This window comes from Phaseolus vulgaris, chromosome 8 (assembly GCF_000499845.2).
Source record: "Phaseolus vulgaris cultivar G19833 chromosome 8, P. vulgaris v2.0, whole genome shotgun sequence".
NCBI classification, from domain to species: domain Eukaryota; kingdom Viridiplantae; phylum Streptophyta; class Magnoliopsida; order Fabales; family Fabaceae; genus Phaseolus; species Phaseolus vulgaris.
The window spans coordinates 12,113,778-12,185,472 of NC_023752.2; the positions used below are offsets into that span (position 1 = coordinate 12,113,778).

General features: G+C 30.5%; 7 protein-coding genes and 1 non-coding gene across 14 annotated transcripts; 4 read left to right on the plus strand and 4 right to left on the minus strand.

The window, feature by feature from the left end:
* The first annotated feature begins 3,176 nt into the window (after positions 1-3,176).
* Positions 3,177-7,733, plus strand: LOC137826810 (probable anion transporter 3, chloroplastic). The gene is made up of 8 exons (XM_068632946.1): positions 3,177-3,791; positions 4,574-4,800; positions 4,978-5,326; positions 5,416-5,460; positions 6,235-6,381; positions 6,681-6,818; positions 7,085-7,118; positions 7,229-7,733. Exons 1-8 carry the CDS (start codon positions 3,387-3,389, stop codon positions 7,396-7,398), a joined length of 1,515 nt encoding a protein of 504 aa, XP_068489047.1. The 5' UTR covers positions 3,177-3,386; the 3' UTR covers positions 7,399-7,733.
* A 7,482-nt stretch (positions 7,734-15,215) lies between these two features.
* Positions 15,216-17,128, plus strand: LOC137826088 (uncharacterized). Its single transcript, XM_068631937.1, has 2 exons — positions 15,216-15,899; positions 16,915-17,128. Exon 1 carries the CDS (start codon positions 15,527-15,529, stop codon positions 15,863-15,865), a length of 339 nt encoding a protein of 112 aa, XP_068488038.1. The 5' UTR covers positions 15,216-15,526; the 3' UTR covers positions 15,866-15,899; positions 16,915-17,128.
* A 3,751-nt stretch (positions 17,129-20,879) lies between these two features.
* On the minus strand, positions 20,880-25,068 carry LOC137826306 (uncharacterized). Of its 5 annotated transcripts, XM_068632232.1 has the most exons (6): positions 24,866-25,044; positions 23,528-23,582; positions 22,977-23,123; positions 22,330-22,432; positions 21,512-21,692; positions 20,880-21,263 (listed from the first exon to the last, which is right to left on the minus strand). In XM_068632232.1, the coding sequence occupies exons 3-6, from the start codon at positions 23,088-23,090 to the stop codon at positions 21,215-21,217; spliced, it is 447 nt and encodes a 148-aa protein (XP_068488333.1). In that variant the 5' UTR covers positions 23,091-23,123; positions 23,528-23,582; positions 24,866-25,044; the 3' UTR covers positions 20,880-21,214. The 5 variants fall into 5 exon arrangements, with proteins under 5 accessions (XP_068488333.1, XP_068488334.1, XP_068488332.1 ...); XM_068632233.1 differs by lacking the exon at positions 23,528-23,582 and having other exon boundaries at positions 24,866-25,068; XM_068632231.1 differs by lacking the exon at positions 23,528-23,582 and having other exon boundaries at positions 22,977-23,115; positions 24,866-25,032.
* A 2,173-nt stretch (positions 25,069-27,241) lies between these two features.
* Positions 27,242-33,067, minus strand: LOC137825964 (protein PEP-RELATED DEVELOPMENT ARRESTED 1, chloroplastic). The gene is made up of 9 exons (XM_068631785.1): positions 32,693-33,067; positions 31,749-31,904; positions 30,944-31,012; positions 30,667-30,837; positions 29,973-30,116; positions 29,626-29,775; positions 29,444-29,509; positions 29,162-29,221; positions 27,242-27,618 (listed from the first exon to the last, which is right to left on the minus strand). Exons 1-9 carry the CDS (start codon positions 32,981-32,983, stop codon positions 27,571-27,573), a joined length of 1,155 nt encoding a protein of 384 aa, XP_068487886.1. The 5' UTR covers positions 32,984-33,067; the 3' UTR covers positions 27,242-27,570.
* Positions 33,068-33,136: 69 nt separating this feature from the next.
* Positions 33,137-33,209, plus strand: TRNAK-UUU (transfer RNA lysine (anticodon UUU)). Its single transcript has one exon. It is a non-coding gene; the product is annotated as a tRNA-Lys (tRNA).
* Positions 33,210-41,339: 8,130 nt separating this feature from the next.
* On the minus strand, positions 41,340-45,948 carry LOC137826741 (cuscuta receptor 1-like). The gene is made up of 10 exons (XM_068632875.1): positions 45,736-45,948; positions 45,503-45,640; positions 45,229-45,387; positions 44,981-45,130; positions 44,818-44,895; positions 44,554-44,709; positions 44,279-44,353; positions 43,980-44,135; positions 43,746-43,895; positions 41,340-43,625 (listed from the first exon to the last, which is right to left on the minus strand). The coding sequence occupies exons 2-10, from the start codon at positions 45,597-45,599 to the stop codon at positions 41,455-41,457; spliced, it is 3,192 nt and encodes a 1,063-aa protein (XP_068488976.1). The 5' UTR covers positions 45,600-45,640; positions 45,736-45,948; the 3' UTR covers positions 41,340-41,454.
* Positions 45,949-49,806: 3,858 nt separating this feature from the next.
* On the plus strand, positions 49,807-53,872 carry LOC137824570 (uncharacterized). Its single transcript, XM_068630235.1, has 5 exons — positions 49,807-50,039; positions 50,108-50,294; positions 50,678-50,851; positions 50,944-51,024; positions 53,708-53,872. The coding sequence occupies exons 1-5, from the start codon at positions 49,807-49,809 to the stop codon at positions 53,870-53,872; spliced, it is 840 nt and encodes a 279-aa protein (XP_068486336.1).
* Positions 53,873-63,963: 10,091 nt separating this feature from the next.
* Positions 63,964-69,126, minus strand: LOC137826474 (cuscuta receptor 1-like). Of its 3 annotated transcripts, XM_068632450.1 has the most exons (11): positions 68,990-69,126; positions 68,348-68,644; positions 68,115-68,252; positions 67,841-67,999; positions 67,608-67,757; positions 67,445-67,522; positions 67,181-67,336; positions 66,906-66,980; positions 66,607-66,762; positions 66,373-66,522; positions 63,964-66,252 (listed from the first exon to the last, which is right to left on the minus strand). In XM_068632450.1, exons 3-11 carry the CDS (start codon positions 68,209-68,211, stop codon positions 64,082-64,084), a joined length of 3,192 nt encoding a protein of 1,063 aa, XP_068488551.1. In that variant the 5' UTR covers positions 68,212-68,252; positions 68,348-68,644; positions 68,990-69,126; the 3' UTR covers positions 63,964-64,081. The 3 variants fall into 3 exon arrangements, with proteins under 3 accessions (XP_068488551.1, XP_068488550.1, XP_068488549.1); XM_068632449.1 differs by lacking the exon at positions 68,990-69,126 and having other exon boundaries at positions 66,607-66,756; positions 68,348-68,820; XM_068632448.1 differs by lacking the exon at positions 68,990-69,126 and having other exon boundaries at positions 68,348-68,819.
* Positions 69,127-71,695: the final 2,569 nt, after the last annotated feature.

Sequence of the window (71,695 nt, forward strand, 5' to 3'; positions counted from 1 at the left end):
CTATATATCTTTGTGTATACAATATAACCATAATAAATCACCACAAAAACAACACAAATAAACTATTGAAATAAATTTTTAACATGAGAAAAAAATGTATAAAAGAATTTTTTTTAATTAGCAATTCAAAAATAATTTAATTCCAACAAACACAATCACACAAGAAACTATATAAACTACATGAATTTGTACACAAAAGGATTTTCAACAAATAAAATATCAATTGACACTTTCTAGAAGACTTATATTAAGTATGTCCTACCATACACTAAAATCTAGTAATACAAGATTTAGATTAACAAATGAACCTAAGAGTAATAGATAAAAGTAAATCTATTACAACTCAAACCGCACATCTATATATGTCACGATGTGTAATAACTTTTCTCTCATATTCACACCAAATAATATCTTAATTTGTGACTTGAATTATTATTGAAACAAGAATATATACGTTACAACATAGGTTTCTTTAATTAATGCACAATTCAAACAATGTTGGTTCTTTAGATAAAATATTTTGAGCAAAATTTCCATTATGACTAAGCGAATTTATATAAATTTTTTCTATTCTATATAATTTTCGAAAACCAATTCCACATGACTATACAAAACCAAATATTCAATTCAAAACAAATTTATGTGTAGAGTGAATTCCAAATATTTGTTATCTCATTCTATAAATTTCTATCTTTCTCAACCAAATTCAAACTATCAAACTTTAAATATTTCATACACCAATTAAGTAAGCAAATTCTTTACATGTATATAACCATGTAAAACTCACATGTCGATTAATAAATAAAAAGAATCTTCACAAGAATAGTGTCAACCATCTAACAATTTTAGTAGGTCCAAAATGATTATTTAATACTACTTAGAATATTAATTATATATACTCCACCAATCAAGATTTACCATACCAATTCAAATGCAATCTAAAATGAACACCATTATAAACGAAATTTAAAAATTCTTCAATTTAGACTGTCACAATTGGGGACTCTTAAGATTTTCCATCTTAGCTTATACATGCATTAACCACTTCTTAAGCAAGTCCATAATGATAAAATACTTGCAAAAGTAGTTTCTTTTACCTTATTAAATTATATCCTCTTATGATCCTAAACTACTAAAATCTCATATTTGTCAATCAAAACACATATGCAAATTCATATTCTGTACATGCAAATCATTCACATACAAATAAATAAGAAAAAATCGCGAAGAAAAACTTACTATATATGATAGACTCGAATTAAAAGAAATTAACTTAGAAATACAGAAAAAATATTAAAAAAATATTTAAAAAATAATAATTTTTATAAAATAAATTTTGAATAATTAATTTTTTATTTATAAATTTGTAATTTAAATAATAAAAATATTAAAATTTTATCTTATCTTAACTACTTATTATCTTAAATGAAATAATTCTAGAAAATAATATATTCGTTATCTTTCTTAATGCATACAAAAGAAAAATTAGAATGATAATCATACCTCATGTGAAAGTTTGAATGAAAAAAACAAATGTAGATTCACATTTATTAATTTAATAATTGAGTCTGTCAGAAAGAAAAAGTCAATGAATAATCATATGAATGATCCGAGGTTTTACAGCTCTGTTTCCTGCGATTTGAAGAAGCCTATGAATTTATAATTGGTGACGTGGGGAGATTGTGGTTGTTGGTGTTTGGTGGCACGTGCTCATTCCCACACGTGGTGCCACGCAATGTATCTCCTACTCAATTGCCGTTTCCCACATAACTTCAATGCACCCTCTTTTCCATACAAAATTGTGTTTATCTAAGAATATTTTCGTCTCCCATTAATTTTTTTTTCTTTCATTTTAATTTTTAAATATTTTTTCACTGTCTCTATTAGCCTATTTTTTATTCAAGGTTAAAAGAAGAGCGAAAAGAAAAAAAAAATTATAAATAATTTGATTGATATAATATTTTTTAAATTAGTATATTTAAAATTCAAAAAGTGTCCTTATAATGAAAATAAAATATAATTCAATGTCAATTTTTTTAATTATTTACTACTTTATACGAAATAATTTGTCGAATTCACTTATAAAATCATCTCCCGTACCTGTAATTTTGTTATAACTTAATGCAAACAAAATTCAAAGTTAAAATAAATTTTAAATTGAAATAAAAAATTTGCTATAAAATTTTAATAGGAAAATATTTCAGATTAATAAATTAAAATAAATTTTTCTACAAATTACAAAAAATTTAAATTAATTTAATTATTTTTGTTTTATTTTTTATTTTTTATTTTGATATTTGATATTAATTATTTATTTATTATAATAAAAAAATTTACTAAAATAGTTATAATAGAATAGTTATGTTAATAAATAATTAATTGTGTCAATATATAATAATGATACCTTTAATAAATCATTTATATAAAATAAATACTAATAAAAAATTTGAACATAATCAATTATAAACAATCTGTAAAAGAAAATTTGTTTTGGTATAACTTTTTTTTAAATTCTGTAAAAGTGAATTGTTTTTGGCTTTTCATGTTTTTTAACTCTTCTGTATTTTGACTTTTCTTTCATTTCTTAGCTGTTGATTATCAGCACCTTGGAGCAAACAAGGCGTTATATGTGTTTGTTAAATTAAATTAACTGTTTTTGCTATTTTATACCAATTTATTGGTATGTCATCTGATTTAGATGGTATGCCTCACCAAATTAGTGTCATAAATTAATAAAAAAATTCATTTAATTTAGTAGGGATACCCTTAAAAACTAAAGTAAGTTTTGTCAAGAAAAAATGCAAATACTAGAGAAATTATATCTCAATCTTAAATTTATCACTCCTCTTATTATATTTATAATATCTAATTATATAATTCCCTGATATTAAAGATTTTTTTTTAATGTAGTTGATGACAACTATCTGGCATTTATATTTAGGCTTAAATTTAGCTTCAGTTATTCTAGTTTTATTTAATCCTAGCTGTTCTGTTTAAAAAAAGAGACATTTGATCTTCTCATTTTAGAGAATTCATACTTTTACGTCAACAGTTGACTTTTCATTATTTATTTTTGTTTCTTATATTTAATTAAATATATTTTTTTTGTGACATACTCGCTAATTTTAAATTTTGGTATCGAGTTATGAAAATCTCAATTTTTAATACATAGTGCCTCTTTCAATTTCCTCACCAACCCCCTAAGCAAACTGCTCCTTCTTTCTTTAAATTTTCTTCACCTTCAATTCTTGTGGATTGCTTATTCAACGCATTCGTTCCCACCAAACACACCCTTTGGTTTGGAGATACGTACAATGTTTCAAGTTTCATAATGTTCTGTGCCACAATCCATTAATGTTCAATTTGTGACACTTTTTCTCCCTTTAATGGCTACCTTATATTCAGCACCACCCCTCTTACGTTTTTCCTCTCGGAGGTCTTCATCTTTGACACCCCATTTGAGTTTTGCCAATTCTGGGAAATCCCAGTTGGGATTTGTGTCCAGAATCTCACCAACAAAGTTGCAATGGAAGGGCAGAGAAGGGGAGTGGCAGAGGAAGAAAAAGTCAAAATGGGGTGTGAAGTGCACTGCAGATGGCATAGATGGAGGCATGTTTGTTAGAGGTAGAGAAGAAGGTACAGGTCTTAGCATCCCGGAGAGGTTGAAGGTGGTGTCTTTGGTTGCATGTGTCATGTGTCTGTGTAATGCAGATCGTGTGGTTATGTCTGTGGCTATTGTTCCTCTGGCTGCCAAATATGGCTGGTCCAATTCTTTTCTTGGCATCGTTCAGGTACTTCACAGGCTACAGAACTATCAAAACCTGCGATCATGAATAGTAAATTCACTAAATTTACCTCTCTCTCTCTCTCCCCCACATGCAGACACAAAAGACATAACTCATCAATGACTTTTGGAAGAAATATATTTTTTGAAAAGAATCCTATTTTTATATCAGTTTCAGTCATATTGTTTGAACTTAAAAATTTGATATTATTCTGTCTCTTGTTTACTATTATTTTGTATTACTTCCCAGAATTAGTTAAACAGAACAATTTTGTTGGTCCTATTTTGATGTTCACTGAAAACTTTCCTGTATAAGAAAAGTTAAGGCTAATGAAAATGTTGAAGTTAATTTTAGTTAGTAATGAAACAAATTTAAATTTTATCTTGAAAATACCTATACAATTAAATTGCTTTAGCAAACTATACTCTTTGAAAAATGACTGTGTCTTGTTAGTAGTAAATTAAAGGCATAAGCAAATTAGTAATTATATTACATGGAAAATAGGTTCAACTTTCTTATAATTAGAAAAGAAAATTGCATGAATTCCTTTCTTATGTAAAAGGACGAGAGAGAGTTTTAATTTGGTTCCTAGTTACTGGAAAAATCATTCTTTGAAAAATTCAGATGAAGTCAATATTTATCTTTGTACAATAACTTAGCTCAAACTGGCAAGTAGTTTCTTAGATAATACACATGTCTGTTTTAAAATCAAAACAGTTTGTTATGCTTCCATTTGTTTGTGGTGGAGCCACTGGCTAACATGAAGTTCATCCCTCATGCAAAATCAGTCATCTTTCCTTTGGGGTTACATATTCTCTTCTGTGATTGGAGGAGCTTTGGTAGATAAGTATGGAGGAAAGAGGGTGTTGGCCTGGGGTGTGTTTTTGTGGTCTTTGGCAACTCTTCTCACACCTTTGGCAGCAAACCACTCCACAGTGAGCTTGTTGGCCATTCGTGCTTTCTTTGGATTGGCTGAAGGAGTGGCTTTTCCATCCATGAGCACTCTTTTATCAAGGTGACACCTCTAGAATCCTCTTGGACATAAATATTTAGCTATCTCAGGTCAAGACCTGAGAAACCAGTTATTGAAGATTTAATATAAATTTGTTTTGGAAATGTTAGCAAAACACTCTTTTAACATCTGTTCTCTACAATTTCAAAACTGATCTAATCTTCATATCTGACTGAATAGGTGGTTTCCAACTAATGAGAGGGCAAGTGCACTTGGAATGTCAATGGCTGGATTTCATCTAGGCAATGTTGTAGGCTTATTGCTGACACCAATTATGCTGTCCACTACAGGAATTTCAGGTCCTTTCTTCATATTCTCATCTCTTGGATTGCTCTGGGTGATGACATGGGCATATAGAGTCACAGATGATCCTGCGGAAAGTAATTTCATCAGCAGAGCAGAACAAAGGTTAATCCAAGCTGGGAAAACTGGTTCACAAAAGAAAAGTAACAAGTTCCCACCAGTACACCTTCTGTTATCAAAATTACCATCATGGGCTATAATATTTGCCAATGCAACTAATAACTGGGTTAGTTCTATTTTGAATGAAAGATTAGGACTTGCTACCATGAATCCAAATTTAAGCATATACTAATGTTCACCTCACTTAATTTGCAGGGTTACTTTGTTCTCCTCTCATGGATGCCAGTTTATTTCAAAAGCGTAATTACTTTCTTAAGCTATTCTTTGTTTTTCCATTAATAACATTATAATCTAGTTTCTTATTGTTGCCTGGAAAATACAGATAAGACTCTATTAAAGCCAACTGGTATATGAAGTGCATGAGTAACAGTTTCTTTGTCCTTGATTTTATAAAAAGTACATTGTGATTTTGACCCACCAAAATTCAATGGTAGATACACCTTTTACTTGTGCACATTACAGAAGTTCATTTTAGAATAGTTTTTCCTACCTACAAAGTTAATAACTCTACATTTCTACATGTTTATTCATCACAGTTATACCATGGTCATGTAGGCTAACTTTATTGTTTAAAAAAGATTATACTATTCATCATTAAGTATGATGATCAATTCAGGTGGTTGGAATGCATTCCTAGCAAAAGATGACATAAATTTTTTAAAGTTACAACTGAACTGAAATTCATGTTTCTTCAGTTTAATGGAAACTATATATAGGGGGCGGGGGGGGGGGGAATTTCTGCTGCCTACAACTACAAACTAGTAGAATGATGAGGGTTTTCACCTTCCTTGCCCAAAGGCCAATCCTCTCTCAAACCACAATATTCCTCTCCTTTAATCTCTATTAGCTTTATACAATGTAACCTACCCTTTGTTTCTACTCACCCTAATTTACCAAGTAGTCCTATTCTTATTTCTGAGGGTTGAACTTGCACAGAAATCATGGATATTCATTTTCTCATAATACTGGAAGCTGGAACTTTCAATCATGATTATTTTTCTTCTTCTTTTATAGGTATATAATGTGAACTTGAAGCAGGCAGCTTGGTTTAGTGCAGTTCCATGGGCAACAATGGCTATGTCAGGTTATATAGCCGGTCTTGCATCAGACTTCTTAATCAACGAAGGATACCCCACAATATTTGTCCGGAAATTTATGCAGGTAACTCTTTCAGCCTTTCATGGAGAAGGATGTGATTATATCTATATGCTATTAGCCAGTTTCAGATATAAGGATCAACCAAAATGCTTGATAAAATGACTACTGAACTGCTATTACCTAGCCATAAAGAAGAAAAGTTGAAAAGATTGAAGCAATTTCAGACAAATATCAAAAGGAATTCATCTTAAGGGATGGAAACAAATACCTCAATCATGTTGATTTTAGTAATGGATGTTAAGTACAAGGACATTGATCTGCATTCTGCAACAATAATCTGATTCATACTTGGTAAATTACAGACCATTGGATTCATTGGGCCGGCACTGACCTTGCTCTGCTTGAATTATGCCAATACACCCACCATTGCTGCAACACTCTTGACTATTGCTTTGAGCCTGAGTTCTTTCAGCCAAGCTGGCTATATGCTTAACATACAAGTAAGTTCAACTCAAAATTTGGACATACCCTTAAAACATTATGATGTATTTGAACAAGTTTAAAATTGATTTTAACAAAATAATAAGTTAATTTTAACCTGTAAAAGCAATTCAATTCATTTTATGTTGGGATTTTCCTCTCTTAGAAAAGGACTTCTAGAAAAGTTTATACAAACAAGAACTATATTTTGCGACATTTTACATGAACTTAGGAATATCAATGGAATCTTACCCTCACATCTTTCAACATTTTGCATGATCATCAGGATATTGCTCCTCAGTATGCAGGAATTCTACATGGTAAGAAGCTGAGCAAATCTGTTGTATGGAGTTTTACCTTTTTTTTCTTTTGCCTTCTGTTTTTCTCATAATGGTTATTGATTTATTTAACAAGAACAAAACTTTTGCAGGAATCTCAAATTGTGCTGGAACTGTAGCAGCTATCATAAGCACAATTGGAACTGGTTATTTTGTACAGTGGCTTGGATCATTTCAAGCATTCTTAACTGTAACAGCTGGTCTCTACATTGTGACAACTATTTTTTGGAATCTTTTTGCCATAAGCGACCAAGTCTTGTGACCTTTTCCCTTCAAAAAAATCTTCACACCTTGCTTTCAGTATAGGTCATCGGAAGCAAGACAAATTATGAATTCAAAAGTTATCATATACAATAAATGAATGAATGAAAAACAATTTTCAACTCTTCTTTCTTACATAAACGAAAATTATAACATTTTCAGCAGCTATCAACCCTTAGATTAGTCGATTGGTGAGGGGAGTCAGAAAATTGTATGTGGGGAAAAATATTTTCACTAATATGTGAAGTATTTCCTCAATATTGATTATTCAGAAATGTTTATTGTAGAATTATGCTCTTTTTTTTAACAAAGTTATATTGTTATTGAACTATCAAATCACATGAAAACATGGAGGAATGTGTGTGGTGAATAAGTTTATGTAAGTTATGTTTAGCACGCTATTTTAATTTTTTATTAACTAAAAAGTTGCTTCGAGCTTATTATTAAATACTCTTATTTCTTTAAAATGTGTTTGGATGACGCTGTAGATAAAATGAAGGTCAATGGGCAACAAAGGAACTTCAAATCTGACTTATACAATCATACGTGTATAGTTAAAATTAAAAGTCATTACATTATAACAATAATCACTTTTAAAAACAAGTGCATGTTTCTTTTAATATTAACAGCGTAGATATTGAAATTCAACTTTAGGAGATAATGACATTTCATAGTATATAAATAAATCCAAAATATAGAATAAATAAATGCAAAACAATAATCTATTGAGTTTATCAAACCATCCGTTATCGGATTATCAATAAATATATAGTCTCACGCATTGGGGTGAGACACTGCATTGGAGATCTCACTACTAAAGATAATAAAATTTCATTGTACATAAATAAGGACAAACATCTCCTTACAAGTTTGTTATATATGATTGAATTAGACTTAAAATTTATTTATTAATAGATATAATTTAATTATCTACATTTTTAATTCTCAATTCATCCTATGAAAAGTTTTATATATTCATCAATTTTAATGATTGATGTTCTCGTAGATTTCATCCCAAAGTACCATTGATATTAACACAAAAGTTAAATTATGTTTAATTTTGATTTATTCTCCTTGTGTGTTGATTTTTTTTGGCAAATATGCACGTTCTCTCTTTATTGTGTTAATTATTTATTTTGAAATATAGTTTTATCATATTAAAAACGATGTGAAAAATATTTAAATTCATTTTCATTTTTACTATGACATAGTTCAAGGAAACATTTGAATAAAAATCGTAGTTAATTTTAATTTAATAAATCAAATCAGGATTTAATAAGTGTTAGATCAAGTTAAGAAAATAAATATAAAACTCTTATATCGTTTTTAATTTATTTAAATAAATTTTATTGTAAACTTATAAAATAAGCTTAGGAGTTGAATTCTAATAAAACAAAAAATTTGAATTAAGTTATTTATCAAAACTTGCCATTACAAAAAGTGTACTATGTACCTCAGCCTTGAAAATAAACAAATAAATTTTCAGAATCCATAGAAAATAGTTTAACTATTTTTAATTAATAATGACATTAATTTATTTTATTTTAGAGTACCTATAAATCTAAATGTTAATGGTTGATTATATTTAATAACACTACTCAAATTAAAAAAAATATTATTTTTCATCATCGAATGAGTAGGCAAAATCTTGTTTTTAATATAAGTATTTTAAGCCTTAAAAGGTCCAAAATTACTACAAACCAAGATTTCCCGAGAAAATTTAATTAAAACTAAATTACTCCATACTACTATATACGAATAAAAGTCAATTTTATAGAGAAACAAAATAATTAGGTTATTATAATGATCAAATTAAATACTATTTTAGACACTAAAAAAATTATTAGTTTCTAAATTACTTTTTATTATTGATATATAGTTTCTAAATTGATATTTAATTAATTACCAAGATTTTAACTACCAATTATTTAGATTCTAAATTTGGTAGCAAAATCTTTGATAGCTAATTAAATATTAATTAGAAATGATTTATCATTAATAAAAATTAATTTAGAAACCAATAATTTTTTTAGTCTCTAAAATAGTATCTAATTTAATCATTGTAGCAACTAATATTTTTTTTCATCTAAAAGTGGTTTCTATTTAATGATTTTCTTGTATTTATTTTGAAAATGAGCAAGTATCTCGTAAATTCCTTTTATAATAAATTAATGATATAAAAAGATTAATGAATAATTCATTTAAAAAAAACCAATATGTTATTTATGATCAAAACCAAAATAAATAATATACTTATTAAAGCAATATAATATTATGATATTATCAATTTGCAATATTCAGCGTATTAACTTATTTCCATCAATGATTCATGTGTCAAAAATTAAGACGAATGATAGAGTTGTTAAATATTGATAAAGTTAAGAATTTTTTAGTTGGATAAGATGAAATATAGAGTCTCAAAGGAAGAGTAGGTTTATGGGTCAACATAATTTGTACTCATATTTGTAACCTTTAATTATAGTTTTCTTAAACTATAATTATGAATACATTTATTCTTTAAAATCAGATTCATCTAATTAAATTTATTTAAATTTTTTATTAGTCTAATTTTATCGTAGACAATTTGATAGAAACATATGTTATACGATATTGATGTTGAAGTTTTAAAGAAGTATATACTATTGCGAATGAGCATGATAAATCAAACTCTAAGTTATTTTTTTAAATTAAAATTGAGTAAAAAATTAGAAAAAAATATTTATAATATCTCATAAATAGAATTAGAAGTAAATAATTTGAAAATATAAGAGTCTACAACATAATGAAAATAAAATCTTAAAAATCTAAAAAGTTGAAAATTGAGAATATACAAACAATATTTAAATCATAATCTAATTTCAAAATCCTGAGAAGAAGAAGGAACTCTATATAAATATACAGATTTCTAAAACAAAAACATCAAGCTCCATACTGAAAACATGTTCATAAAGAGAGTATCAAATGCTCTTGCAAAAATATAAAGAGTGTGTTACCTAAAATATCTGATATCTGTTTTTTAATTATCAAGAATTGTTAGTAGCGAGCTATAAATTAAAAAAAAAATCGAATAGATATCAACCTTACATTTGCTCTATTTGTAATTAGTGTTTATCTTATACCTATTGAATCAAATTAACGTTTCAACCAACAAAATTAGACTTTTAGGTAATCATGCTTAATGCAATTTGGAACATGTCTCTTTCAAAATGAAACAATACAAAAGAGAAAAAAAAACATGTGAAAAGTTGTCGTGCTGTGTGAAAAAACATCTCTACTAAAGCAATTTTTTTCTTATTCTAAACGAACAAATTATCTATCACAACCAATATAATTTAGATATATATTCAAAGAGAAAAAAAATATAATTTGAAAAAACTCTCTAATATATCCTTAGATACATCTTGAATATCTAATAACTCAAGTGAAGTCATATAAACCTAGTTTTAATTTTTTACCAAACTATTAATAAAAAAATATAATCACTTATACAATAATACTTGAATTTTAGGAAAATTTATTAAAATGGTACAATTCACTTTAAAAATTACACAAATAGGCAAATACACACAAAATTACAGAAATGGACATCATTTAAATCTATTAATTTTTCTTTTTTTAATTAAAGTTGTCAACCAGATTGACAACTTCAGTTTAAATAAATTAGATAACTGGTTGATAACTTCGGTGTATTTTATCTAAATTGAAGTTGTCAATTTTGTTAGCAAGTTCAGTTGAATTGTTTTTAAATAATTAATATTTTTTAAAATTAAAAAATGTATATAATAATAATTTAAAAATTGTTTAAAATTACATGAAGTGAATAAGAATGTTGTGAAAATTTGTATTTTATAGATAAATAATATTAAAAAATTAAAACTAAATTTTGTTTTGACAAAAAATAAAGTTACCTTAAATCAAGTTGAATTTTAAAAATAGGTTGTGTAATAATAAATATAAAATATTTAGTACCTTTTAAATATTGTTAAAATTAAAAAAAAATTAAATTATGTTCGTGAAATAGCAGTTATAGTTGATATAATTATAAATAAATGGGGTAGAGTTTAAACAATATAGAAAATGATAAATAAGTACAATTTTCACATGATTAGAAAATAGAAATGTAGGAAAAGTTGTCATTTATAAGAAGTTGTGCCACATGTTGGTCTTTTTCGTTGTTTTCGTGTTCGTCCTTGCGACTATTGTTTGGATGGAACAATAGGAGGAGACGGAGGTGGAATGTCATCGTTAGTGCCTTCGACTTCATTGTCCTTACTCTTATTTCCAAACACCTGTGAAGACATTGTAAGTTAATAATACTGCATGAATGACATTAGATTGTTGGCATATGAGGGGGGAGGTCATGGTAGAGGTTGAAAAGGGATTTGATGGACCAACACAAAATTATTGTTGAGGTGAAAATGTTGAGTAGTTAAACGGTGATTGATGGAATGACGATTTGAATGACATGTGAGATTGATCCCTATATCCGAATAACTGAGTTTGGTGAACATCTGACGAACGAAAAGATTGTTGTTGAAACGATTTAACTTGAGAAGAAGACCTAACATGGTTTGTTGAATGAGCCTTCAAAATAGACATCATGTTACACACAAGTCATTATTATCCATAAGATATCACACCCTTACCTAAAAAAATTCAACAAGATTCGCCTATGTGTTTTGTGGAAAGGTTTAATGCAAAGAATTATGAATTTGATGTCCAAGAATTAGCCACCCCCAACATAGACCTCGGTCATATACAGTTATATTAGATGATTGGTGGTGTGATTGTGACCACTTTCAAGCTTTTCAATTTTCCTGTCGTCACGTTATTGCCGTTTGTTTCTCTTGTCATTTACAAATGACGACATTTATTCATCTAGTTTAATACCTCCACACGATTAGAAAGACATATCAAGTTGAATTCCATCTTGTTCAAAACGAGGATTATTGGTCTACTTATATTGGGCCAAATTTCATACATGACTCCCATATGTGACGTAAAGAAATTACAACTTTTTGCATAATGAAATGGATCAACCAATTCAAAACAAGTCAAACAAATGTTCTTACTATTGTAATGACGATCACAATAGATGAAATTGTCCATTTAGACGGTAGAATCATCCTTTGTAATGTTATTCTCATCAAATATTTTAATATCATATTCTTTTAATGACTTATATTCAATAATTTAATTTATTTTTAATACATTTATTTTAGCATAAGTTCATGTATATTATTAATTTTTACATATTATATAATCTATACTTTCATATATTATAAAATCTAAAAACTTATACATAAACCATATTCAATTTTTTACAAGTATATTTTTAACTTTAACAATATTTAAAAAATAGTCAATATTTTTACTTTATCACAAAAATCATTTTTAACCCAATTTATTTAAAATTATTGTAAAAAAATTCATTTTAATTCTTTAACTTTATATATGATTTTCTTAAATAAAATAAAATTATATTTTGATATTATTTATAAAATATTTTTTTAACTATATATATTTTTATTTTGAAAAACATTAATTATTATTTGTTTTGAAAAAATTTCAATTGAATTAATTGACAACTTCAATTTAGATAAAATACACTCAAGTTGTCAACCTAAAGTCTAATTTCTTCTCAATTTATTTAAATTTAAGTTGTTAATCCGATTGACAATTTTAATTAAAAAATTTGTCAGATTAATGAATTTAATTGTTGCTGGTTACAGAACTTTTACTTTATTTGTCAATTTCTATAATTTTCAAAGAGAATTGCATCATTTCAATAATTTTTTTTATGAATTTTACATTAAAAAGTATATTTTCAATTTTCAAGTTGAGTTCGTGGGTGATATAATTAATGACCTTTAAAGTTCTTATGATAAACTAGGAATGTGTTTAAAAATATTTATTTGTACTGAAATTTTTAACGAGTGCAACTATTCAAAAATTGAAGGAGAAGTATTTAGTGAATTAATATAAAATAAAATATTTCGTATTTATACATAGGTCTTTATAAAACACTTTAATATAGGTACTTTGGGAACTTAAATTTTTTTAAAAAGGTTTCAAACACTAGTTTATTTCCATATTTTCACTAACAAACTATTTAACCTCTTGTAGTGTGGTTTTTCGACAGGAACAAAATGAATATTATATGTAAAAAAATATTTAATTAATTGAATTACTTCACTCCACATATCGAAATTAGATTAATTCCAACTTCAAATTTATTTTTTGAACTAACTCGATTATCCATTTAACTAGTTTTAAACATTTTAAAATTTAGCATTAGGATCTTTTCTATTTTATTAGTTTTCTTTCCATTTATTTTGACTTTTTTTTATACAATTTTATCATGTTTATTATTGAAGTTATTTATCAAATTTTATGTAAAATTAATAATACAAGTATAATAGTAATTATAGAAAAAGTGCATGAATGAAAGATAATAATCTTGATAGTCAGAAGAAATTAACTATAACCTAAAATTATTATAAAATATTGTTTTGTTGATTTCAGTAATATAATATTAAGAATTAACGTAAAAACAACATGCAAAATACAAACTTAAACGATAATAATTTATTCGTAATTGAATCTAATAACTGAATTCATATAATTTGAAATCAACGTTAACTATCTATTAGTTTGGTTAATTATTATAAACTTCGATGAAGAGTATGTGTAATTATTTTTAATAGATTTTTTCTTAGTTACAATTTTTTTCCTATAAAACTCAATCTCAAGAACTCATAAAATATTGGAATCTAGTGAACTCATATTCATATATTAATAAATTTGTCATAGTTTTAATAAATAAAGAAAAAAGAAGATAAGAACCATGTAATGTCCCCAATTCTCCTTTTTTGTAGTTTTCCCTGCAATTTTTACCTATCAAACAAAATCAAAGGACACAAAAGAAAAATAAAAAAGTACGGCAAAAAAGGTTAAACAGCATACTCAAAAAGATCACTAACTTGACGTTGAAGTATATAATGGATTCTCTGCAGTCGGTGTACACAATAATCAAATCTTAACCATTGAATAAATATCAAAATTTCATTATTCATTAATTATAATCATAATTTCTTCACTCCAAAAAAATCCATAAGTTTGGTTTATAAATTAATTTTATGTAAATTTAGTGTTTATTTTTTTTATATAATTATAATTATAATTCTTAATTTTTAAATTGTTTATAACTTTGATAATTTTCAATTTTAAACTTTCTGGGTTACATTTAACATAAATGTGTTTGATATAATAACTTAAAAATTAAATTAATAAGTTTTATTTAATTTACATAAATATAAAGATAATATTTAATAATTATATTTTGTAGATACAATCATTATTATTTCTCTTCATCTATTTTAATGTTTTTTTTCCTTTCCATTTCATCTGGGCAGTTATTTTTAAAAATAAAATGAAACATCTTAAACTCCTAAAAAATAATCCATACTTATCAAAAAGTAAAAAACTAATTTAATACACATAATAAATTATTCCTGCGTAATATATATTTTTAGAATTAAAAGAATTATAAACAAATATTACAAATTTAGTAAAATATTAAAAATCAAAATTATAATTATCATAAAGGACAAAACTTATATACGTAGTTTTCCAATCAATCTTAAATTTGTATTTTAATAATAATTTGTATTTTATGAAACGAATGCATATCATAAATAAAACTTTAAAAATATTAGAGGATATGATAGTGTGTATATAAGATCTGAACCGTTGAATCTTTCATCAGATAATCATAGAACATTAACTGCATGAATGTGTGAATTTGGCACTGCACTGAATTCAGTTTCAACAAACACTCAACCTAGCAATACAAGTCCAGCAGCAGAACCAATGCTTAGCCTTCCTCTTCTTAACAATATCCCAATTTCCAATACAACATAATTTCTCTGATCCCTTTCCTTCTGTGGGACTCTCTATCCCCAACACCCCATCAAACCTTTGCATCCAAATCATCGCTCTCAGGAAATACCCTCTTCATCACTTTCACCTCAATCCCTTCAAATTCACACCCCCACATAATTTCACCTATTTCCCCAACTGGGTTCTAATCAAAATCTCATTTTTTTGCCTATGCTTTTCTGAAAGCCATGAATTTCAGGAGCTTGGAGGATTTCTGGGCCTTTTATGTCAACCAGCATTCGAAGCCATCCACGAGGAGGTGGCACTTTGTGGGCACGCTCTTCAGTATCTTCTTCTTGCTCTGTTCATTTTTCTTCAGCTGGTGGTTCTTGTTCTTTGTGCCTTTTTCTGGCTATGGTTGTGCCTGGTACAGTCACTTCTTTGTGGAAGGGAATGTTCCAGCATCTTTTGGGCACCCCTTTTGGTCGCTTTTATGTGATTTTAAGATGTTTGGGTTGATGCTTACTGGGAAAATGGATAGAGAGATCAAGAGGCTTGGGAAAAGACCTGTGCTGCAAGTGTTCTGATTTCTAGTGATCAGATTGGCCCCTTTTGTTTGAGGTGAGTTTGCATGTGAACCTCTATGTGTGTGTTTAATAATTATGTGTTTCAATCTTTTATTTGTTGAGTTTAATTTCTATGAACTTTCAGTGTAAAGTAATTCTTAAGGTCAACAATTCAGAAATCGATCAGAAACCATTTTTCGAAAGACTTGGAAGTAGGAGAATTTCCACTTCTGGTTCTCAACGAGCTTCTTGAAGAAATATATTAGAGAGATTCTAAGTAGCCGATCAAGTTTCTTCAACTTAAAAACCCGAATTCTCAACTAAGAGTTAAACAAATTCCTAAACTAAATTTATTTGAAATATAATGATGTAAAATTTTAAAAATATAAAATTACGATTTTCTTTAGGTTTCTTGAAATTATTTACCCTTACAGAAAGACTGTCACATATTAATCTTTTTTTTTCTTTTTTGTGTGCGTGTATATGGTGAGTAGATTTTGTTTTCATCAACTTTATCGGCTATGGATGACTTTGCTGAAATATATGGATGGTTTCATTAACTGGGTGAGAACAAGCTGTGCCTGAGTGTGCTGCTGCAATTTGTTGGCGGCATGACTTTGCAGAAATGTCATAGTTGGTGGGCAAAGATATAAATTGAAGATACATGAATGTTGAAATTGTTTTGATAATGCCTGCATTTCCTGAAAATCAAAGGCAATAACGTTTTCTAGGTAGACGCAGTGCATTCCAACAATCTAACGTGATTTAATAGAAAAGTTCACTCTGAGCTAATTCCATAAGATACTAGAAGCTAATTCCAGGTGACCATCATACCATTGAAAAGATTGCACTAGAACGATGTGCTAGGATTTTACTAAGCTTAGCTTCTACTTTACAAATGAGATTATATAATGAAGTTTCTTTGTACAAGGGGTTCGGAAAGGGTATCATTTTTAGCTTTAAATCTCTTTCTAGGAAGATTTGGATAATTCTGAAAGTACCTTGGTCCATTTTCTTCTGGTCAGTATGCTTTTAGCAAAGTAACCCGAATTATTTTCTTTTTGGTATAGGTTCGCAACGACCTTGCAAGATTTGAAAGAACCCTTTTGAATGGCGTCACAGAAGATGAGAAGACCAACAATTTGTCTTATTAAACTTCATATTGAGAACTTCTGTATCTAATTGAATAAAACAACCCTTAGATTTTTATCATATTGAGAACTTCCATTTGATTTTCTGTAAAATAAATTTTTGCCTTTAAATAGATTTTTGGTTAGGACTGTATTAAGGCCTCTCTTTGGTGTTCTTCCCATTATTTTCTTTGAATTTCCCTTACTAGCATCCAGAGAGATTGAAGAGATATTTTGCTCTGATGACTTTTTGTTTATTAATGTATTTGCGTGTATTAGAGTTTGAGCATCAAGAGAGTTGAAAAAAAAAAAAAATAAGTTGTGAAATGGTAATATGTTTTATTATTAGCTGAATGAGTGCATGGCAAATATAAAACATACAAGGAGCTTACTAACTTGTTTAAAACTGAATATAGAGTTCTAGAATGTTATAGAGGCAACTACTTCAGTTACACATTTACAACTATAACGCCTCAAACTCTGTGCCTGCAACTGAGTTACTGAGAAGAAGCGGGTCTCATAAAAAGTCCACAATCATAGTGCCTTTTAAGTATTGAAGAATTTGTTTCACGACCTTCCAATGTTCAGCTAAGGGTTGGTACATAAATTAGCACAGTTAGATGACACTAAAGCTGAGTTCAGGTATGGTCACTGATATACGTCAGTGCACCTACATTGTTGTGACAGAGAGCTAGATCCTCCATACAGTCAGTTCCATGTTTGAGTATTGAGATAACTTGTTAACCTGAAACTTTTCATGCTTGAGTGACATTTTGGGAGACAGTTTCAATTACGGATCCGAGCTTCTCAATTTGATGTTCATATGCGAAGAAAAGAGCTTTAATTTCTTTGGAGTCAAACGTTTTGGATTTGCTATGTATGAGAGTAACCAGAGACTTGTACTCAAATGGTAATCCATCCAAGATGACATCAGTGTGTTTTTGAATAGGGATGTGTTCACCACGGATGTGAGAGAACAAGAGTTTGGATTCTCAGAAGAAATTCAGTAATGGATTCCTTGGTTCAATGCGTAACTCCCTAGCTTTGGTATGAGCATGGAAATGGTTGTAAATCTTTTCCTAGAGTTGCCAAGAGTGCATGCTTCCAGTGACCACGGGCAAATGGACGCTGATAGTAGCAATTGGATCCGTGTTAACATCATTTTGTCTTGTTTACGTACATAGTATGCTGGATTTTCAATTCCTGCATCACAGTTTGCCTGTGTCAGATACTGCAAAGGAATCTACAGGTTCAGCTAATTTTATGAAGATAATGACTGTGCAGAACTGCTCAACCTGTTGCTATCATACAAGAAAATTCTTGTGCCATGAGTGACTCAGGTTGCAAAGGTGGTGTAGATGCTGATTGTGGCAGTGAGGGTGAATTGGGTGGTTGTGGTGTGGGATCAGAAGCCATTGTTGAGGATCTTAAAGCCTTTGTATCATGTTTAAAGTTTTGAGTGTCGTGAAAATATGAAAAGTAAATTGAATTCTGAAATTGTTATTTGTTCCATAATCAACTGAATGAGTAAAAGGGCAATAATAACACTAGAAGCTTGCTAACTTGTCTAACTGGTTACTAATTTTTTTATCAACGAACATTTTTTAGCTCAATAATTACACCATACTCATACAAGATTAGATCAGATGACCTCTTGAGTAACATATTTCTCCTAATCATTCAAAGATTTCATTTCATTAATATGACAACAATCATTCATCATTATGAAAACACATTCTTGTAGCCATACTCATGTTAAGATAAACAAGTAATTAAAATTATCATAAACCACTTTTTAAAACTTTTCGAACTAACTTAAAAAAAAAGATAAAATACTTTTAAGTGAGATCCCTGCAACAATCCATAATTTAAAATTCAATATTTTTTCTGTCCATATATCATCGCTTAAATAAGGAGAAGTTACTTGAGTAATATCCTTTGTATAGTTTGAAGGGAAATATCTAAAATTTAAGTCAATTCGCTTAGTTTTTTTTTCCATTGTTTTTCCTTTTATGTATATAATACTTATATATAAATTATAATATAAAAATTATTATTCAAATACTCTTTTAAAGAAAAATATTTTTTTATCTTAATACTACTTTTTTTTTAAATTATATAACTTATTTATAGTTTTGAAAAAAAATAACTCTAAATATAATAAAATTTTGTCTCTTTGTTCATACCAATTTATATGATAATATATATATAAATTATTTAACATAGAATTATATATATATATATATAAATTATTTAACATAGAATCTTTTATATATATATATATATATTTATAATTATTGTAACATAGAATTAAAATATATTATTTATTTTTCATTGATCAAGTTAGGTTTTATTAGAAAATTTGTTTTAACATGATTGAATAACTTTGGAAATAGAGCCAAAGTTTTCAATATTATGAAACATTTATCTGACAAATAGACTGAGACTTGTTCATTATGTAATTCTTAAACCATAGTAACACTAGTGACTTCACTGAAAACTGCTAGATACGACAAGATGTTTTATTGTGATTTTAGTTTATTTAGGAGAGAAAAATTATTTCATTTGTACAATTCACTTTCCTTATCTCATGTAAATGACTTGCTTTGATGTATGAATTTGATCAAAGGTCAGGCATTTTAAGTTAGCTTGGTCAAGAATCATGCTAGTGTCATTAGCTTACTATCAATTCTTTGTTTTTCTTTGATAGTTTTTGGATTCTTCATCTCAATGATGACTTAAAACTTGTTGGGATTGACTTGAATTCCCATATTGAATATATATAAAATTTAAAGAAAATTCATCATCAATAAAAACATATATTTTTTATATGAACGATAAACAATTAGACGGTTTAATAGTCAGATATCATATGTGGAATTTAAGTTCATATGTTTTGATGATATCAAAAAACTAATATGATGATTTACTTGTATGATGACTAATATAACAACATTTTCTACAATTGCAATAAGAAGTAAATCCTTTAAGCATCTATAACTTTTGTTCATGACAAAGAGTCTAATAGAATTGTTCATGACAGATGCTTTTATAAGACTTATTAATTGCATAACATAATTTAGCCTGAATATTTTAGTTGAGATTTAAATGATATGATGTATCTATGATTAACTTTAGTTGGTGAAGTTATAGTATACAATAGACCCTTCGAGCATCTACAATATTGTTCATGATAAATGTGTTGAACAAGTAACAAGTTTTAATTAGGACAGTCAAACAAAATGTTTTGAATGCATATATTATATCCAAAAATAAAAAATTCCAATATATGTAATAACTATATTTGAACATGTTTTTTTTTATATTTTTAAATTCTTCATTTCCAATATAGACTTGTTCAAATTAAATCTTATAAATATCTTTTTAGTATATTACAAATATCTCCCAATCTTTTTTGTATATCTCTTCTCATTTTTAATATAGATTTGTTGAAATTAAATCTTACGAAAATCTATTTAATATATTGTTGATATCTCCCAATCTTTTTGTATATCTTTAAATTTTTTATTTTTAATATAGATTTGTTCAAATTGAATCTTACGAATATCTTTTTAATATATTGCAAGTATTTTCCAATTTTTTTTAACATGAATTCGTTTTTACTAACTCGTATTGTAAATACTTTTAAATTATTTTCTTAAACATATTTGAAAATAAGAACAAATTGAAAGATATAAATTCAAATTTTTTATTTTTAGTGTCTAAACAAAAAGATAAAGATATGAATATTTTAGTATCCAAACTTTACAAAATATTTTCTGAAAGACGATCTATTAAACAACAAATTAGATCATCTAATTATTTTATCTATTGCAAAAAGAGTCTAAACCTCTATTCAACCTATCTTTCGAGCCAATTGGATTTACAAAACACACATCTAATCCTTGGTTTTATAATATGTAAATTGATATAATATATATAATGCATAAGCAATGTTAATTTTTAAGAAAGAGCATTTAAAATTACATTTTAGAAATGAAAAACAAAATGCCCAACAAACATTATGAGCAGCCTAATTAATTAATCTTGCAAATTAAGCAAAATTGGGGAGAAACTCTAAATGAGAGTTTCCAAAGTAAAAACTAAGCCTAATAATTACTCTTGTATGCAAATTAAGAAATTGGAGAGAAACTCTAAATGAGAGTTTCCAAAGCAAAAACTATAGGTGTTGCGATCAAGATAAACTAGAATTTTAGCCCCTCCAATAACTGCAAATCTTTCATTCAGCACTTCCAACTTTTTGTTTCTTTCGTTTGGATGTTGGTGGACTGCACAGAAAAAATAATATATCAACATTAATATAAATAAAAATTTCATAAAAACACAACAGTCATAAGGGCTGAAGAACATTCAATTTAATCCACATCTTTTTCCATCAAAAATCAATTGAAAATACAGTCTATTTACAAGAAATTATTATATGGTTTTAGTACTAGCATAGTCTCAAATCAACTGATTTCCACAAGACACATTGTCCGTGGTTATAAATTCGTTCTAGTAAGCTTGGTAAACATACCTTAGAAGAAATGCTTGTATATCAACACCAAGACTTGTATTTAGCTCATCAATATTTACATCAACCTCATTGTTACATTTCAATAGGTTGCAAGCATCTAAACTTGAAGCTGATCTTGCCGTATTGGATATAAGTGATGATTCCTTTATCTGTGACTTTAGATGTTCCATCAAAACAAGTGCTGCAAAGAGGCTCATTGGGAGTTAGAAAATGTAGGTAATTAGAAATCATGTCTTACAAAGGACACAATGTGGATTGATTTTGACGCACCTGGTAGTACAAATTTCAATTAATTTGCAACGAGTACAGTTAAATCAAATTAAATTCAGTTCTAAATCACAGAAATTCAAATTGATGGCACAAATCATGAAGTATGACAGCAATTATGTAGCATTTCATTGCATGTATGCAACATTACAGACACAACAGCCAAGGACAGGTCAGTGTCCTTCAATGATTTAAATGGATGAAACCAAGCGAAGAACATCCTAAATCTTGATTAAATTAATTCTTGAATTCTTGTTACATGAACAGAAACGTCAGTGCAATCTAGTCACTTTATAAAGGTTAAGATTATTACTAATTCCTGATATAAGGGATATATGCTTTTTATATAATAGAGTAACTTCCAGAACATTGCCCCACCATTAATCTTATCATTATGCAACAAAACAACAAAAAAGAAAAGAGATATAAATCAACCAGAAAAAAGCCATAGAATTTTCTTTTTATTGCATTCACTATCAATGAACATTATGCATGCGAAAAATTAAAAAGAAATGCATACAAGTAAGGAAAATAAGAGCTATAGAGCATACCAATAGCTCGAATCATTTTGAGGTTGAATTTATCAGCCATCTTCTTACAACCTATCATTTTTGCTCGTTGAATGATCAACAATTTCAAGCCAATCAGCATGTCCTGACAATTTTCAAATTTTGACCATAAATTTTTGCAAGAGAAATAGCACTCAAAATTGAATGAAGACATCCAAATTCAAGAAACAAGCATTAATGAACTAGATTTAACTTGATCTAAGGCAAGGCTATATAACAAGTCATTCTTTAATGAACTAGATATAGCCTGGTCTACTTAAATAGATTTGCACACATAACTAGGTCTAAGACACAGACTCTGTCACACAGCCATTCTTTAATAAACAAAGTGAAATGAAAGGACACACCCAATATACATCAAACATGCAAAAAACTAACGTGAAGATATCTTGTCTCCAACCCCTTTACAGATTCACCCAATTACTTTCCCTAATAATATTATAATTCTAAAAGTGTGATTCTTGCATCCTCTGAAATCTCTGAGCACGACTTCTGGTATCAAAGTTTGACCAAAACACTTAAAAACACAAAACTAACATTATCTAATGCAACCAACCTAGATAATCTAAAACAAAGAAAATGATCATGAAATGTGATAGATCAAGTGAATGAAAAGCAAAGAGATTTACAATCTCAGACTCTGAAAGGGAGCAAAGCCAAGCAACATCTTCAATCCCAGTCTCGCAATTTTTATCTGCCTCAACAATGTGTTTCAACCTTTTCTTCATGCGTATGCCTTTCATAGGGTCAAACTGATGACTATAAGATCTGAATTCCTATTAAAATTTTAATTAAAATAGTGTTAGTAAAAAACTATATATAAAAAAAAACAGTGTTGTTTTGCACAAATAACAAAAAACGAATATTATCAAGTAAAAAATATATATCTATCATATGCCCAAAACAAACCAACCAAGGGAAGGAAAATTAATGAAACCCCAACTGAAAGATAAAAGTACCAATAGACACAAATGCAATTTTAGTCTAGCATTGAAAAATTGATTCCGACTCCAGAATTGAATTAAATTGAACAACTATAGTAGTTTATGCATTGAATAAAAATGTTGTACTGAATCCTTATTCTGCTACAACTAAAGTTTCAAACAAATTGATTCCACTCTTTCTTTTCGACACAGATAAAACAGAAAAGAAGATTATTTGAAATACTCGGAGATCATACCTTCACTTAGTGCGAGCGAAGAACAATGATGAGAGAGAGTCGTTCACCTTTGCGGCTGAGTTAAACAGAACAACTGGGCTTTTAGGTTTGAGAGTTCAGAAGGGTTCGAGTATTTAGTTATTAACAATAAACTTCTATTTATTTACTTTCGGAAAAAAATACAACTTTTGGTCCTTTTCTTTAAAGTTTGATTTTTTTTAACAGAAGAGATAAATAACAAAGGTAAAGGTCAGTGTGACGGTGTATTTTCATATACTTTTCTATTTTGTAAAGATCATTTTTTTTTTAATTTCTCAATAAATATATAGGGTATTTTTCTTTTCTCTATCTATCAAATGTCAACAGAAAGATTCAATTTTTAGAACTTTTTGAAAATAACCAAAGAAATGTTTTATCTTTTATTTTAGTATACACTTGCCTTTTTTTTTTTTTCTCAATCTTTTTACGTATATAAACCATAAACGAATATTATAGGTTGTATATTGTACAAAATAAGCAATTACTTGCACATAATTAAAATTTAAAATAAATAAATAAATATTTTAAACGTATAAATTATATTATAACTGAAAACAAATAATAAATAAATATTTATTAAGTATTAATATCTGACCGTGACCTGCATGTATATATAACTTGAACTATTTTTTTTTTACCAATAATAATCACATCAACAATTATAATCTTAATCTAATCCTTTATTTGTAATAATTAAATTATTTAAATAAAATATAAAAAATTGTTAATACGAGTAAAAAAACCTTAAACATATTTTCTTTAAATCATTATGAAATATTAAAAATATTTATATCTTAATAATATGTTATTTATATATATATATATATATATATATATATATTACTGTACAATCATTATTAAAATAAATATCCTTAAATAAAAAGGGATGTGAATAAAAATGCATTCCAGAATTTTGTTTTGATCTAGATTTCCAAAATCTATTTTGTCTGCATTCTGTAATAGTTTTTTTTTTCTAGAATAGAATTTTGTTTTTTTAATTATACTCTGAAATTTTATTTGCAAAATACAATAATCTATTCTAGACTTTCTTTTTTTGAATGTATTTTTTTTTAATTTTGAATTTTTATTTTCCGATAAAAGTGTATAGGATGCTGGTTAAAAATGTCGGATTGGGTGCAGGAAGAATACCAAATTGTCAGTGTTTGTGTTGTTGGGAGAACAAGCTTTGTATCACTACCATATTCCATTTTCACATAAATCCTGGTCTTACCTCCTATCAATGTTATCCATGACGCGGCCAAAAAACAAAAAAAACCCTAAACCCAATAAAACACTAATTTGAAACCCAGAAATCCTAACCTGTGTCTCTGTCGCGCCGTTTTTTCGCCGTTTTGCCGCCACTGCCCGCGCTACGTATTGCCTCCGCTAGCGCTGCGTTTCGCCGCCGTCGCTTGCGTAATTCGCTGTCTCCGCCTTCGCGCTACCTCTGCCACTGCGCACGACAAGAAGGGACGACGCATGAAGGAGATGAAGACCCTAAACCTAAGTTTGGGCTTTGGCCCAATAAAACCCTAAACCTCTAATTATTCAAAAAAAAATTAAACCTCTAATTATTCAAATAAAATTTAAATATGCTGTAACTGCTAACCTAAATCGCCAATTATTCAAATAAAATTTAAATATACTGTAGCTGCTTCAGCAGTTAAAACTAATTAAGAATTAAGAATTTAAAACCTATTTAAAATTAGGTTTTGTTGGGCTTATTTTGGCTATAGTTATTGTAATTCAAAGTAAATTTTTTTTATCTTTGTCACAATCCCTTTCATCATAACTATTTCATAAATTATAAATCTATTTTTAATTATTTTATATATAGTAATAACTCGAATAGTAACTCTTTCAATTCAAGTTACGATCTTTGAGTTATGAGTTTTTAAACCCTTTTCGATCTGTCTCCGAGTTACGAATTTGACAAAATTACCTCCTATTACAGGTCATAAATAATTGTCCACAGGCGCACCATTTTATTTGGACTTCACTCTAGCCAAACTCTTTCTTTAGCCAATAACTAAGACTCATTCCTTCAAGAGTGATCACCTGAACTAATTATGCAAAAATAATTTTGAATATATCATAAGAACAATGACAAGGGACTTGAACGAGGTTATGTGATTCAAATTTGTTTTAACTTTAGGTATGCGAAAATATCATCATTAGGAATAATTTTATGTGATTTAGACTTAAAGTATGCTAATATATCATCATTAGGATTAATTGTGGCATCTAAACTTAAAAGCTCATCGTAGTTTTGTTTCTAAACCATAAAGTTTGTAGAAAAAAAAAATAAGAAAAGGGAAAGTCTAAAAAAAACATTACTACCTTTGAACTAGAGTTTGTTAAGTTGCATTCAAATATTTTATCATTTAAGTTGTGTTTGAATGGGGAGAGAATTTGTGGAAAGGAAGGAAGTGGATTTGTGAAGATTTAAGAGGATGCATGAGTTGTGTTTGGATTGCTGAAAGAATTTGTGGGAAGGGGAGGAAGTGAATTTGTGAGAATTTGAAAGAATGTATGAAGTTGTTTGGATTAAGGGATGTTTGAGTGAATTTGTGAAGATATTAAAATTTGTAAATTTAAATTCATTTAAAGAAATAAAGTATAAGTTTACAAATTTATTTTTATTATAAAAAATATTTAAATAATAAAATATAATATTTTTTATATTTTAGTTAATTAAATTGTTGTAAATTATTTTCGTTGAATAATTATTTTTAAAAAAATATGCATAACATAATTAGGGTTATATATATAAAAATTCGAAATTATTATATAAAAATAAATAATTGAAAGATTCAAAATTCTAAATAAATATAAATCTTAAATATTTTATGTCCTATTTAAGTAAAAAATTGAAATATATATAATTCCTACAATATTCAAAATTTTAAATAAATTAAATTTTTAAATATTTAAAATCCTATTTAAATAAAAAATTTAAATGTATAAAATTCCTAAAATATTCAAAATCTTAAATAAATACAAATCTTGAATATTTAATGTCCTATTTAAATAAAAATATGAAATATAAAATATATAGAATTTCTTAAATATTTATAATTTTAAATAAATAAAAATCTAAACATTTAATGTCCTATTTAAATAAAATTATGAAATATATAAAATTCTTAAAATATTCAAAATCTTAAACAAATACGAATCTTAAATATTTAAAGTCCTACTTAAATAAAATTCTAAAATATATTAAATTATTAAAATAATTCAAAATCTTAAATAAATACAAATTATAAATATCTAATGTCCTATTTAAATAAAAATATAAAATTTCTAAAATATTTAAAATCTTAAGTAAATACAAATCCTAAATATTTAATGTTCTATTTAAATAAAAATATAAAATATATAAAATTCCTAAAATATTCAAAATCAATTATAAAAATTTCATAAAAAAATAAAAATAATATTCCATTTAAACACAAACAAGAGAAGAAGAGAAATGATTATCCATTGTCTTCACGTCACACAAAATCGATTATCAACACCAAAAGTATGAAAATCAATTCTCTCATATATTCAAGAACTCAAAATCAATTCTTATAACCAACAAATGAAAAAAATCAATTTTTCCTTCCTACAACATCGATAACAATTGATTCTGGGTTCAAAGTACCAACTACTGAAAATTTCTCACATGATATCAATGTAAACGTGAATCAATTTTCATAAGCAACACTATAACAAAATCACTAATATTTAAAGCATATAATATCTTGGATTCTTGGATGCAGTGATAAACCTATACCACAAAGAGTCCAAATTAAAGTTCACAGACATTTGATTTCTGGCATTCTAGATCTTACATATAATAAATTTACATTGTCACTTTTTGCAAATGTTCTAAAGTTTTATATTATCAGTTATGTTGTCCCTATGAACAGCCTATCAAGTCTTTTTGGCATGGCAGCACAAAAGGCAAAAATAGTGGATAAAAAATGGGCCATCATGCTTCACCTCACCATAAAAAAAATCAGGAGACAGAGAGAGAATTAGCCAAATGCTATCTCCTGAAGAACTTCAAGCGTCTTCTTATGAACCTGAAAAGCAAGGTAAAGAACAAGAGAAACAGTGATTAAGGTGATCATATACATCGCAGTTCACTTTAGAAGATAATTTAATCAGCAAAACCCAACATACATTAGCATCATGCCACCCACCATCATTGCTTCTAGTAATAATTGAGTATTTAAGACTTGAACAGTTCTTCAGGCACAATCAATTCAGCTTTAAAAGCTGGGATGGGGAAACTTTTGTGTAGCATGTTTGCAGTCAAACCTCAAACTTAGGATCTATTTGATTTGAAAAAATATTTTCTTTTTTCATTTCCTATTTTCACAAGATAAAAGTATATTTTGTTTAACTGTTATAAGATAGGATGAACAATACTATTTTTTGTTTTTATAATTTTCTATACATATCTTTGAAAACAAAATTAAGGTAGCATTTATTGCAATTAGTTTAAAAATATAATATGAAAACAGAGAACATTTACACGAACTAAATAAGTCTATAGGGATATTTGGTTTGAGAAAAATATTTTCTGCTTGTTTTCAATGTTTCCAATACAAATTTAAAAAAAAAAAAAACAAAGTGAAATTTTGTAATTAAAAGTGGGAATAAAAAATAAAAACAGAAAACATTTTCCCAAATTGGATGACTGCTTAGGTTTGCAATTGTTGTAGTCAAAGTTACAGTTTCATTTAGGTTATATGCAGCATCATGCAACAGTTCTAAAAATAGAAAGAAACAATATTGAAACAAATATACCCTCCACTATCTATGACTTGAAAAACCAACAGAAAACAAGAGGCTGATGTGCCTAATTAGTTTCTTTCTATTATAGGGTTATTATGCTGCATTCTGTAGTTAAAAATAGCCCCCCATCTTCATAAATAACATTTCTACAAGGTGTTTAAACATACAACAGAAACTGTCGTACCAACTAACAGATATATTCAAAACAAGTTGCTTTTAAAATATTTAAGTCAATAATGAACATTTTACAGAAACAAAATAGCTCTATGAGCTCTAAGAAGCTGATCTCAATCCAGAAGCAAATTATCTTCCTCAGGTTAAACAAGTTTAACTAAATATCAGCTAATGAAATTCCAAAAAATATTACGACCCAGATAAAACAAAAATCTGAAACACATGCATAATTTCACAAATAGATATTTCTGAAGAAAAAGGGATGACACTCTCCGAGGTAGTACAAGAAATTATTATATAGTACAGAACCACCACATGTCCAAGGTCCCAGCAGCCAATATATATGTGACATCGTAGTAGAGTTTTTCAATTTACAAGAAAGAACTAAACTCAGCTACATGTCACATGGAAATAGGTCAAGGGACACATGGTGGTCTCAAACCCTGCAATAATTTCTCCTTATAGTCATGGGTTTGAATAAGGAAACAGTCTCTTTGCATATGTTAGCGTAAGGTTGTGTACCATGACCTCTCTCATACCTTCGCAGGAGCCTTCTAGCACAGGAATACGCTAGTTTTTTTTAGTACATACTTTACAGGGACATTGACCTTGAAAATAGGAATATTTATGAACATGAGAAACAGAATGTACCCATTCCAGATGTTGTGCAGTGATGCCAGAATCAGTTCCAGCATATAAACCAGACAAAACCTGTTAAAATAAGAATTAAGAAACATTAGTTTGAAATGAATTACACAAATGAAGATCATTCAAATCTAATGTGACAATCAGAGTGTTTATCAAGAACTATGGGAGACGGTATGATGGTGAAAAAGAACAGGTGTCCAACATGTGAAATTTTCAACTGGACCAAATATTTTATGTCCACTTGGCTTCAAAACAATACATTCAACACAAAAGATGTAGCATTACCTTGGATACAGTCTCAAGAAACATGCCAGGGCGTACTGGGAGTGTCTTCTCTCCTGCTAAAACTGGCTGCATATCATCGCAGACAAGTTAAATATGCTTTTTTTAAGTGCCTATAACTTACACACATAACAAAACACACCCCTTATTTAAATAACTCACGAGCAGGATGCAATTCAACCCACCTTTCCTAGAAATTCAATTGGTTCGGAATCCAAAGTGTCCTCCTCGTCATACTTGTCTGCACCTTCATCTTTTCCTTGCATTACATTTCTTATCATATCAAGCACCTTTTTCCCTGGTTTTAGAGCCACCAATTTGGTCAAGAAGTCCACCTGCACTGTCAACAGTTTTAAGGATGCCAAGATAGTATTTCTGACACAGAAAGATCATATCTATGTAGTTTAGATTTTCCATCCCCTTTAGCAACAAACAATAATATCTTGTGAAACTGAAATGTTGTGCTAGGTAAGATTTCAGTAGAAGTGACAAACATGCTAAGACCAAAATATGAAAACTATATTTCAAATACCTCAGGTTGAGGAAGTGTATAGAATCCACGGTGGTTTCTTTCATCCATAATTCCCCCTCCCATCATATTGCGAGCTTCTTCTCTAATCAAAACTAGTCTTGCAAGTAGTTTTCGGTCTGGGATAACACGACGATTTTCCATGGCCTGAAAAAATATGACACAACACCAAAAATTAACCAAACAGTTTCAATAAGAATTAAAGAAGCTGCTCCTGAGAGATAAGAAAATAATTTAATAAACAGAAATTGATAGCAAAACAAAAACAACCAAGAAAATTTATATCATTATGGCCCCCAAAATTTAGAATCTCCTAAGTCAACTATTATATAAAGTCAACTACACCTAAATTGATAATGCATACTTAGTAAAAAAAACAAGTTGTAAAACACATGACACAATGATATGATACAAAAAGATAAAAAACAAAAAAAAACGTATCAGTAATTTGATTAGTACGATTTGCAGATGCAAAAATGAAAATACACGATACTAAGATGGTATTGGGGATTTTGTGAATCGTGACATGTAAAAGAGGATAATGCAATTTAGACCAATCTCAAGATCTTCAAGTACATTTTGCACTCATCATCCAATATAAAGACAATCAAATCGTCACCCAAGTATGAGTGCTAGACATTTTTAAGTTCAACAGACAATCTAAGTGGATTTATATAATTGAAGCTTTTATAAATACCTCCAACAAATCATCAGCTTGATTAGCTATATCATTTAGATTTGCCCCTGGAATATGAATCTTCAAGTCATTCTCGCCTTTAAATGCACCACCACCAGCTGCAACTCGGCGCAACAATTCATGCCGGCTATCTTTTTTTGGAGTTCTACATAGAAGACCAACTACTTGAACCTAAAATATGAAGGGGAAAATTCCACATTAATCTAAAACATGTGTAATCAAGAGCCACCCTTTGGTTAGAAAAATTATCAAGAAGTAGCTCAAAGAAGTTCCTTACATGGGGCGGACATTTTTTTGTTAGATGTGATAATATTGTCTCTTTGATCACTTCCAGCAGTTCCTTGCGCTAAAATGCAATAATATGAAATACATAAGCACTTTATTCCTAATCCCCACTTCGTCAAAGTTTCACTGCTCACCAGCATAGAAAACTATGCAATAACAATCATCAATTAAAGGATACTAACAACAATCAAGTGAATTTTAAGGGCAGAGTCGTTGAAAGAGACAAAATATCATGTTTATATGTTCTAATAGGAAGGACGAATATCTGTTTGCTTATTTGAGTTCAAATATGCAGCAGCAAAGCAACTGCAGTGCAGTCAATAAGACTCATGAAAAAAAATAATTTAATTAAAAATGCACTCTCAGTGTAAAGGTCTTTTACACTATTATCCAATCATGATTACCATGCATTTTAAGATTGATGATTTCTGAATAATTACACTTGAGACTGGAAAATGTGAAAAATCTTTAAGAGAGTTCAATTGATCTCTTAGCTAATTCATTCATTTTATATGTATCTTACATCAGTAGTGAAACAAAAAGTTAAACAAATCTAACAAATTAACCTATTCTAACAAGTTAACTCTTTTACACATGTTAAGCAATCCTGACAATTACTTTAGTAGTCATACTTAAGGTGAAATCTAATTGATTGACAGTGTATACATATTTATACTAATAGTGTATCAAAATTAATTTCTTAAAAAAATAAAAACATTAATCTGTTTCTATTTACATGGATTTCAAACTTCATCTAGACAAGTTATAATCTCTTGAAATGAAAAAAAAAAACATACCTTATCATCCTGGTCCTTCTCAGAAAGTTGAATCATGTAGTCAAGGGCTGTCATGAAATCAGACTCCATCTCATCAACTCTCTTTCCTATAACTCCTTGTGCAGCCAACTCCACTGCCACTTTCTCAGAATCCTCATCCATATCCATGTCATCCAACTGAACATAAATTTGTAAACATAATACAAGCTCATGAATCATCACACATTACGATTCACTATGTATCAAGCAAAGGACCACAAACAAAAAATATTTGCAAAAGGAAGATAAACTAAACACTGCTCATAATTGCACTATCTTCACCAAGAAAATGTGTGTGACAAGCATGAATAGCCACACGGAGAGAAAAATATGCAAAAAAAATAAATAAAATCTTTTAAGAGTATCTTAAAAAAGTATATCAACACCATGTCAATCAGAAACAAACTATAGAAGCATTTACAACATTGAATTTTATTGGGAGACACCAATTAAACTTCAAATTAAATAACAATTTATACAATAACAATAAATATATCAGTTTCGAGCGGGAGTGGCCAAACTTCTCCATAAGCACACTTCTAGGTGTGAGAAAAATAAAAAGAAAAAATGCAATAAACTTGCCCATAATAAAAATTAGTTCATGTATAAGCTAATTTGTGGAAGTTGTCATATATAACTTCTCTAGATTCTTATTTTGAACTTATATGTAAACTAATTTTAGTTTATAGATAAGTTCATTTCATATTTTTCTATCCTAAAAATACTTCCGGAGAAGTTTGTCCAAATACGCTTGTTCTCCAGTCTTTATGTATGCTCTTTAACAGTTGTTACAAAGAAAGCTACAATATCTGGTTTCATGAAAAGAAAACAACAACACCAACCTTATATGCAACAAAGTTTAACTCTAAAGAAAACAAATGCAACATCTTTCCGTAGTAATAAGAGTAACAGTAGTAGTAACTCACAAGAGTAATCATTTCTTCCAAAACAGATATAACTTGGTCCCCTCCTCTAAGGAAGGATTCTGTGTGAGTAGGTTCTGAACGCGATTTTCTGTTTGTCCTCTTTTCATCCTTCTCCAGTTCTGGATATCCTCCACCCACCTCGTAACTACCGATGGATGCCCAAATGCGATTATTTCTGGTGAGCTTTTTCAGCCTGAACCTGCACGGGTGGTGCAAGGAACTGAATTTTGGACAGAAAGCTTGGAAAAGATTAGGATAAGTGTAGGAAAGAGAGGGCGCAGCAACAATCATTTCGTGGATTTCACTTCATAATTATCTTATTCAAAGCTCGGGGTTTTTTCACATTCAGGGTTTTAGCACAGAGCTGAGAATGGTAGAATGCGGATAGGATCACAAAAATTATCTATTAAGGACAAAACTTACTAACTAATGATTTTAAACAAAGCCGTCTTAGCTCAGCTGGTAGAGCGCATGGCTTTTAACCATGTGGTCGTGGGTTCGATTCCCACAGACGGCGACGTTATTTTTTACATTTTTATGATTTAACATTTCTACTAAATATTTTTTTTTTTAGTTTAATCTCTTAAATGGGCTTAACAAGATGAAGCCATAAAGTTTATTGTACTAGTGTGCTATCTTTACATTAATATTTTAGTAATTATAAAATCTAAATAAAGTGATAAAAGCTTGTCACTTTTAAAAGTGATTTGAAAACTTGTTTTTCAATTAATAGATAATTAAACTCTGCAAATTTCCCATCCTAAATTACCTGTGAAGTATGTTCTATGTAAGCCAGATTTTTTTTTTGGGTACGTAAAGAATAAGTTATCAAAGCCCATCGATGACTCTCTACTTAACACAATTTTAGACGAAAATTATACCATTTCATGTTTGGTTTCTTCTTCCTCCACCCCTATGTTTTTCTTTCTGCATCCCCACAATTTTGAAAATTCTGAAACTAGCCTTGACCTTTTATTTGGAAAAAGGGCACCGTGGTGGAGTGTGTGCTACGGATTCATCAATCCGGAAGTGAATCATGTTGTTTTCTGGATGATGAGATGTTTCGAAAGCAAATTGTTAATAAATTGTTGATTTTTGAATCTAAAAACCTAATTTTTATTACGGATTGATGGATCTAGAAGATTTACAGATTCCCCAATCCAGAAGATTTACAGTTTCCCAATGCAGAAGATTTATAGATTCCCCAATGCAGAAGATTTACAAATTCTCCAATTCGGAAGATTTATGGATTTCCAAATCCAGAATGTGAAAAAACAAATGCGGATTCTTGATTCTATAAAATTATTGAACTACATTTTGAAAACGATCAAAACGATCAAAATTATTGAACTATATTTTGAACTACAGTCTGCAATATTAGATATAAATTGTGAAAACGATCATCTGAGACACTACCGACCACCACCAAAAGAAACACCTTCTTGTGCTAAGAGATGGAGCAACGCCGCCGCTGTTCAGGAAGAAATGGAATCCGTCTGTGTAGTGTGTGGGCAAAGGAAGGAGAAAGAATAGTTGGTTCTTAAGTACATTTTGGGATTTTTTAAAAATAATAGGGTTATTTTTGTCTTTACATAATATTGTGGGGGTGTAGGAAGAAAAACGTAGGGGTGAAGGAAGAAAAGGCCTTCATGTTTTAGTACAAAATTGGTGCATGTTTAAATCAACTTATTTTAAAGAAATAATGCACAATTGGAAGGTATTTCTTGATCCACTTTTTAGGCTAATGTTACCCAAGGATAATCTGAAATTATTTTCAGTAGTCATAATTATTATTAAAATATTTGAATTGAGTATTTGTTCCTTTTCCACTTTTCCCGTTGAACTTTTTAAACCACAAGTGTCTCTCCCCTCTCTCTAACCCTTCCAGAATATCTGATAGATTTAAAGGACTACTGGAGAAGAATAAACTGTTTTAGATTGAGAAGGAAAAATGCAAAATAACACTAAATTAATATTTACCAAGTTAATTAGAATGGATTAACAATTAAAGTGGATTAACAAATTCAACTATTCTAGACACACACAATTAACAACAATGATCTTCATGCATTCCAATTGGATTTGGAGACATCAAAGCACCTTGTTCAATACATAAAACCCAGCAACCATAATAGTCTGAACTTCAAGAAACGCAGAGAAAACACCAATAAACTCCCACATACTCCCACGAAAAATATCTCAACAAGTAGCAATACTAGGATATCCTCTAGCAGTCCCATTAGTGTTAATTTTAACCTAGCCTGATGAAGGAAACTCCCATCTAACAAGAAGATGACGAAGAACTTTACTAGTATGAGTATTAATACCAAAAAACTTAATCACGCTGAAATCCAACATATCATTCTTCATTGAAATTTACCGAAATAGCCCTAAAAACATCAATCTTATCCTGAAATTTACGCCATATCATTCAAATAGAAAAAGTTGTGACATCAAGCTTAATCAATTTAACCAAAGGACTACCATCACTCTTAATAAAAGAAAGAATATCATTCTTATTAGAGAAATGAGAAGTAAAAAAAATATACCGAACCCAACTCCAAATATGCAAAGCATCAGAACATTCAAAAAAAATAAATGTTGAATAGATTACTCATGCTTTTCACAAAGCGTACACATAGAACATATATGCAAACCTTTATTCTGAATACGTTGATATGTAGGAAGCCGTCCATGAAAAACTTTCTTGAGTACTAGAGTTTTGGAAGGCGAAATAGATGAAAACCAAATGAATTTACCCCAACCACAAGAACTCCTAGTTCCAAGAAAAAAGTCCTAGCCGATTTAAGAGTGAAACAACCAAACTCATCTAGAATCCAATTAGGAATATCTTGTTCCTCCCTAACCATGATATGATTAAAAAAGTGAGGCATATGTTGTAAAGACAATGAAATATTCCAATCACAACCTGTCCAAAACCGAGAGACTGTATCCGGAATGCTAGCACCATCAGATAACCCTGAAATATTTGCTAAAGAAATAGTAGAACACCATTTATCATTCCATAAATTAATAAAAATACTTGTACCGACAAGTATAATCAAGTATAGTAGAATAAAATTGCTTAATTCCAGGTCAAAGAGATGAAGATCCATAAATCATTCTAAACTCGTATTTTGATTTAAGTGTTAGAATATATGGCCTTAAACGAGAGGGGGGGTGAATTGTTTAAGAAAGATTTTAGTAAACTTTTAAGCTTAGAATGAAAATTCTTCAAAAGAACCTTGATTAAGGATTCAGTTTTTCAAATCAAAATAGCAAAAGCACAAAGCTGGAAAAACAATCGGTTGTTTTAGCGAAACAATCGGTTGTTTATACCAGTTTCAAAATATCAAAACTGAATTAAAGAGATAGGGATAGAGAAATTGTACAGAGTTGTTTATACTGGTTCACTCCAAACAAGAGCTACATCCAGTCTTCTTAGAAACCCTGAGGATAACCACTAAGCAATCACCACTTGATCACTTACACCACAACCAAAAGAATGACCTTGAACACCTCAAGAAACACACTCTCCTTGGCCAACACTAAGATTGCTGATCTTGAACACCTCAAGAACACACAACCAATCTCAGCAAAGTACACAAACGAATTGTTCAGCAGTTTACAAAGATTACACTTGTTACAGATGAATATCTGAAATCAATAAGTAGAATCCTATTCCAGCACCTTGATCAATCTCTTAAACTCTTAAGCAATCTCAGAACTCTTTGAAAAACTCTTAGTGAAAAACTTTGTCTCAAGATTCTTATTTCTTAAAAACAGTTTTTCTAAAATTATACAAAGATATAGTTTGTTATCAAATCTTAACAAACTCTTAATTGCATTTAAAATAGATTGGTCAAAGCATTTAATGACTGGAGCGTATTCTGTTAAAGCATTTAAAGCTCAGTCAAAGAAAACAGTTTTTCTGTTATGGTTACAAAACAAACAATCGGTTGTTTCCTCGAATCAATCGGTTGTTTTGTTACTTAACAGTTTTAACCATTCAAAAACAGTTTTCAAACTTTCTCAAAACACCTAAGTGTAAACAATCGGTTGTTTCGACAAAACAATCGGTTGTTTCAACTTAGTTTGAAAAAAATTTTACTTTGATAAAGATTGAGATGCTAATTGCTTGAGATTTAATCTAAGGGTGGATTACAACATTAAACTACCCCATAACAAAGCTTAAACCAGCACAACAACAACAAGCAAAGCAGAGGCTTCAACATCCTTCAAAGGATTTTGGATTCTTCAAAACATTGAACACCACTTGGTTCAACATTAAGAACCCTGGCTTTCAGGAGAAAAGACCAAGGTTTGTTGCTATAAGCAAAGTTCCAAGCAAGCTTAAGAAGATATGCATTATTTTCATGATGAAGATTAATAATCTTCAAACCTCCATCCTTAAGAGCAGAACAAATTGTATCCCAATTCACGATAACTATACCTTTTTTCTTTTTTTCAGAATATCACCAGTCCAAATTAAATTTCGACACCACTACTCAACTTGCTTAAGAAGTAAAAAAGGTCATTTATACATATTAAAGCTATAAGCTAGAAATACAATAATCACTGTATTGACCAACTGAATCCGATTCATTATGCTAAGAGATTTACCTTTCCAAGATGCTAGCTTCAATTTGACTTTATCAGCCAAAGGTAGAAGAAATCAACACTTTGGAGCACCAACAAAGATAGACACTCCTAAATAATTGAAAGGCAAACAACCATAACTACAATAAATAATACGTTGAATTTTGGTAACATATAAACTGTTGCTTTTACTACTTCCAAGATTATTATCAGTTTTCAATTCCCTAAATTGTTTTAATATTTTATTTTTTAGAAAATAATTTATTTAGACCATTACAATTTAATTTTAAATATTGCTTTATTTTCAATTTATTAATTTTGATTATTTATAAATATTTTATTTTGAATATATTATAAACAATGACTTTGTCCTTTAAATATAAATAGTACTTCGAAGGAGTAGTAATTTGGTTTTGGGAAGAGTATATACATGATTTAAATGAAATAGAGTATTAATATTTATTAATTAAATTAAAAAACTCATAAATAGAAAATTTTAATTTAAAACATTTTATAAAAATTATCATTTCATTAAATCCATATTTTTTCTACCTTCTTTTAAAGTTTGAGGGACTCATTTGTCCTTTTCAAGATCATTTATTTATTGGTTATTTGCATGTTTAGGAGTAGATGTTTGTATGTGAAGTTGAAGAGGAAAAGATGAATTTATCCGAAGGTTGTAGTGATATTTTTAGTTTGATGATCACAGTTTTATATAAGTAGCCAAAAACATGAATTGTATTTTGGCAAAATAATTAAATAGAAATCAATTTTATAGACAAAAAATAATTAGTCACTATATTATAATATTTAAGAGACTAAAAAAAATTATTGGTATTTAAAGTAATTTCTATTATTAAGAAAATGTATATACTAGTCTCTAAATTAATATCTAATTAGTTATCAAGGTTTTAGCCACCAATTACTTTAGATTCAAAAATTAGTAGCTAAGACCTTGGTAACTAATTACCATTATGCGATTATTCTTGTATTGAACTTTCCATGATGTCATGATTTTTTTGATTCTTTTTTAAATCTAAGTACTAGATTGGATTATATGTTAGTCTTTGGTAGAACTTACTTAGGAAGTTTCTTCTTGCACCCTACATTTTTCTTCATGCACCCCACAATGTTATGCAAAGACAAACTTATCCTTAATATTTTCTAAAACCCTTAAAATGCACACAACACTCACACTGTACTCTTCCTTCTTCCTTTGCACACAAACTGCACATAGGCATACTGTATTGCTCTCTCAACGGCGACACTACTCAATCTCTTGGCACAGGAAGACGTTTCTCTTGGTGGTGGTCGGTGGTGTCTTCGGTGACTTGGTTGTGGTTCAATGGTTTCTTTTAGTGGTTCCCTGTTCGGAGAAGAAGGTAAGTAATTTTATTTTGGTTTTTAGATCTATAGTTCCATTTTTTGCGGATTTTGTTTCCACAGTACATATGTTGTGATTCTAGATAGTGCAGTCCGCTAGGTTTACAGAATAGGGAATCTGCACTTTGTTTTTCGTCTTCTGGAATATTAAATTTGCAAAAATCCCAAATTAGTGCATTCGTAAATCTTCTGGATTGGTGAGTCCGGTAATATTTCGGATTTGAGAATCCGTAGTATGTTTCTGGATTTCAGAATCCATAATGCAAAAAATGCATTCCAAATTCACAAATTCGTAATTCAAAAAATGCATTCCAAATTCACAAATCTGTAAGTCAAAATAACTTATGGAACAACAAATCCGTAATAGAAATTAGATTTTCATATTTAGCAATCCTTAAGTTAACAATTTATTAAAAATTTGTTTCTAGAACACCCCCTCATCTGAAAAACAAAATGATTTACTAACGGATCGACAAATCCATAAATCATATTTTCACTTCCGGATTGATCAATTCGTAACACAATCCAAATCCCGATTTATGGGAACCACAAAAACTCCATAACCACCCAAGCTCTTTAAAAAAACTTAATTCTTACCTCTAAAAGTCAACCAATACTTCGACACCACAACCTACTCCTCCACCTTGCTCCGCATAGTTAAAATGGCACTCCACCAGTGCCTTAGATGAATGAAGAAGAATAACAGTGTCAAACTAACTTATCCATGGTGTCCTTTTTCAAATAAAAGGTCAAGACTAGTTTTGAAATTTAAAAATTATGGAAGTGCAGGAAGAAACTCTCACTTACTTAATACAAGATATTATGGAATGATTGGATATCTTTGGTGTATGAAACATATGTGGTCCATATGATTGTTGAATGATGGTATTGAAATGAAGTTGGATTGTAGTGATTGATATTGAAATGAAGTTGGATATGATTATGATTGATGAAAAAATTAAATGAAATTATATATAAACGATTAATTTAATTAATTCTTTTATTTGTATTTTTTTGTATATTAGAACTTTATTCTACGGAGCATATATATATATATATATATATATTTTTTTTTTTTTAATTTTTTATTATTATTATTTTTTTTTGCAGGAGAGAATTTGGAATAACGGTGCATTGATTTCTTTTATTTGATTTTTGTAATTTTCCATTACCATTAATGATATAAAATATAGTTACATAACGAAATATGATTATGCATTGCATACCAGATTAAGAAAACAAAGAGTTAGTATAAGTGGTCGCTACTTATAACATTTATAATCCGAAATGTAATAATATTACTGAGTATGAAAAAAAAATAATATAAAAATTATTTAAAAAAACAAATTGATTTAATTTGAGTCATCAATTTAAAAATGGAAATACTTTTTCCTCATATACATAATTTTTTTAAATCTTTTTTTTATTTTTTTTTTGGTTTTTAAATTAAGATATGTATTAATTTGGTTTTAGGTCTTGATTTTTACCATTTCTTACTTTTTCAAATTCAATAACTTTCCTTTTAAAAAATTATTTTTGATGAAATATAATTTTCATGGGAATAAATAAAGCAAATAACTGAACATTGAAAATATAAATAGACATTTAATTTTCTTCTCATTCTTATAAATATAAATCTTTTACATGTTTTTCTTTCTTTTTATATTATAATGATTTTTTTCTCTATTTTTAAATTTCATTTTTCCAATCTAGATAATAAGTAAATATGTGAAATTGATTTTTCTTTACCTTTTTCAAATATACAGTTACATGGTGTTTCACATGTCACTTCCTCTCTTGGTTTGAAGATACTAACAGTAATAGACAAGGAAAAGAAAATATTCAAATATTCCAGGATTTGAAATAATTAGGACATACTTAATCTATTACATCTTTGACTTGATGTTATCTTATTTTTTTTAATTTTGTTTCAATTTTAGATCTATTTTTCTCTTCTAAAATTGTCATTTATATTTACAGTTAACCCATGTGACTGTTAGCTAGTTTATCTATAGACTAGCCCTGTAGGGTATTTTATATAAAAAAAAAAATTACAATAATTTCTGTAAGTATATGTGAATATGAATGAATAATATCTAAATGATGATCTTTAAATTTTTTTTTCCCGAAAACACTCTTTCAAGAAAATAAACAAATAAATTATAAATCAAGTAACTATCACCATCTATACTTTCAAAACCCTGCCTTTGTTTGAAATGCTCAGAGTTTGCTTCTTCTTACTCACTAACTCTATTACCTCTGATTCAAAAAAATTCTTCTTAGTTCAACACTGTTTTCATAAAATTTTGATGTCAATGTATAAATGTGATCCACTTTTCTTCTCTCCAATTCCCAATGGTTTACTGCACTCATGTTCAACAGTATGCAACTTAAAAAAATAATAACTAAAGCAGACTTTAGAAGCAAAACGAGGATAGTATAAGTTAAAAACTCATTGCAGTTTGGTGGATAAGAAAATATAACTAAGGACAAAGTAAATTGAGGTATGCAGACAAGGATTTAAAAAGCTGAGCATAATCTTCATTTGGAATAACCCTTATGCCCTTACCTACCTCAGCATTGGTTCTTTTTTACTATATCAATCCACATGGAGTCAGAACTGGAATTTCAACATAAAAAAATCAAGAATAAAATAATAATCTTTGAAGAGCAACATGATTATTTACTGAATAAAGAAACTTGGATTCCATATATATAAGAAACTCATGGTTGAATCAATCTTAGCAAACAACAAGACAATCCAAGGCATACAAGATAAACTATATTACATTTCTAGAATTTGAAAACCTCCTCCAACTATCTTGCATAAAGTAATAACTACTTAAGACGATAAATTCCATGTAGGAAAACCATGCTCGCCTCCAATAAGGATTAATGTAGAGAGTGGCAACAATTACCAGCAATACCGTTGTGTATGCCACAGCAAAACTTACACCAAAAGCATGCATGTCAACCGGACTGTCATTGTCTTCTTCATCATTTGGAGAAATGGTAGGTGATTGTGCAGAAGGATGACAACTTTTTAGCAATGGAGGTCCACAAAGAAGAGGATTTCCTTCGTAGCTGCTCTCATCAAAGGTAATAAATTGGCCTTTTCGTTCGGGTGTATCACCTGATAAGTTGTTATGTGCAACACTAAATACAGCAAGAAAGCTCAACTGGTTTAGTTGATGAGGAATTTGACCACTCAACATATTGAAAGAAAGATCTAAACTCTCTGTTTGTACTAAATTGGAGAATGTAGTTGGAATTTGTCCAATCAAATCATTGTGAGACAAGTTCAATGATCGAATTCTTGTCAAGTTTCCAAGTTCAGATGGAATACTTCCGTTTAGTTTATTTTTGGATAAATCGATTCCGGACATATAAGCAAGGATGCTCCCTGTATATGTGTAGGATGTTTTCTTCGTAGTGAAGTTTGCTTTCTCGTTTACATGTGGTATAAAAACTCCTGCATTGCTATTTTTTCCAATAAGAAAGCCAATAAATACATCCGTTAAAAAGTCAGGGTCTTCATTCTCAAAAGGCATTTTACCCAAGCAATTCGGTATTGGACCAAAAAAATTGTTATAAGAAAGGTCTAGTATACTTAAGTCTACCAATTGGCATAACTGCTCTGGTAAATGCCCTGTAAAGCGGTTACCTTTCAAAATGAGTATGTTCAACCTTGTATCAGCTAGGTCTTGCATCATATCTTGAATGCTACTGGTTATTTCATTGTAGCTAAGTTCTAGCATCATTAAGAAAGATCTTTTGCTGAACATTCTTTTGGATAAACCACTTAACCTGTTGTTGCTCAAATGGATGTAATTCACTGAAGAATTGACAAAAGATGGCACAGAACCCGTCAAATTGTTGTCTGAGATATCTAGATATGATAGATATTCAAGTTCCACTAGCCTTGTCGGAATAGACCCTTCAAGATGATTGCTGGACAATGAAAGCGTTTTCCAGTTTGACAAATTTCCTACCACACTTGGTAGTTTCCCCACTAAATTATTATGGCTTAGATCCAAGTGTTGGAGAGATGAGTTAAAAAAGCTACTTGGTATGCTACCATAAAAGCTATTGTCATCTAAAAACAGCTGCTCCAAGAATTTCAAAGTTGGAAATATGGGTCCATCTAGGTCATTGTGTGAAAGTTTCAAGCATTTGAGTAGAGACCCATCCCCGGATATGTTCTTTGGAATCTCTCCTGATAAACGATTATCTGAGAGATCCAATGTATCCAATAAGATCAGTTGCCCAAAATCAGGAGAAATTGAACCTTGGATGTGGTTTGTGGACAAATTCAGAAATTGCAAATTTGGTAAAATTGAACTAATATTGTTACTGGGGATTTCGCCAGTTATGTTATTGTCAGACACATCCATTCTCCTCATGTTAGTAAGGGGATGCAATGGTAGCCGGAGAACACCTGTGAAAGAGCAATTTCTGACGAGAAGCTCAGTCAATTTTGTGTTGTTTTCAAACAACCAGTTAGGAAACTCTCCTTCCAACCTACAACTAGTGAAATCTAAGCTAGTCAAATTGTTTTGATGTAGAAGAAACCTGGGGAGCGGAAGAGAATCAGTCTCAGTCGTTGAAGACAAACTAAGCACTTGTAATTGAAATTTAGGAATCCAAGTTTGCAGACTAGGCTGTAAGTCCAATATGACTTTGTTGCCTTCACCACCATATATGAACTTAAGGTTTGAATGATTGGCAAATGGTGTAAAAGAAATAGGAACTTCAAATTGGTTTTCTGTAAAACCAAAATGTTCAAGTGATGTAAGGCTAGCAATGTTAGAGTCAAATTGTCCAGTGAATTGATTTCGTGAAAGTTCCAACTTCCGAAGAGATGTCATGTTTAAGAAAGATGAGGGCAGCGATCCCACAAATTGGTTTTGGCCTAGATCTAACTCTTCGAGATTCTTCAGCTTAAACCAATCTGAAATATTAAATTTTGAAAAGGATATAAATTTTCAAATAAAAAAAGGTGTAGAATAAATATGTTGTGATGCTTAACGATAAGAGGAAATCAAGAAACTATAATGATAAATTGAATTACCAGCAGAAGGAAGGGTGCCATTTATGAAACATCGAAAAGCAGACAAGACTTTCAAAGAAGTCAATTCCCCAATACTTCTGAAAAACTCAATGTCAAGGTCATCATTATCGTCCAGTACCAAGTGTTCAAGGTTACTTAAATCACGAAAATCTGCACAACAGAAAATGAAGTTATATGAACCTTAATATAACAACAAAACTAATTTAGTTATAGTAAAATAAAAAGTATTTGTACCTCCTGCAGTAATTGTTCCTATAATGTCATTATTTTCCATAAAAAGCACCCTAATAGATGAGAAAGCTTGTAGTGATTCCCTCAGTTTGCTTCCATTTATCTCATTGTCATCTAAAGTAAGGAGATCCAATTTGCTTAGACTTTTTAAACCTGAAACTAAAACATGGAAATGATATTTAATTAGCAAACATGACAAAGCAAATACAACAACTATACACAGTAAGGAAATAAACATCAGGCTTTACAATTGGATTAAAATTGTATTCTGAAGACATTTTTATATCAGTTGCTTCAAATACCTTGATGGAGAACAAAACTGTTAATTCTGTTTGAACCTAGATCAAGAATCTCCAAACTGGTTAAAGCCAATAATCCTGCTAGAGACAAATAGAGAATGGATTGTAATAGTCATTCATAGAATAATAGTAATACTCTTTCTTCCCTCATACAATAGAAGTAATACATTAAAAAAATCCTCTGTTTCACAGTCTAAGTCCAACCACCATAGAAAAATTATGAGAAGTCACTGCCAATGTGATCAACCTATAGAATATACCAAATTAACTATACTGACCGCTTATATCGAGCGATCCACTTAATTTATTGTCTCTTAAATAAAGGGATTTGAGACGTTGAAGCCCACTTAGATATGAGAGAAATTCATTGGTGAAACTGTTTGAACTCAGCTTTAGGACTTGTAAATTGGTTGGCCATGTAAATCCATCATTCCCTGAAAATTAACAGCATTTTGTTATGAGTGTATACACTAAATAAGGAGCATGCATATTTGCACTGAGTCAAATATACTTTTATAAAGTAAAGAAGAAGGACAGCTAACCTAAACGCCACAAGTTACTCTCATTCAAGTCGTTCCCCTCTAAGTCAAGAATCTCCAGAGACCTTATCTTTGATATATCTGGCAATATATATACTGATCACACTCACATATTTTTCAACCAAAAGCAATGATGAAGATTTGAAATATAGGAAGTGTGACATACTAAGAATTGATCTTGGAGTCAATTGACTGTTTCCTAAATTTAAAGACTTGAGAGATGAAAGTCCACTAAGAGCAGATGCAATATCACTGTCACTGAGGTTGTTGTAAGACAAGTCAAAGACCTCAAGATTCTTCAACATAGAGCATAAACCTGCAAGGTAAAGTGTGTTACATTACATACGTATATTTGATCCCGAAGCTATTATCAGTATCATTAGCTTTCCAAATGAAATGGGAAAATTATTCCACCTTGGATATGATTATCTGAGACCAATCCAGTTTCAGACAAATACAGTTCCTTCAGAGATGTGAGTCCCCCGAGAGATGGCAAGATGTCATTAGTCAAAGAGTTCAGACTTATGTCAAGGACCTCTAATCTAAGCAACTTCGATGACAGAGTTTCAAAAGCTAAAGGTATACACATGTGTTAGTCAAAGGTTGTAGAAGAAGCCAACCAATTTTGAAGTAAAAATTAAAAAGATGCTTATCACAACATCATCATCATCATAATATATATCCTCACCGTTGAATGTTCCATGGAACCGGTTGTATGATAAATATAGTGACTTGAGAGATGGAAGGCCATTCAAACAAACTAGAATGTCGGTTACCTTATCCATACCACTGTCACTCAAGTCAAGGACTTCCAGATTTTCCTACCCTGCATTGTATTCAAGTCAAATGGAAGTAATCATTCATACTTCACTTTTTATGGAGTAAACAATGATGAAGAAATAGAATGGGTAGGAGAATAACCTTCACTCCCTGCACAATCAAATATCCCAGAACTATGGCTCAAGTTGAGACTCTTCAAATCCTTGAAGACAACAAGATCAGCGTAATTTAAGTGCCAATCTGATGGAATCAACCCTGTACTCCACAGCCCATTAAGATCAAGTTTGGCCACTCTCCCTGTGGAGGAGTTGCACTCCACTCCTTCCCATTCACAACAATCTGTGCCCTCCCAATGCCAAGACAAAGGGAAGCCAAAACGGCAATTTAGACCCCGAAGAACTTCTTTCTCTTCCTTCCAACACCCTTCACACCGTATTACTACCATTAAAACAAAAATAAATAAAGTCACACTTACGTTCTTCATTTTCATCTTCAGATTCTGTATCAAAGGATTTGGCCGTTTAAATAACAATGAACCAATTAATGTAAACTAATTCATGGCTAAGTCAAAGTTTTACTTCCACGGTTTTGTAATGTACATAAACAAATTCTAGTATTCAGATTTTTTATTGGCAAAGGCTTATTTTCATAGAGCTAAATGAACAGCAAAAAGTCCATGAAAGGTAATAGTGAAGGATGACTTGAGGTCAACCCCAAAAACGCGACTTCCGCATTTGCTACCAAGTGCAATACTTTCCTCGTAATTTCTTCGAACAACTTGTCTTCGGCCATGATTACAATGGCCTCGATCATTTTGGATCTAAGAATGATTGTGGGAATAATACCTTTTGGGGAGCATTTTATGTACACGTATGAGATTGCTATCGTACCAAAATTGGAAGCTTTTTATTTGCCAATCTATTTCTTAAGACAAACATTTGGATTAGTCCAACAATGTGTTGGGCAACAAAATGGTAAGTGGTAACTAAAATACGGGAAAAAAAAAGAAATTGATGAAGGAAAATAATAGAGAAAAACAACTTCATTAAGCTAAAACTGTTGGTCGTAAATTCAGATTTTATTAGAGTTTGAATTAGTGTTGAATTGTTTACTGTTAGTATTGTGTCAGTGGTTAATTATTACTCTTATTTTATAGTTTTTGGTAGTTATAAATTTATTTATATATATTGTGGAAGTAAATCATATAAGAGCATCAATTCGAGTTATTTCCTTCAATCAGTTTCTATAGCTTTAGTTCTATTATTTCGTTCAATTAGTTTCTACAGCTATTATTCCTTCAATCAGTTTCTCTAGTTGGTATCAGAGTCAGTTTGTTATCATGAACTCTACCCAATTATCAGTCTCTATCCTTGATGGAAAAAATTACAATTGGTGGTGTGTGTAGATCAGAGTTTTGTTTGATTATCATGAGTTATGGGATGTCGTTAAGAGTGGAGTGTCTACATTAGCTGCTAATGTAACTGAGGCGCAATGAATAGAGCATTGTGACCAAAAGAAGAAGGACAAAAAGGCTTTGTATCTCATCCATCAAGGATGAATGACAAGACGTTTGAGCAGATAGAAAGAGTAACAACTGCAAGTGAGGCTTGAACCATTTTGTCAACCAATTATAAAGGCGATGACAAGATTAAGAGAGTGCGTCTTCAAACTTTAAGACGCCAATATGAACTGTTGCAGATGGAAACCACAGAGACTGTTATGTCTATATAAATATAATTCTTGCCTTGACAAATCAGATGAAGACCAATGGTGAAACACATTCGGAGCAAACAAAGGTGGAGAAGATTTTGAGGTCTTTAACTCCCAGATTTGAACATGTTGTAGCCACAATTAAAGAGGCTAATGACCTTTCAACAATGACAGTAAGGTTATTGTCCGGTTCCCTACGAGCGCATGAGCAGTGGATGAATGACAATAAGATTGAAAAACCAATTGAATAGGCTTTACAAGCACAAACTTCAATTGGTAGCTCCTATCATAAACACGGTAGTTCACGAGGCAGAGGACGGGGACGTGGTGGTAGCTACTCCAACAAAGGTTGTGGTGGCCTGAACCATGGAGGTGCGGGCCAAAATCATAGAGGTGCTGAGCAAAACAATACTGGTTCCAATCACAATTTGAGTTCAAATAACTCATGACGCGGAGGACGTGGTTGCAGAGGACGTAAAAGCATGTATAATAAATCAAATGTGGAATGTTATAATTGCCATAAGCGCGACCATTATGCAAATGAGTGCAGATCAAAAAGTGATAATCATGCTGCCAATTATGCTTAAGAAGACTGTAATCACGAACAAGATGAAGAGGATCATGCAGTACTAATGGTAGCCACATCAAATGAAACTCCAAACAATTAGACTTGGTATTTGGATACAGGTTGCACTTATCATATGTGTGGTCAGAAGGAGTTGTTTACATATTTGGATGACTCATTTCGCATAAAAGTGAAATTCAGTGATGGCAGGTTCATTCCGGTGACTGGAAAAGAGCGAATTCTTATCACATTGAAGAATGGTGATCACAAATATATCTATGAAGTTTTCTATGTACCTTATATGAAAAAAAGTAATTTGTTGAGTATGGGACAGTTGGCCAAAAAAGGTTATGTGATGCACATAGTTGAGAATCAATTCTCAATTTTTGTTAAAGAAGGTAGTTTGATTCTTAAAACCTTTTTATCAAAAAAATCACATGTTTCTTGTAGATTTTAATATGAGTCATTTCAAGTGCTTGAATGCAATAGTGAATAATGAATCGTGGTTATGACATTTATATTTTGGGCACTTAAATTTTCAGAGTTTGGAAAATCTCTCCAAACAAAATTTAGTGAATGGTTTACCCCATATTCACCACCCTGATCAATTGTGTGAGACTTGCATTTTTAGAAAGAATCACATGATACCATTTGTTAAGGAGCCTTGGCGTGCGAAATTTCCTTTGGAGCTTGTTTATACAGATGTTTGTGGCCCGACGAACATATCATCAATTGGGGTAATAAGTATTTTTTAACCTTTATTGATGATTTTTCAAGAAAAACCTAGATTTATCTATTGAAAAGCAGGGATGAGGTATTCCACTGCTTTAAAATATTTAAATCATTTGTTGAAAGAGAGAGTGGTAGACTAATTAAGATGGTGCATAGTGATGAAGGGGGTGAGTACAAGTCTAATGAGTTCAAGAGGAAGAAATTGGGTTGCATCATAACATTACATGTCCCTACACTCCTCAACACAACGGAGTTGTCGAGAGAAAGAATAGAACAATCAAGGACATGATGAGGAGTATGCTTAAAGCGAAAGCTATGCCAAAATTATTTTTGGGTTGAGGCTGTAACATGTGCGGTATATTTGATGAACATATCACCCACTCGGAGTGTTCTTAACATAACTCTGATTGAGGTATGGAGCAGATTCAAACCCAAGGTGCAACACTTGAAGGTATTTGGGTCAATTACTTATTCTCATGTCCCCAAGGCAACAAGATTGAAGTTGGATGATAAGGCAGTGGAGACCATTTTCATTGGATATAAGATGGGGGATACAAAATGTACAATCCAATGACAAAGAAGGTGAGTGTCAGTCGTGATGTTACATTTGCCAAAGATGAGGAATGACAATGGAATGCAATAGCTGAAATGGATTCGAAAAAATGATATATTTACGTTTTGAACGATGATGTAGAAGATGGAGTCACTCTTGAAGCACCTGCAGTTCAACCTGAAGTTGTAACTCAACCTGAAGTTGCAACTCCAATTGCAACTTCGATGGAGCGACCAAGAAGGCAGCAACGACAACCTGTACACCTTCAAGATTACGAAGTAAATCTTGATGATGAAGTTGATGACAATGGATAATTTGTTCACTTTGCTTTTCTTGCAGATTTAGAACCCGTGAGACTTGTAGATGCCATTCAACACCCCAAATGGCAAAAGGCTATGAATGAAGAATTGATGGCGATTGAGAAAAACAATACATGGCAGCTCACTGATCTTCCAAAAGAACACAAAACAATTGATGTGAAATGAGTGTACAAGATTAAAGTGAAAGCAAATGGTGATATTGACAAATATAAGGCAAGGTTGGTGGCAAAGGAATTCGAGCAAAGAGAAGGCTATGATTACGAAGAAATATTTTCTCCTGTAGCTCGAATGGAAATAGTGAGATTAATCATTGCTTTGGCTGCACAAAGGCAATGGAAAATTCACCAAATGGACGTCAAGGATGCATTTCTAAACAGTTCACTGATGAGGAGGTTTATGTAAAGCAGCCGTCGTGTTTCATACAATCTGGCAAAGAGGAGAAGGTATACAGACTAACTAAGGCTTTATATGGTCTTAAACAGGTACCAAGGGCTTGGGACAAAAAGATTGATTCATTTCTTCGTGCTATTAGATTCAAAAAATGTGCATCCGATCATGGTCTTTTGTAAAGACTAATGATTATGGAGATTTGCTAATTTTATGTCTCTATGTTGATGATGTGATTTTTAACAGAAGTAATCTCAAGATGATTGGTGCCTTCAAGCTTATCATGATGAAGGAATTTAAGACGACTGATCTCGGTCTTATGTCCTACTTTTTGGGCATTGAAGTCATCCAAGGAGACGATGGAATCTTCATTCAACAAAGGAAATTTGCTGCTGAGTTTTTAAAGAAGTTTAAGATGGAGGATTCAAACCCAGTAAGACTCCAATTGAAACTGGAATTAAGCTTACGAAGGAAGGTGATAGGCGAACTGTAAATGCAACATACTTTAAGCAGATTGTTGGGAGCCTTAGATATCTCACTTGTACTAGACTCGACATATGTTATGCTGTGGGATTGGTCAATCGATACATGGAGTCACCTCGACAGGTTCATTTACAAGTTGTAAAGAGAATTATGCGCTACATCAAAGGTAATACAACTCTTGATCTATTTTACTCTTCATCTAAGAAGATTGAGATTGTCAGATACTCAGACAGTGATTGAGGTGGAGATTCAAACGAGAGGAAGAGCACAAGTGGTCATTGTTTTATGCTCAGAAAGACTGTTTGCTTGACTGTTTGCTTGTGGTCACAAAAGAAACAGTCAATTGTTGCATTATCCACATGTGAAGCTGAGTATGTAGCAACAACAACAAGTTCTTGTCAATCAATTTGGCTCAGTAATATCATGACTCAAATTGGTTTTAATCTAGATGTTCCAATCAAAATTTATGTTGATAATGTCTCTGCAATTAATCTTGCAAAGAATCCGGTTTTTCATCAAAGAAGTAAACACATTGATATTTGATATCACTTCCAGTGAGACCAAGTTGGGAAGAACATGATCAAATTGGAATACTGCAGATCAAAAGATCATATTGCAGATATTCTGATGGAGATCAAGCTCAAGTGGACATGGAGGCCAATCATCAAGAGCAAGAAGAGGTTGAGGCTCATATGGAGGACGCTCATGGAGTTAATAGCCCACCTCAAAGGCTTACAAGGAGCATGTTCAAGGCTTTAGGAGCTAATGGACGTTTGTTTTCTCTTTCTGTAATTTCTTTGTTTGAAGGTGCTTAGAGGGAAACATAAGAAACCTCTTTTGTAAAAGCATCTTTAGGTCTTTAGTTTAGGAAACTTAGGGGGGTGTGCGTTTAGTAGGGAGGTGTAGATGTAACAGGGAGGTGCCAAACTAAGAGAGGAAGTCACACCTTCCTCATGCTCTAGGATTGGCGCCACTTTCATGTAATTTGGGGGGAATTTTGAATTTAATTAGCTTTGCATTTCAGCACCTCTAGGCTATAAATAAAAGTGCTTAGCTTGTACAATTCATATTGGAAATTTGTATTAGGCACTCATCCTTGTCGACCAAAGAATAACCCTACCTTTTTGGCTTGGTCGCGTTGTAATAACATGGTCACTTCCTAGTTAGTTCATTCTGTCTCTCTCCCTATTAGGTAAAGTACTATTTGGATGGATGTTGCTCTTGATATCTGGAATGATTTGAAAACCCGATACTCTCAGTGTGATTTATCTCGTATTTCTGATTTGCAACTTAAGGTTGCCTTTTTAAACCAAAAAGATCTTTTTGTGATTGATTATTTTACTAAATTACATATAATTTGGGACGAATTGGAAAATTTTAGACCTAACCTTATATGTACTTCCTTGTTAAATGTTATTGTTATGTTGAAATTGTTATAAATCAAAGAAAGTGTGAAGACCGTGCCATGCATTTTCGAAGGGGATTAAATAATCAGTATAGTAATATTCGCTCTCATGTTTTACTAATGGAACCTATTCCACCTATACCAATTTTTTCCCTAGTTATGCAACAAGAACAACAAATGTCTACGGTTGTGTCTGTTACCAATATCCACAGTATTAATTATAGTCGTACTACTGCTACAAATAATTTACTTTGTAATTTTTGTGGAAAATATGGCCATACTGAAACTATGTGCTTTAGAAAAGTTGGATTTCCTACTACTGATGCTAGAAATTCTAAATTCACTTATGCTAGAAAACTATGCACCTATTGTAATACAAATGGTCACACTATTGACACATGCTACAAGAAACATGGTTGTACAAATTTCAAAATACTAACCCAACCACCCAGGGTTCACAATTTAGTTACTACTGATAATGCTTCCACTGAGCACCTTTCAAAAGAGCAGGACACCACAAATATCCACTTCACATCTCAACAATGTCAGTTTTTGACTGATATACTGTGACAAAACAATCCTGGTGCCCCTCCTTCTCAAGCTCAGATAAATCAAGTTGGCACCTTCTTTGTTGACGCCATCAAACCAAATGAACAATTTCGAACAGGTAAGTCCTTTTCTTTCATACCTAATATTAAAAATTCTTGGATACTTGATTTTGGTGCCACTGATCACGTATGCACTGATCTTTCTGCTTTCACACATTTCACCAAAATTAAACCTGTTTTAATTAATCTGCCAACTGGTCAATCTGTTTTTGCTAATTATTTTGGTTTAGTAAAATTTTCTGACAAATTTTATCTTTTTGATGTGTTATATGTGCCCCAATTCCAATTAAATCTAATTTCCACTTCCAAATTGTATCTACAACTTAGATGCACTTTAACTTAACCTCCACTCAATGTATCATACATGACAATCTATCCCGAGAGAAGATTGGTATGGTTAAAGCCACTGTTGGCTTGTATCTCTTCTATTCTTTTTTTTTTCACACACTTTACCACAAACTTTTGATCCTTTTGTTAACTGTAATATTAAGGACGATCACCTATGGAACTATTGGATGGGGCATCCTTCCCATGAAAGATTAACTATCTTGAGTACTCAATATCCGTTTATTACTGTTGACAAACTACACACATGTGATACTTGTAATCGTGCTAAACAAAAAAAATCACCGTTCACTTTAAGTACCTCTACTACTACTACCTTTGATATTCTACATTTTAATATATGGGGGACCTTGTTCAATTACTTCTATGCAAGACTTTAAATAATTTTTTACTATTGTGAATGATGACTCTCGCTATACATGGACAATTATGTTTCATAATAAATCTTTGGTTCGCAATCACATAATTAATTTTCTAGCATTTTTTGAAACTCAATTTAATACTAAAGTCAAAATAATTCGCACTGATAATGGAGATGAATTTTTAATATGCATGATTTCTTTGCTTCCAAAGGCATCACACACCAAACTTCTTGTATAGAAACACTGCAATAAAATGGTATTGTTGAACGCAAACATTACATATTAAATGTCACTTGTGCTTTACTTTTCCAAGCTAATTTTCTTCTTTTACTTTGGGAATTTGTTGTTCATCATGCCATTTTTTTAATTAATTCTACACCCACTCCCCCTACTTGATAATGTTACACCTTATGAAAAGCTTTTTGGAAAACCTTATGATCTCTCTTTCCTAAATTTTTTTGGTTGTTTCTGTTATTCTAGTATTATTACTACAAATATAAAAAAATTGGATGATAGATCTGTAAAAGGTGTTTTTCTTAGCTTTCCCCATAATACAAAGGGTTATATTATTTTAAATTTGGAATATCAGCACATTGAAATCTCAAGACATTTTATCTTTTATGAATTCCATTTTCCATATAAGTTGGATCATGGTCTTGATAGGAGCCCCAACACATTATCTCTACCTGTTCCTACTGACTATAATTCAAATTATGATATTTCTTTTGACTTTGCACCTCACCATGAGCCCGAGGAACCTGCCACCATTGAGAACACCCCCTCTGCTCCACCTAGACAGTCCACTTGATCTCGAAAACCACCATCCTATCTTGCTGACTTTCATACAACATCCAACACTGTAAGTACAAGGTACCCCGTACACAAATACATATCTTATAATGCTTTATCTTTTTCTTTCAAACATGTTGTCTTATCTATTAATTCTAGCATTGAACCTCATTCTTACAATAAGGCTTCCAAACATTCTTACGGACAAAAGGTAATGCAAGTTGAGCTTACTGCTTTTGCCTCTAACAAAACTTGGCAGATCACTCTTCTTCCTTCAGGGAAGAAGACTATTGCTTGCAAATGGGTTTACAAGGTCAAACACAATTTTGATAGAACCATTGATCATTATAAGGAACAATTAGTTGCCAAAGGTTTCACTCAACCTGAAGGTCTAGATTTTCTTGATACTTTCGCTCTAGCAGCTAAACTTACCACCTTGCGACTCTTACTTGCTATTGCAACATCACAAAATTGGACCTTGAAACAACTTGATGCAAACAATGCATTCCTTCATGGTGATCTTCATGAGGAAGTCTATATGAATCCTCCTCTTGGCCTTTCTCTACCCTTTCCACACCATGTCTGTAAACTTCAATGTTCTCTTTATGGCTTTTGTCAAGCCGGTCGACAATGGTATGCCAAACTCTCATACTTTCTTTTGTCTAACAAATACATCTTGTTTCTCATTGATCATTCTTTATTCCTTAAATACAATGGCACCAAACTAACTGCAATCCTTGTTTATGTTGATGACTTGGTACTCACAAGTGATGACAATGAGGAAATCACTGCCATGACTGCTTCTCTAGATCATCACTTCAAAATCATAAACCTGGGCAACCTTACTTATTTCTTGGGCCTTGAAGTGGCCTGCAACAACACTAGCCTGTACCTAAGTCAACGCAAATATACTTTTGATCTCCTACAAGAGACTAGAATGCTAGACTCAACACCAATGCCCACACCTATGGCACATTCCTCTAGACTCTCATCTTCTGAAGGCACAAAACTCAACCCTGAAGAAAACTTTACACACAGAAGACTAATTTGAAGACTTATCTATTTAACCAACATTTGCCCAGATATTGCCTTTATAGTCAATAACCTCCACCAAATTATCTCCTCAAACTCCTACCAATCACTTATGCCATGCAAATTGCAGACATATTGACAAAGTCACTTGCTCCTACACCTTTCAGCACTCTTAAATCTAAGCTGGGAATGTGCAACATATACTCCCAATTTGAGGGGGTGTTAAAGCTAGTTCTTAAGATTTTGGGCCTCCATTGGGCCCATATTATTTTTTATTTCTTTGCTAACGGTTAGGAACTGTTTTCTATATATACACTCTTATATTTTCTCTTTGACACGCTGAATCATTTGCACGTTTTACATAATACAATTCATTTTATTTTTCGTTCTTCTTATTCTCTCTTTTCTCTCTCATTCCGATTAGGGTTCTTCATTCTCTCTACCTCTCGCATTTTGTTACTCTATTGGCTTGATTCTTTATCTTTCTTTGAACTATAATTCACTTACTCAAAATTAAATTTCAACCTCATGATAAGGGTTTCAAACTTATCCTTGTTTACAAAGAACAAAGTATGCAATAGTCATATATTAGTCTTGAACCCAAATTGTGTTAGCTCAAAACTTTTCTCACTCTTTCATAATATTGTGTTGTGTGACTAAAAAAAAAGTGTGGTGACTTTATTATTTTCATCACTAAGATCTATTGGGTTCAATAGTGTCAAAGTTCAAGAGGGGGAGGGGGGGGGGGGGAATTGAGCTTTTAAAACTTTCTCATAGATTCAGTTTTTAGCACAGTACAAAGAAAATAAATCGATTTATTTAACAATGTACATATTTATTTTTATACTGCTTATGTATTCAGACGTTTATAATAGTTAAGTGATTTTTGATTTTAAGCAGATTGATTCGCAAGCTACATTCACATTGATTTTTAGAGAGGAACAATGAAAAACAAAATCAGTGAACTTCAACTTTTAAAGCAAGTGATAAACGTTCAATTACAAGCTTGACAATTAATTGGGTAAACTTCCACAATCAAACGGTTCCAGTTGTATTCAACAGTTCATACACTTTTTAAAAGAACCAAAACAGATTTTCCAGAAATCAAGAACAGAACGAACAAGCCCAGAAAGAACAGATTTATTTTTAATTGAACAAATTCAATTTCTGACAGATTAACAAATAAAGTAGTAAAAGAGTGCAGGGATGAAAAGAAATTGAACACACAGCGATTATACTGGTTCACTCAAATGAGCTACATCCAGTCTCACCTAATTCAAGGTGAAATCCACTGAACAAACGAATCAAAATACTTACACAACCACTTTTCTTGAACCCTACAAGAAACTTGGCACACTTTGCTGAAAAACACTATTCCAACACACACAACTCTTCAAGAAACCCTATCAAGAAGAGTTTTACAAACACACTTTACAAGTAATTGAGATATGAAACGAATACACCTGATAGAGAATGCAGAAATCTGCCTTAGACCAGTAGAATAGATTGCTCACACAGTGATAGCACCTCTAGCCGAGCCTTAGAACCAACCAAGAACAAGCACACTTTGTAATTTGAAAAATCTTTCAAGAACCCGTGCCAATCCTCTGAAATCTCTTTTGTCTCAATTGTAAAAACCAGTTTTCTCAACTATATCAACAACATTTTAAAGCCAGAACAAACTCTCTTTTTATAGGAAACATTTTATAACAAACTTTCAAAAAACAGTTAAAGCTGTTACAAAAAGAACAGATTGAAAATAAAATGAACAAATTTATTTTCAAAGGCAGTGAGAGATTTTGTTAGATGTAGGAGACTTAGTCAAACACCCTGGTGCAAGGATAAAGCTGTGAGAAACCTTTTAAAAAAACATGGCACCAGACTAAAAAGAATCTATTCATTTACAGAAGAATAAATTTATTTTCAAAACGATAACAAGAACTTTTTGACAAGTGAAACACAGTCGTTTTGAAGGAATGAAGACTTAGTCAAGATACTTGATGCATAAAACTTGATTTTCAAAAAACACTTAATCAAGGCATCAATTTAAGAAAAGAATCTATTCATTTAGAAAATAACAAATTTATTTTCTATGCAGTAAAGGATATTTTTGCAAAACATGTGAAAAACCATTTTCATAAGACTTGTGTTTGCTCTTATCACATGGTCAGGGGTTAAGAGGTGGGTTACCCAGCAAAAAGCCCACTTTAAACAACTTCTAATCTACACCTAAGACATCCTTAAAGCAAATACAAACACCAAGGAAAAATACACATTTGGCTTCATCAAACACTTGGTCTTGAAGGGGCATCATCCATCTTCAACAAGATCAAATTTGCACATTGCAAAGTCAAACCTGCAACCCCAATATGCTCATCGATAGTCTTAGAGGCTTCCAATTAGCGTAAAAAACCCATTTCCCACTAACCTCTTTGTCAAACTTTGAGTCTTCCTCCAATTACTCATAAACAATTAAATTATCAGGGTTTTTGTATGTATAGACAATGATGGAAGTAGACAAATAATTGTGTTTTGAATTTTCCTTCAATGAGTTTTCATGTGTCTTCTTTCAATGAGTATTCATTAAACTTTGTCTCTTAAAATAGAAAATGATCAAATTCTTCTGTTAAAGTGTGTGACATAATCACTTTAGTGAGTAGAAATGCATGAGGTTAAATTCATCTCACAAAGTAAAAAAAATAAAATAGATATTAACTTTGTCATCAATTTAGTCCATTGGACTCATCAACAAAATGATTAGGGATGGTAAAATGGGTCGACCCACCCCACATAATAAATGCGGGCTGGATTCTCTGTCTCGCCCCGCATAAGGGTCAGCCCGCAAATTTGCGAACCAGTCCGCATTCGTTTTTTTAGAAATTTAATGAAAATGTTTTTTATTTTTTGCTGCTAAAAAATTGTCAAATTGAACCTATATTTGCTACTATCAAACATCAATATTTTTTTTCTTCCATTTCAAACATAATCAAACATCAATAATTCAATTAAGATAAAAATCAAATATTAATATTCTTCCATTTCAAAAACATTAAAAATAACTAATTCAAAAACATTAAACATAAACACCACTACAATAAACATAGTTAATTCAAAAACATTAATATTCTTCCATTTCAATAACATTGGATGCAATCCAAGTTGTCAATGTCAAGCCAATACACAAACTTTTTTTTTGGGTCACAAAGCCAGCTCACGCAGACTGGGATTTATGCAGGGCGGGTTAGCGGGTTGAAAAACTGAGCTCGCCCCGCATATTTTACTAGCGGGTCAGAGGCTGATCCGCATTGTCCGTCCCACATTGTCATCCCTAAATATGATGGTCCATGTGTACAAATAACACACCGTGTAATTTTAACAGCGTTTCGTGTGCAAAAGCCTTAACTTTGATGAAACTCATATAGTGGTAAAACCAAATTATTTATCTTTTTTTCATATTCAAATATTATTCAATAATTATGCTATTTCCTAAATATAAAGTTACAACCTTTACAAAAATCTTAAAGACGAAATGGCCATTTATCCTAGTAATTTTTTGTTAATGATTTATTTAAAAATTAGTACTCAAAAGTATATAATTTGAATAAGCAATACAAGAAAATTTGTTTATAAAAACTAATTTATTAATCTTTAAAATGATAAAATTAGTTACTAGTTTAATTAAAAATTAATTTAAAATCTAATAGTAATAAGTAGTTAAGTAATGTTATATAACAATTTAAATTTTAAAGAAACTAATTTAGTTATTACTATATAGAAACTAATTTATAGTGATTAATATAAAAGTAATTTCACTTAGATATATAAAAATTACTTTGCTGAACAAGTTACATATAAAGTTTTAGTGACCATATTATATAAGATCAATTTAGTGATCATATTATATAGAAATTAATTTAATCATCATGTTATATCGAAATTAATTCAGTGAACATATTATATAAAACTCATTCAATAACCATAGTATTCAGAAATCAATTTAGATATATAAAGACCAAATATATTGATTAAAAAATAATGATAATTTATTTTGAAATATTGTCTACTTTCTTATTTACGTATTTAATCTTTCATATTTTATATTAATTTCTAAATTCAATTTCAATAATTTTAAAATAAATTATCAATAGTCAAAATTTATTTATACCATAATTTAAATTATTCCTTACAAATCTAAAATATAAGTATTCAAATATATTAGTAACAATTTAAATTTTATATATTTTAAAAAAATATTAAATTTACCATGTATAATATATATGAAAAATGATAGTTTGACAATTCATAGAATTGTATACAACTCTTGATGTGATGGATTTAGAAATAAATATATATAATAAAGGGTGAATTTGTAATTAAATTATATAAAAAATATTAAATTAATAGTATTGAATATTGTAATGTGGTTATATAAAAAATTGGAGTTATCAATGTATCATTACTCAATATATATATATATATATATATATATATATATTTTTTTTTTTTTTTATTTTTTTTTATATATATATTTTTTTTGAAATATTAATTTTATTTATATCTTACTAGCAGAAACACAAGAGTACGTGTGTATCCACATTTTCTAGTTTTATTATTATATGTATATTATTATATGTGTATTCGTATCTTTTAAATATCAAATACTACTAAGAAAAAATAAGATATAAACATTTTCTCTCATCAGCTATGAGTTTCAACATACAATTTTAACAATTAAGTCATTAACAACTATATTAAATAAATTCAAATTTATAACACAATGAACATAATCATATTAAAGTAATTACGTCATCTGTTACATCCTCAAGATCAATAATTTTGATTTGTTACTAATATAAAACTAAAAAAGAGATAACAATGAAAAAATAAGATGATAAACTCCAGTAACAAACCATAAGAAAATATTTATTTTCTAATCCCTTTCCTCTTCTTCGTAACAGTGTCGTATGCATTCATCCTCCCCGTCGACACCCACATCAACAATGACATCAAGATAACCTGTGCAAAAATATGAATGTTTTGTATTCAAGTAACAATTTGATATATTTTGCTTCTCTATCTTCTTTATCCATTTACTGTACGAAAATGAAAAGTAAAGTAAAAGAAATAAAAATGAGGAGCATTGAAAACTAATTTGTGTGGTTTACATTTATTTATTTTTATGTTCTTTTTTCGTTTCAGACTCTTTTTCTCACACTTCTATCAAGTAATTGTCCATCAAATCACGTTTGAACTTAAAGTTTTACTTGACTCATTCTTTTTAAATAAATGTAGTGCATGTCTTTCAAACAATTTAATTCAAATTTAATATTAATTTTTATTTTAATTTTAAATTTAAGTAATTATAAAATGATAAAAGAATCAAAATAAAATAATAAAATGAAATATTGATATAAAGAATATGTAAAATGGAATATGGAGAAAAGTAAAACCACTACTAGTGGAAAAGCTAGACTAAAGAGAAAAAGAAACACAACATAAGATTCATGGCACATTCATATTAAGTTGAACACATAAAGGAATTTGTAATAAGTATTTTATGGGTGCACTGGACTGGTCAGTGTTTGAACTGCACTAAAATCATGGTCAATGGTCATGTTAACACATCCATTACCAATTGCTATTTTTGGTGCCAAACATAAAAAAAGTTTAGTCTCCTAAGAACCACACTGATATAATAATTCAATTGACATTTTTTTTTATAGGAAAGAGATGAACATTAAAATGAAATAAATAGGAGATATATGTTTCTCAATTCCTAGAACTGAGTCAAAGCAGCTTGAGATAAAATTTTAATTTTCTGGATTAGTCCGCATTGCTATCCACATACATTTTATCAATTATCAGTACCACTATAACTTTAGAAACATATGTATAAAACTGTATCCAGAAACTTCTTCCTTTTTTCTCAGAACATGCATTAGATCCAAATGTGTTTTCTTTTTTTTCATTTTTAACAAGATATTTTGCGTTAGCACCTTCAATCTTTCTATAAGCAATCAAACAAACTAAATTAGACCTAATTTAGACTTGCATTCAATCACTCACGCAAATATATGAAAATATCATTTGTAATATTTAAGTAAACGTTATTTGTAGTATCTAAGTAAAAGTGGGGTGTAGCTTAAAATGTATTATGAATTTGTTATTTTAGAATACATTTTTAAATTTGAGTTTTCAGAACACTTTTCTGGATTTTTTTTAAACTATGTTTCTGAATTTGTTTTTTAGATTTTTTTAAAATATATTTCCTGTATTTCAAAATTGATTTTTTAGAATGAAAATTGTGTTTAAAAATTTAATTATCAAATAAAAATATTTATTTCAGATTTTCTTTTTTAAAATATATTTTTAAAATTTGGATTTTCAATTTTAAAATAAAAAATAATTTTAAAATTTCAAAAATTACAAGATGAGAAGTTCACCATTTTGGTATACATAATTTTTTTTCCGATTCTATCTTTATTTAATACATCTCATTTTATTTATTAATACAATGGAATATTTTGTTATTTCATATGAATTACTTAAAAAATAAAATTATTTTTAATTTTTTAAATTAATATTAATGTACAGCTTTTATATGACTCATCAGTCTTGTCTTAATTCCTTATTTTAAGACAACAATAGAAAAAAAAAGAGAACACACATTTTCGTACAAAATCTCGCATATTAAATAAAATAACTTTTATTTTCAATCATTCTTTACATTTTATTTTTTGTTTCAATTTCGAATCATCAAAAATTATTTCTGTATTTTAAATTTCTATTATCATAAAAATTAATTAAAAAAAAATGTGAATATAGAGGCTTTTATGTTTCCACTGGTATCTAGAAAGAAGATAATTGATAATGTCTACAAAAAGAAGAAGAACGGGAATTATATACTATGTAGTAGGGATAATGCAATTTGAGAAGGATCCACCCAATTAAAGCTATGACTGATGACAAGCTATTTTTTCAGAACAACAAAAGGAAACATTTATGAGATATCTTGCTCTCCCTATACCACAAATTAATAATCAAAAGAAAAAAGATTGTAAGATGACAAGAAAACATTGTATAAAGTTGTTTCCTTTACATTCAGCAAAATCTTTACATTATAATAATTTTGTGTAATTTTACTTTTTATGAAAGGTATAAACTTAAAAAAAAAATTATCCAAAAAAGAAGAAGATATAATCTAACCTTTATATAGAATAATAGAGAGAAAAACATATATACCTCTTTTCATAACTAAACAAAATCCACAATTTTGTAGTGATTGAAGCTTAGACATATTCAATTTAAACCTTAAACCCCTAATGTGTGTACAACATATTTAGAAACCTAACTTGTGTAGGACTAACATAATAGGATGATACATACATTGATTATTCGACAATGTGAGGTAAACACGATCACAATTTGGTGGCAATAATTTTAGGAGTTGGTTGTGAACACCATTTGGTTTTCTATAATTATTAATATTTTTATATATTTATTTTATTTAATTTTCCTTACTATCCTTTAGGTGGTGATATGTTAATACCACATACAGTATAAAAATACACTTCACAAATTAAAAAAATTATATTTTAATTATATTTAATTTATTTTATAATTTTAAATATTATAATATTATTATAACGTGGTCTCAATTTTTATTTTGTGTGGTGTTAAAGAAATATTTTCTTTATCCTTTTATGAAACACACTCATTGTCCATTAATCATATTATATCTTAAACCAAAAATTATTGAAATAATATACATGCCTATGTTATCAAACCTGACAATCTAAATACATTAGTTTTTGTTAAGTCAAATTCATTAACAACGTATTTGTAATAATTACTACCACTTACTATATTTAAAGTTTATTATTTAAAAAATTAAATTATTGTAATAACTACTACCTTCTTTTTTAGTTTGAGTGACTCATTTGTCCTTTTCAAGATCAATTATTTGTTGGGTTATTTGTATGCTTATGAGTAAATGTTTGCATGTATATTTTGTATGTATATTTTAGGTTCTTACATGAATACCATTAATGATCTAAAATATAGTTACATAAAACGAAATATGATTATGCATTGTACCAGATTAAGAAAACAAAGAGTAGAATATAAGAGTTCGCTACTTATAACTTTTATAATCCGAAATGTAATAATATTACAGAGTATGGAATAAAAAAATAATATAAAAATTATTTGAAAAAACAATTTGATTTAATTTGAGCCATCAATTTAAAAAATGGAAATACTTTTCCCTCATATATATATAATTTGTTTTAAATCTTTTTATTTTTTTGTTTTTAAATTAAGATTAATATATGTATTAAATTGGTTTTAGGTCTTCATATTTTTACCATTTCTTGATTTTTCAAATCAAGAACTTTCCATTTAAAAAATTATTTTTGATGAAATATAATTTTTATGAGAATAAATAAAGAAAATAACTGAACATTGAAAATATAATAGACATTTAATTTTCTTCTTATTCTTATAAATATAAATCTTTTACTTGTTTTTCTTTCTTTTTATATTATAAGGATTTGTTTCTCTATTTTTAAATTTCATTTTTCCAATCTAGATAATAAGTAAATATGTGAAATTGGTTTTTCTTTACCTATTTCAAATATACAGTTACATGGTGTTTCACATGTCCCTTCCTCTTTTGGTTTGAAGATACTAATAATAATAAACAAGGAAAAGCAAATATTCAAATATTCCAGGATTTGAAATAATTAGGACATACTTAATCTATTACATCTTTGACTTGATGTTATCTTAATTTTTTATTTTATTTTGTTTCAATTTTATATCTATTTTTTCTCTTCTAGTATTGTCATAAATATATATACTGTTAATCCCATGTGTCTGTTATCTAGTTTATCTATAGATTCATCTCAAGTAACTATCACCATCTATACTTTCAAAACCCTGCCTTTGTTTGAAATGCTCAAGTATGCAGAGTTTGTTTCTTCTCACTCACTAACTCTATTTACCTGATTCAAAATTTTCTTAGTTTATTCTTCTTAGTTTTTATAAAAAAAAAAAATCAAGAATAAAATAATAATCTTTGAAGAGCAACATGATTATTTACTGAGTAAAGAAACTTGGATTCCATATATATAAGAAACTCATGGTTGAATCAATCTAAGCAAACAACAAGTCAATCCAAGGGATACAAGATAAATTATATTACATTTCTAGAATTTGAAAACCTCCTCCAACTATCTTGCATAAAGTAATAACTACTTAAGATGATAAATTCCATGTAGGAAAACCATGCTCGCCTCCAATAAGGATTAATGTAGAGAGTGGCAACAATTACCAGCAATACCGTTGTGTACGCCACAGCAAAACTTACACCAAAAGCATGCATGTCAACCGGACTGTCATTGTCTTCTTCATCATTTGGAGAAATGGTAGGTGATTGTGCAGAAGGATGACAACTTTTTAGCAATGGAGGTCCACAAAGAAGAGGATTTCCTTCGTAGCTGCTCTCATCAAAGGTAATAAATTGGCCTTTTCGTTCGGGTGTATCACCTGATAAGTTGTTATGTGCAACACTAAATACAGCAAGAGAGCTCAACTGGTTTAGTTGATGAGGAATTTGACCACTCAACATATTGAAAGAAAGATCTAAACTCTCCATTTGTACTAAATTGGAGAATGTCGTTGGAATTTGTCCAATCAAATCATTGTGAGACAAGTTCAATGCTCGAATTCTTGTTAAGTTTCCAAGCTCAGATGGAATACTTCCGTTTAGTTTATTTTTGGATAAATCAATTCCGGACATATAAGCAAGGATGCTCCCTGTATATGTGTAGGATGTTTTCTTCGTAGTGAAGTTTGCTTTCTCGTTTACATGTGGTATCAAAATTCCTGCATTGCTATTTTTTCCAATAAGAAAGCCATTAAATGCACCCCTTAATAAGTCAGGGTCTTCATTCTCAAAAGGCATTTTACCCAAGCAATTCGGTATTGGACCAAAAAAATTGTTATAAGAAAGGTCTAGTATACTTAAGTCTACCAATTGGCATAACTGCTCTGGTAAATGCCCTGTAAAGCGGTTACCTTTCAAAATGAGTATGTTCAACCTTGTATCAGCTAGGTCTTGCATCATATCTTGAATGCTACTGGTTATTTCATTGTAGCTAAGTTCTAGCATCATTAAGAAAGATCTTTTGCTGAACATTCTTTTGGATAAACCACTTAACCTGTTGTTGCTCAAATGGATGTAATTCACTGAAGAATTGACAAAAGATGGCACAGAACCCGTCAAATTGTTGTCTGAGATATCTAGATATGATAGATATTCAAGTTCCACTAGCCTTGTCGGAATAGACCCTTCAAGATGATTGCTGGACAATGAAAGTGTTTTCAAGTTTGACAAATTTCCTACCTCACTTGGTAGTTTCCCCACTAAATTATTATAGCTTAGATCCAAGTGTTGGAGAGATGAGTTAAAAAAGCTACTTGGTATGCTACCATAAAAGCTATTGTCATCTAAAAACAGCTGCTCCAAGTATTTCAAAGTTGGAAATATGGGTCCATCTAGCTCATTGTGTGAAAGTTTCAAGCATTTGAGTAGAGACCCATCCCCGGATATGTTCTTTGGTATCTCTCCTGATAAACGATTATCTGAGAGATCCAATGTATCCAATAAGATCAGTTGCCCAAACTCAGGAGAAATTGAACCTTGGATGTGGTTTGTGGACAAGTTCAGAAATTGCAAATTTGGTAAAATTGAACTAATATTGTTACTGGGGATTTCGCCAGTTATGTTATTGTCAGACACATCCATTCTCCTCATGTTAGTAAGGGGATGCAATGGTAGCCGGAGAACACCTGTGAAAGAGCAATTTCTGACGAGAAGCTCAGTCAATTTTGTGTTGTTTTCAAACAACCAGTTAGGAAACTCTCCTTCCAACCTACAACTAGTGAAATCTAAGCTAGTCAAATTGTTTTGATGTAGAAGAAACCTGGGGAGCGGAAGAGAATCAGTCTCAGTCGTTGAAGACAAACTAAGCACTTGTAATTGAAATTTAGGAATCCAAGTTTGCAGACTAGGCTGTAAGTCCAATATGACTTTGTTGCCTTCACCACCATATATGAACTTAAGGTTTGAATGATTGGCAAATGGTGTAAAAGAAATAGGAACTTCAAATTGGTTTTCTGTAAAACCAAAATGTTCAAGTGATGTAAGGCTAGCAATGTTAGAGTCAAATTGTCCAGTGAATTGATTTCGTGAAAGTTCCAACTTCCGAAGAGATGTCATGTTTAAGAAAGATGAGGGCAGCGATCCCACAAATTGGTTTTGGCCTAGATCTAACTCTTCGAGATTCTTCAGCTTAAACCAATCTGAAATATTAAATTTTGAAAATGATATAAATTTTCAAATAAAAAAAGGTGTAGAATAAATATGTTGTGATGATTAGCGATAAGAGGAAATCAAGAAACTATAATGATAAATTGAATTACCAGCAGGAGGAAGGGTGCCATTTATTAAACATCCAAAAGCAGACAAAACTTTCAAAGAAGTCAATTCCCCAATACTTCTGAAAAACTCATTGTCAAGGTCATAACTATTGTCCAGTACCAAGTGTTCAAGGTTACTTAAATCACGAAAATCTGCACAACAGAAAAAGAAGTTATATGAACCTTAATATAACAACAAAACTAATTTAGTTATATTAAAATAAAAAGTATTTGTACCTCCTGCAGTAATTGTTCCTATAACGTTAATATGCTCCATAAAAAGCACCCTAATAGATGAGAAAGCTTGTAGTGATTCCCTCAGTTTGCTTCCATTTATCTCATTGTAATCTAAAGTAAGGACATCCAACTTGCTTAGACTTTTTAAACCTGAAACTAAAACATGGAAATGATATTTAATTAGCAAACATGACAAAGCAAATACAACAACTATACACAGTAACGAAATAAACATCAGGCTTTACAATTGGATTAAAATTGTATTCTGAAGACATTTTTATATCAGTTGCTTCAAATACCTTGATGGAGAACAAAACTGTTAATTCTGTTTGAACCTAGATCAAGAATCTCCAAACTGGTTAAAGCCAATAATCCTGCTAGAGACAAATAGAGAATGGATTGTTATAGTCATTCATAGAATAATAGTAATACTCTTTCTTCCCTCATACAATAGAAGTAATACATTAAAAAAATCCTCTGTTTCACAGTCTAAGTCCAACCACCATAGAAAAATTATGAGAAGTCACTGCCAATGTGATCAACCTATAGAATATACCAAATTAACTATACTGACCGCTTATATCGAGCGATCCACTTAATTTATTGTCTCTTAAATAAAGGGATTTGAGACGTTGAAGCCCACTTAGAGATGAAAGAAATTCATTGGTGAAACTGTTTGAACTCAGCTTTAGGACTTGTAAATTGGTTGGCCATGTAAATCCATCATTCCCTGAAAATTAACAGCATTTTGTTATGAGTGTATACACTAAATAAGGAGCATGCATATTTGCACTGAGTCAAATGTACTTTTATAAAGTAAAGAATAAGGACTGCTAACCTAAACGCCAGAAGATACTCTCATTCAGGTGGTTCCCCTCTATGTCAAGAATCTCCAGAGACCTTATCTTTGATATATCTGGCAATATATATACTGATCACACTCACATATTTTTCAACCAAAAGCAATGATGAAGTTTTGAAATATAGGAAGTGTGACATACTAAGAATTGATCTTGGAGTCAATTGACTGTTTCCTAAATTTAAAGACTTGAGAGATGAAAGTCCACTAAGAGCAGATGCAATATCACTGTCACTGAGGTTGTTGTAAGACAAGTCAAAGACCTCAAGATTCTTTAACATAGAGCATAAACCTGCAAGGTAAAGCGTGTTACATTATCCCGAAGCTATTATCAGTATCATTAGCTTTCCAAATGAAATGGGAAAATTATTCCACCTTGGATATGATTATCTGAGACCAATCCAGTTCCAGACAAATACAGTTCCTTCAGAGATGTGAATCCCCCGAGAGATGGCAAGATGTCATTAGTCAAAGAGTTCTGACTTATGTCAAGGACCTCTAATCTAAGCAACTTCGATGACAGAGTTTCAAAAGCTAAAGGTATACACATGTGTTAGTCAAAGGTTGTAGAAGAAGCCAACCAATTTTGAAGTAAAAACTAAAAAGATGCTTATCACAACATCATCATCATCATAATATATATCCTCACCATTGAATGTTCCATGGAACCTGTTGTATGATAAATATAGTGACTTGAGAGATGGAAGGCCATTCAAACAAACTAGAATGTCGGTGACCTTATCCATACCACTGTCACTCAAGTCAAGGACTTCCAGATTTTCCCACCCTGCAATGTATTCAAGTCAAATGGAAATAATCATTCATACTTCACTTTTTATGGAGTAAACAATGATGAAGAAATAGAATGGGTAGGAGAATAACCTTCACTCCCTGCACAATCAAATATCCCAGAACTATGGCTCAAGTTGAGACTCTTCAAATCCTTGAAGACAACAAGATCAGCGTAATTTAAGTGCCAATCTGATGGAATGAACGCTGTACTCCACAGCCCATTAAGATCAAGTTTGGCCACTCTCCCTGTGGAGGAATTGCACTCCACTCCTTCCCATTCACAACAATCTGTGCCCTCCCATTGCCAAGACAAAGGGAAGCCAAAACGGGAATTTAGACCCCAAAGAACTTCTCTCTCTTCCTTCCAACACCCTTCACACCGTATCACTACCAGTAAAACAAAAAAAAATAAAGTCATACTTAAGTTCTTCATTTTCATCTTCAGATTCTGTATCAAAGGATTTGGCCGTTTAAATAACAATGAACCAATTAAAGTAAACTAATTTATGTCTAAGTCAAAGTTGGAGGCGACCACGGTTTCCCACTATATATATCAACACTTTTAAACAGCAGCCCCAATGATATATATACACACACAGTATGTCAAAACATCACCACCCATGCATAAATAAATTCTATTATTCAGCTTGGCAAAGTCTTATTTTCATATAGAGATAACTGAACAGCTAAAAGTCCATAAAAGGTAAAAGTGAAGGATGATTTGAGGTCAACCCTAAAAAACGCGACTTCTGCAAGCGCTACCAAGTGCAATACTTTCCTCGTAATTTCTTCGAACAACTTGTCTTCGGCCATGATTACAAGGCCTCGATCATTTTGGATTAAGAATGATTGTGGGAATAATACCTTTTGGGGAGCATTTTATGTACACGTATGAGATTGCTATCGTACCAAAATTGGAAGCTTTTTATTTGCTAATCTATTTCTGAAAACAAACATTTGGATTAGTCCAAAAATGTGTTGGGCCACAAACTCATAAGTGGTAACTAAAATACGGAAAAAAAAAAATTGATGAAGAAAAACAATAGAGAAAAACAACTTCATTAAGCTAAAACAATTATAACATTTCTCTCTAAAATAGAAAATGTTAAAACTTAGATAACTCTTAACTTTTCTCTAAATAACATGAAAAATATAAAGAAAAAAAAATAAAAATTTAAAAGGCCCCACAAAGGCTTTCTTTTATAGAGAAAGGGTATACTAGGTTAAGATTTTTAAACTTTTTGGTTAGAGTCTACAATATTTCAGGATATTTAAGTATTATATATATATATATAAGTATTATGTATTCAATTATAATAATAATATTTTTTAAGATAATAATATTGATAAATGAAAAAAATTGTCTTTTGAAGTGTGTGGAGTTGTTACTATAGTCCTAGAAGTAATGTAATGATTAAATAGTCTTTGAATGTGAAAGATAATTAACTTGGTTCAGCTATCAAAAGTTCTCCATCGTGATTAACATCATTGTACAAGTGACCCTACAAATCTCTGTGTTTTATTCTTGTGCACGTGCACATCCCACATTGTTGATGAGTTTAATAAATAGAAATTTTCTTATTTTTGAAATTGACATCACAAACTTTAAAACATTAAATTCACATTGTCAGACATTTTTAGGGACAAATTTGTTAAAGCTAGTTTTTAAGCTTTTGGGTCTCCAATGGCCCATACTATTTTCTGTTTCTTAGCGCACCGTTTAGCATCGCTTTTCTATATATACACTTATATTTTCTCTTTTACACATTGAATCATTTTTACTTTTTATGGAATACAATTCATTTTTTTTTACTCTTCTTATTCTCTCTTTTCTCTATTCAATTAGGGTTTTTTTGTTCTCTCTGCCTCTCGCATTATGTTAGAGGATGTTTCTTACACAAATTATGTTAGAGGATGTTCTTACACAAGCACAAGATCCAAGAAACAACTCAATTGGATGAAAGATTTTATAATAAGATAGACCATGAAGCATTTTGAATCTCTACAATTATTATGTTTTATTTACAGTTTAAGATTTTTTTATTAAGAATTGTAAGGCTCATGACCCTCTTATGAACCTTAAAAGGGACTGTCAGTATGAAGTGAAGGTAGAGAAGTTTTTTGGTAACCCTAGTTTAGTATAATAGTAGCAAAATCCTAACAAATTTGGTGCTTTCATTGCTTCCCCATGCCTCCCAAACCACCATCAAAAAATCTGGAAGAGGTCTTAAACAACATTCAAGCACACCTCATGGTGATTCAAAGCCAACTAGAAGACAACACTAGTAGACAATCTACCCTAGAAGCAAAGAATGACCACTTTCATTCTACTTTCATGTCCCTCCTGGATCAAGTAGTGCTCCTTTCTCACCCTAAGAATAAGCTCCCACCCTGAACCACCACAACAACCCTCATTCCACTCAATCTCACTCCCACCATCAACAACCTCCCACCCCTTCACTAAGACCACCAACACTCAACCTACCATTCTTTGATGACAACAATCCACTAGATTGGCTTTTTTAGGAAGATCAATATTTCTCCTTCTATCAAATACCGATGGATCAATACCTTCCCATGGTTGGATTTTTTATCCAGGGAGAAGCTCTTTCCTGGTTTAAATGGTTGCACAATAACAACCTACTCACTAATTGACACTCTTTCACACAGGCTTTGGAGCTCTGTTTTGGCCTATCAACATATATCAATCATCAAGTAGAGTTGTTCAAACTCCAGCAAACCACTTCAGTTACTGAATCCCAAGGTAGGTTTGAACGCTTGTGCAATTGTATTGTGGGTCTCAACTCCCTAGACTATATTTATGCTTTGCGTATTAAAATCTGCAGAGACCTAACCCTATTGAACTCATATTTTATAGCTCAAACCATAGGTCTAGCTAGGCTTATTGAAGACAAACTTAGAGATTCAAAACCTAAACAAAATTGTTTCCCCGTACACTACCACCACCCTACCACTACATCCTCCATCATAAACAAACCCAAAGGCAATACATTTACCCCACCATTAACTCTTATACCCATCAAATGTTTATCCTCATCACAAATGTAAGAAAGACGAACTCTGGGTTTATGCTACAACTGTGATGAAAAATTCATTCCCGGTCACAAATGCACTTCATCTCATTTTTTATTGCTTTTGGATGACCCAAAACACAGTTGAACCCATAGAGGATATTTCCTCCTCTGATGATTACACCAATATTATCCACTTTCACCTTTCACCTTTCACCCCAAGCCCTCATAGGTACCATTTCACCCAAAACTCTCAAATTCACAAGTTTAATTCATAACCTCCCAATTACTATTTTAATTGACTCCGGCAGCTCTCACAACATTCTTCAACCTCGCATTGCCCACCATTTAAATCTAGCCATCTCTCCCAGCCCACCCCTCTCTGTAATGGTGGGAAATGGCACTT

Coding starts and splice junctions, on each gene's coding strand:
- LOC137826810 (XM_068632946.1), top strand. CDS start 3,387: ATGGCTACCTTATATTCAGCACCACCCCTCTTACGTTTTTCCTCTCGG. Junction 3,792..4,573: donor CTTTTCTTGGCATCGTTCAG/GTACTTCACAGG, acceptor ATGCAAAATCAG/TCATCTTTCCTTTGGGGTTA. Junction 4,801..4,977: donor ATGAGCACTCTTTTATCAAG/GTGACACCTCTA, acceptor CTGACTGAATAG/GTGGTTTCCAACTAATGAGA.
- LOC137826088 (XM_068631937.1), top strand. CDS start 15,527: ATGAATTTCAGGAGCTTGGAGGATTTCTGGGCCTTTTATGTCAACCAG.
- LOC137826474 (XM_068632448.1), bottom strand. CDS start 68,696: ATGAAAATGAAGAACTTAAGTATGACTTTATTTTTTTTTGTTTTACTG. Junction 67,758..67,840: donor CTCAGATAATCATATCCAAG/GTGGAATAATTT, acceptor TTTACCTTGCAG/GTTTATGCTCTATGTTAAAG. Junction 66,523..66,606: donor AGGAACAATTACTGCAGGAG/GTACAAATACTT, acceptor TCTGTTGTGCAG/ATTTTCGTGATTTAAGTAAC.
- LOC137824570 (XM_068630235.1), top strand. CDS start 49,807: ATGGAAAATTCACCAAATGGACGTCAAGGATGCATTTCTAAACAGTTC. Junction 50,040..50,107: donor GCATCCGATCATGGTCTTTT/GTAAAGACTAAT, acceptor GATTTTTAACAG/AAGTAATCTCAAGATGATTG. Junction 50,295..50,677: donor AGATGGAGGATTCAAACCCA/GTAAGACTCCAA, acceptor TGGTCACAAAAG/AAACAGTCAATTGTTGCATT.
- LOC137826306 (XM_068632233.1), bottom strand. CDS start 23,090: ATGAAAGGCATACGCATGAAGAAAAGGTTGAAACACATTGTTGAGGCA. Junction 22,433..22,976: donor CCCTTTCAGAGTCTGAGATT/GTAAATCTCTTT, acceptor GAAAATTGTCAG/GACATGCTGATTGGCTTGAA. Junction 21,693..22,329: donor CAAAATGATTCGAGCTATTG/GTATGCTCTATA, acceptor GCCTCTTTGCAG/CACTTGTTTTGATGGAACAT.
- LOC137825964 (XM_068631785.1), bottom strand. CDS start 32,983: ATGATTGTTGCTGCGCCCTCTCTTTCCTACACTTATCCTAATCTTTTC. Junction 31,905..32,692: donor TGGAAGAAATGATTACTCTT/GTGAGTTACTAC, acceptor ATTTATGTTCAG/TTGGATGACATGGATATGGA. Junction 29,510..29,625: donor CAATTGAATTTCTAGGAAAG/GTGGGTTGAATT, acceptor GATGATATGCAG/CCAGTTTTAGCAGGAGAGAA.
- LOC137826741 (XM_068632875.1), bottom strand. CDS start 45,599: ATGGATAAGGTAACCGACATTCTAGTTTGTTTGAATGGCCTTCCATCT. Junction 44,710..44,817: donor GAGTAACTTGTGGCGTTTAG/GTTAGCTGTCCT, acceptor GTTAATTTTCAG/GGAATGATGGATTTACATGG. Junction 44,136..44,278: donor CAGTTTTGTTCTCCATCAAG/GTATTTGAAGCA, acceptor TCCATGTTTTAG/TTTCAGGTTTAAAAAGTCTA.